General features: G+C 35.3%; 8 protein-coding genes and 2 long non-coding RNA genes across 26 annotated transcripts; 5 read left to right on the top strand and 5 right to left on the bottom strand.

Moving 5' to 3' along the window:
- The first annotated feature begins 14917 nt into the window (after positions 1 to 14917).
- Positions 14918 to 15922, top strand: LOC130717329 (calcium-dependent protein kinase 29-like). The gene is made up of 3 exons (XM_057567531.1): positions 14918 to 15327; positions 15461 to 15729; positions 15903 to 15922. The coding sequence occupies exons 1-3, from the start codon at positions 14918 to 14920 to the stop codon at positions 15920 to 15922; spliced, it is 699 nt and encodes a 232-aa protein (XP_057423514.1).
- A 173-nt stretch (positions 15923 to 16095) lies between these two features.
- On the top strand, positions 16096 to 19970 carry LOC130717484 (calcium-dependent protein kinase 29-like). The gene is made up of 8 exons (XM_057567720.1): positions 16096 to 17136; positions 18167 to 18310; positions 18416 to 18568; positions 18680 to 18795; positions 18909 to 19076; positions 19191 to 19318; positions 19477 to 19576; positions 19693 to 19970. Exons 1-8 carry the CDS (start codon positions 16416 to 16418, stop codon positions 19774 to 19776), a joined length of 1614 nt encoding a protein of 537 aa, XP_057423703.1. The 5' UTR covers positions 16096 to 16415; the 3' UTR covers positions 19777 to 19970.
- Positions 19277 to 22186, bottom strand: LOC130717485 (uncharacterized). Of its 4 annotated transcripts, XR_009012332.1 has the most exons (3): positions 21629 to 22186; positions 20832 to 20894; positions 20180 to 20535 (listed from the first exon to the last, which is right to left on the bottom strand). XR_009012332.1 is itself a non-coding variant. In XM_057567723.1 (2 exons), the coding sequence occupies exon 1, from the start codon at positions 22119 to 22121 to the stop codon at positions 21651 to 21653; it is 471 nt and encodes a 156-aa protein (XP_057423706.1). In that variant the 5' UTR covers positions 22122 to 22186; the 3' UTR covers positions 19277 to 19913; positions 21629 to 21650. The 4 variants fall into 4 exon arrangements, 3 of the variants coding, with proteins under 3 accessions (XP_057423706.1, XP_057423705.1, XP_057423704.1); XM_057567723.1 differs by lacking the exons at positions 20180 to 20535; positions 20832 to 20894 and adding an exon at positions 19277 to 19913; XM_057567722.1 differs by lacking the exon at positions 20832 to 20894 and having other exon boundaries at positions 20180 to 20554.
- A 3350-nt stretch (positions 22187 to 25536) lies between these two features.
- On the bottom strand, positions 25537 to 27274 carry LOC130721314 (uncharacterized). The gene is made up of 3 exons (XM_057572079.1): positions 27097 to 27274; positions 26640 to 26755; positions 25537 to 25871 (listed from the first exon to the last, which is right to left on the bottom strand). Exons 2-3 carry the CDS (start codon positions 26731 to 26733, stop codon positions 25732 to 25734), a joined length of 234 nt encoding a protein of 77 aa, XP_057428062.1. The 5' UTR covers positions 26734 to 26755; positions 27097 to 27274; the 3' UTR covers positions 25537 to 25731.
- A 4058-nt stretch (positions 27275 to 31332) lies between these two features.
- On the top strand, positions 31333 to 32509 carry LOC130720419 (uncharacterized protein At1g76070-like). The gene has a single exon (XM_057571062.1). The coding sequence runs from the start codon at positions 31474 to 31476 to the stop codon at positions 32224 to 32226; it is 753 nt and encodes a 250-aa protein (XP_057427045.1). The 5' UTR covers positions 31333 to 31473; the 3' UTR covers positions 32227 to 32509.
- A 4353-nt stretch (positions 32510 to 36862) lies between these two features.
- LOC130718849 (thioredoxin-like protein CDSP32, chloroplastic) lies at positions 36863 to 38063 on the bottom strand. Its single transcript, XM_057569475.1, has one exon. It carries the CDS (start codon positions 37959 to 37961, stop codon positions 37065 to 37067), a length of 897 nt encoding a protein of 298 aa, XP_057425458.1. The 5' UTR covers positions 37962 to 38063; the 3' UTR covers positions 36863 to 37064.
- A 3997-nt stretch (positions 38064 to 42060) lies between these two features.
- On the bottom strand, positions 42061 to 45905 carry LOC130718872 (uncharacterized). 6 transcript variants are annotated; one of them, XR_009012849.1, is made up of 8 exons: positions 45555 to 45905; positions 45220 to 45317; positions 45035 to 45128; positions 44130 to 44257; positions 43978 to 44043; positions 43590 to 43693; positions 42605 to 43129; positions 42061 to 42465 (listed from the first exon to the last, which is right to left on the bottom strand). It is a non-coding gene; the product is annotated as an uncharacterized LOC130718872 (long non-coding RNA). The 6 variants fall into 6 exon arrangements; XR_009012845.1 differs by having other exon boundaries at positions 42593 to 43129; positions 45267 to 45317; XR_009012846.1 differs by having other exon boundaries at positions 45267 to 45317; positions 45555 to 45904.
- Positions 45906 to 48572: 2667 nt separating this feature from the next.
- On the bottom strand, positions 48573 to 49603 carry LOC130718535 (glutathione S-transferase-like). The gene is made up of 2 exons (XM_057569135.1): positions 49222 to 49603; positions 48573 to 49132 (listed from the first exon to the last, which is right to left on the bottom strand). Exons 1-2 carry the CDS (start codon positions 49472 to 49474, stop codon positions 48669 to 48671), a joined length of 717 nt encoding a protein of 238 aa, XP_057425118.1. The 5' UTR covers positions 49475 to 49603; the 3' UTR covers positions 48573 to 48668.
- Positions 49604 to 52728: 3125 nt separating this feature from the next.
- On the top strand, positions 52729 to 57157 carry LOC130718168 (probable alpha-amylase 2). Of its 8 annotated transcripts, none has more exons than XM_057568673.1 (12): positions 52729 to 53011; positions 53173 to 53248; positions 53512 to 53543; positions 53877 to 54003; positions 54083 to 54309; positions 54439 to 54584; positions 54704 to 54816; positions 54968 to 55056; positions 55268 to 55390; positions 55818 to 55853; positions 56343 to 56441; positions 56556 to 57157. In XM_057568673.1, the coding sequence occupies exons 1-12, from the start codon at positions 52970 to 52972 to the stop codon at positions 56745 to 56747; spliced, it is 1302 nt and encodes a 433-aa protein (XP_057424656.1). In that variant the 5' UTR covers positions 52729 to 52969; the 3' UTR covers positions 56748 to 57157. The 8 variants fall into 8 exon arrangements, with proteins under 8 accessions (XP_057424656.1, XP_057424655.1, XP_057424661.1 ...); XM_057568672.1 differs by having other exon boundaries at positions 53170 to 53248; XM_057568678.1 differs by having other exon boundaries at positions 52730 to 53078.
- A 10829-nt stretch (positions 57158 to 67986) lies between these two features.
- Positions 67987 to 69613, top strand: LOC130721510 (uncharacterized). 2 transcript variants are annotated; one of them, XR_009013482.1, is made up of 2 exons: positions 67987 to 68574; positions 69278 to 69613. It is a non-coding gene; the product is annotated as an uncharacterized LOC130721510 (long non-coding RNA). The 2 variants fall into 2 exon arrangements; XR_009013483.1 differs by lacking the exon at positions 67987 to 68574 and adding an exon at positions 68581 to 69074.
- The last annotated feature ends 853 nt before the right edge of the window (positions 69614 to 70466 follow it).

Genomic DNA, 70466 nt, shown 5'->3' with positions numbered 1-70466 from the left:
CACAAACTTAGACTCAGAAATCACAAATTTGCTTTGAGATGTCCAAATCACCGAGACTAAGAGAGCAGTGTTTGAGTTCCACTGAATATGTGTTTGTTTGAACCACTCTTGTTTTTATGTTTTCATTTACAACTTGTAATCAATGCAATGTTCCGTGTTGTTCAATTAATGCGATTTGTTTCTCAGCTTTTAGTGATTGTTGTCATGCACTTTTGGTTTAAGTTTCTTGTTTCATATCACTGTCCCTATTTTCAATTTTTGTTATGCAAAGTGAACTAAGAACTTGTCACTTTTGATAGCGTTTTCATTAAAGAACCTTCAATCGACTTGTTTTCTAGTTTAAGAATTAGAAATACTAGTATAGTATCCGTTTGTCCGTGCGATGCACGGATAATTTATTACGAACTCAACTGTTAATTACAATTATTGGATATTTGATCTTTATGGAGTGATATAAGTGATATTTTATTATGACCTCAACTGTTATTATCTTATTTTAATTTTTAAATGTTTATATGTTATAGGATAAATTAGATGAGTTTCAAATGTTCACTGTGTTTGACACTCTCTCAATGTCTTATGTCATGCAAACCCCATCCCATAAGAGTTTTTTATACTGTAACTTTAATGTAATTAAAAGTTAAATATGTTCCCTGTCCCTCGAAAATTAGGGTGTTTTGTTTTCTATCAAAGTAGGTTATAAAGAAAGTACATCAATAATATGAGCTGAAGAACATATGAATTGGGTCGGGGGAGGTCCAGTGTTCGAATCCTGACGGGTGCAACCAAAAAAAATTTTCAATATCTGTATAAAATTCTTTATAGTATCATACAAAGCTTAACACTTATGGTTCGTATCACCCAGAGGGACTAGGGTTCACTCTCAGTGGTCACACTCTCAGGTCAAATTCACATCACTTGACATATATAGTTCAAACTACTATCATGTTTCTCCTTCATTAGACATGAATGGAAGATAATTATATTTGACTCATAACAAAGAAAAATTAACCAAGAGTCAATTGGGTGAATTAAAATTTGATTGAGAGAATGAAGATACAGTCATAATTAAAGATGACAGAAAGATTCTGGTCGTAATTTGAGATGACTGTGTGAACCAAAATAATGTGAATAAATAAGATTCTTGTAATTTGAAATGACTGTCCAAAAGTCACGCTCATAATTTAACACAATATATGTAATAAAACATAAAATTGAGACAAACATAGAGTAGATTTAAAATAGACTCCAACATAAAGGGCATGACAAACCCACATAAGCAAAAGGAAAATAAAATCTTGAATCTAGTAGCACTGACCATAGCCCAGATGTCCCAATAATTACTTAACATGACAACAATAGCACAACAAAATTCACACCTTACACAAAGTTGTGACAAAATCAGACCAGGTCCCAGTCATTCCAGTATAAATATACAAAGACTACCTATCTAACTAACACTCCTTATTTTCAGCCTTTTTGAAGTCCTTGAGCTGCTGATTGTTTCTGCACTGCTAATACGACCAATCGATGAGAAAACAGCGGAGCGTTCGTGTGGTTAAATATCATCTAGGGATGGAACATGTGGGCTCATTTCAGAAAGGTTGGCAGAACTTTCACAATTTAAATCAGACATCACCATCCTTGGATAAAATTAAGATGAAAAAAGAAGTAGGCACATTAGATAAAATTAACATATGAGAATTATACAATGTAGATATTGCAAACCTTCTATGGAGTCTGAACCTTGGCCTTGTTCTTAAATGCTCCAATGATGCTAAAATCATCACATATTTTTTTTGAAGTGGAAAGAATCATCAAATCGTACACCATGATCAGCTGTCTTCTCAGCCTTGAATAACAGCTCCCTACCAACTAAGTCCATAATCACAGGGGGGGTATTAAAAGGAGGACTTACCCTAAAACAACATGTAAGCACACAAAAACACAGTCACAATAGGTCTGCAGAGCAGTGTTGACATATGATAATTATAACATTTAATAAGACAAACAAACTAATTTTCGCTAACCTTTCCCTTGCAAGTCTTCTTCAGCAACTGTTGACAGTCAGAGTCAAAAAGCACAAATGTTGTGACACCATCAGCATCTCCTACCTCAAACTTAATCTTAAATCTGCATGTTGGTTCTGAATGAAATGGAAAGAATTTTAATAGAGTGAAATAGTATATATATATATATATATATATATATATATATATATATATATATCTCATTCAATTGCATAATAAGCTAGACTTTAGATAGAGGGGATTTTAACAAATGGCTAACTTGTTTACTTACCGATGAGTGACTTCCATGACATAGACTAAGCAACCACCACAGAAATACAATCCATCTTCTGCAGCTACAGCCTTATGACAACGACATGTTGTATACCACCACTTCTCACCCTCAAGCAGCCCAACAATTTTCGCAATCACTATGAAGACTCCTTCCTGAAATTTTTTCTAGAAAAAACAATAACATCAGGACTATTCTATCAGATAATAATAGTTGAGGAAAGTAAAGAAAAATCTAAGAGAGGAAAATAAGTCACGACATATCTCAGCAGTAGAATGAAGCTGATCAAGTGTTTTCCTAGGGAACATAGTGTCCCCAATAAGTCTCAACATTCATGTCATCTTGTGTCAAGTGGTTCTGTCAAACCATAAAAACATAAAAGAGCAAGGGGAAGTGTCCCCAGCTTACAGAGTGTGCCCAATTTCTTCTTAAAGAATCTAAATCCTTGAAAATAAAAAATATGAATTGGGCTCACTCACATGATCCCAAAGGTAAGCTTCAAAATTGAAGAGAAAAAAAGATCAACTTAGCAAATAGATAGGTAGACACATACACGGAAAAATTGAGATACACTATGAATGAGCACAAGAAATGGGTTGAAAAACATTTGAGACAGAGGATCAGAATCTATAAATACTTGATCAGGTACATCAATTAAACAATCTTGAAAATCACTAATTCGACAGTAGCAAGGATTAGACATCAACTGCTAAAACCCTATGAATAGCTTTGAAAAAGAACCGTACTTCCTCACCAAACACTGATGTTTGAAAATCAATCACGTCTACAATAGTATGGAAATGAAGAAAAAAATGCATAAAGGAGAAAGACACAAGCAACCCGAGGCAAGATCATAAGGAAAATCCAGGATTTGGGAGAAAAGTTGGTAAAAAAAGGGCTGAAATTGATAAAAGGTAGTAGGTTGCGTGATATCTTACCACAAAATCGGCTGATACGGCGGCCCAACACAGGATTCGTGGAAAGAAACAGTACCAACACCTCCCATCAAACTCTAAGGAAAACTACACACATACAAGTACCATCAATAGCATGAGTGGAGTAATTGAAGATCAGAGCAATGGTCATTATGCAAATCATAGTTTTTACCAATTTTAAAGTCTTGATGAAAGTAAATAGGAGAAGCCATCACATCCTAAAATGAAATTTGTCAGCCTGTTCAATGTTAAAACAAAAAATTACTACTGTCTTGAGTTCAAAAGGAGAAAAAAAGAAGAAAAAGGAGAAAACTTGAGTTAACAAACAACACATAAGGGCATGTCTTGGGGTTCTGGTAGGAAAAACAGATGAAAAAAACATTGTCAAACCTTGCAAATGCATCGCTGAGGCAGTGAGGCATATCAACATACTTGCCCTCAAGAGGAAGCAAAACCCACAACAGCCAAGGACCTCCAAAAGGTCTGTCACCTGAACATTTGTATAAGATAAGAATGATCAACAATTGAAGCTAGTTCAGTATTACTATATTTAAACTCAATGAATTGATTAATATGCAAATTTCAAAACATTCTTGAACCAAAGTAGCAATGGGAGAACCCAAAAACAAACCTTGTTGATGAATGTCTTTTAGCTATAGTAATTCAAGAATAAGAAGTAGTAGATAGCTAATTGTGTTTAGTCTATTGATGTTTTCTAAACACCAATTTGAACTAACAATCTTAACTACAAAGACTCGCTGATGAAATTTTATAAGGCAAACACAAAGGCACAGTTTTGAAAATTCAACTAAAATACCACTACGCTTAGCAGCAACCAACCATACTGCCTCCAGTGATTCGAAAACTAATAAAGACCAGTTGCTAAATGTCAAAACAATCAGTTTGTGCAAGAGGATTCATACTGTGTTGGTTTTCATTATGGTAATGTTAAATGCTTTCATTTTCAAATCTCCTTAAAAATGTCTACACCACAATGTGACTCAAAGCTTTTTGAAACACATTTCTAGCAAGATAAATAAGAGAATGAAAAAATGATAAATGAAAAGCATTAAAAAGAAACCAATCTATACCAACTAAACTTGAATTAATCAATTGAAGTAAAAACAAATTCTAAACCATAATGTAGATGTGAAATTAATGTCCAAAATACATAGATAAACCAGGTATTGTAGTAATTCATATGCATATGGTTAAACTTCTCATTAAGTATATTTCTTTATCATATAACCCATGAATAGGTTCGTGGAACTTTGATGGCATAGATATTATAATCAATTAATCATATTAGATTATTTTTACAAAGGGTGGACTTTATCCTCTAAAAGTTTCTACTTCAATATGATTCAATTAAAATTTGGTCACCGAGCAGCAACAACTAATATATCACAAATAAGATAAAACAATTCCTTTAAAACTTACATTAACTCAAATCCACTGAACAATTGAAAGCAACAAAAAAAATTCACTTGGATAGGTTATACTTACTACAGCTTCTGAGATTCCCATGGGCTATTGTTATGTTAAGGTTGAATTGCAACATCATCAACTTGCTGTCGTTGAGTTCATTTGTGCACAAAAAAGCCTGATCAAAATAAAACCACCAGCCATCTCAGAGTTTGGAATGAGGATTGTGTGAACTGTGGTGCAGCAAGGGTTGTGTGAATGGTGTTGGAGTGAGGGTTGTGTCAACATTTATAGGCAAATAGATCTGATAAAAATTTCAAAGGAGAAGAGGTTGTGTAAAGCATTCCACCTAGATCTAAAAACCTACTCTCAACTTCAATCAGAATAGAAATGACAGATGCGAACAAAATTGATGAACCCAACCTAACAATAGGTAATGGTTGCAAAGCAAGTACCGAATCCCCCAATCTAATAAAAAAAATCAGATAAACAATTCAAATAAAGGACGAAATTAGGAAGAAACGTATGAGATGTGCTAAGCTACCGTGGGTTGAGATCAATGGAGAACTGTTACCCACGTAATGGTTGACGGGATAGCCAGCGCCTGAGAAGCCATGGGAAGAAGCAGAAGAACGTGGAAAGTACATCTTCGCAACAAAGTGACGTCGATCACAGCTAGAACGGGGGAAATATGTGACGTTGCTACAGTTGCAGAAGAGAGAAATCAGGGGAAAAAGGACGAGATTTGAAGATGAAGGGAGGTGGAGTGGAAGAGAAGTCGAGGTCGTGCTTCCCCATGGAATCCGGAGAGGAGGGGAGGCGGCACTGCAACCTCACGTGGGTGATGAGAGAGAAACAGGTAGGGTTTCTCTGATTTGAGATTTTTTTAATCAACGGATCGGATTAAAAGATGACATCCCAAGTGAAGATCTGAACTACAATGAGAAATGGCGTCGTATTTGAACTGGCAAGAGGAAGAAAAAAAATCAGCAAGACAGGACACGCATCGCTTCGCCATTGGTGGTTTTATATCTACAATAGTGGAAGAATAAGAAGTAGTAGATTTGTTTACAAAAAATCTCCGTAAACACCTGCACATGTATAAACATATACACCCTCCGGTCACATATATAAGCAAAAAACACTTTTTAGGTTCATTCATTTAATGAATGTATCTAGTAAAACAACTAGATACATTCATTAAATGAATGAACCTAAAAAGTGTTTTTTGCTTATATATGTTGTAACACCCCATTTTCTGTTATTAGGTTATTTATTATTTTATTTTAATTAGTATTATGGTATATGGTAATTAAGTGATTTTATTAGATAATTAAGTGATTATGTGATATAGATATATAAGGTTTTAGGGTTTAGTGTGAGTAATTGAGAGTGGGGCCCATTGTATGGCTATTTAAGGGTTAGGAGTGAAATAGAAAGAAAGAAAAGAAAAAAAAATAAGGATTAGAAGAGAAGCAGAACAAGAAACACGTGAAAGCAGAGAAGGAGATGAGAAAAGAGGAGAAAACTTAGAACTGATCTACAAGAGGTAAGGGTTTGAATTCATGTTTTATGGATTGGTATGATAGTGGATAATGATAGAAAGCATGATTTAGGAACCCTAGGTTGCAAAAATTCCCAAATTGAAATAGTTAGGGTTTGGCTTTTAGATGATTTTGGGGGTAGATGATAGGCTTGCATGATGCGCAGAAATTTACGTTCTCTTGTACCCTTTTTCATGCTATGTTAATGGCCGAATTTGAAGAAGTAGTCTTCATAAAAGTTGTAGGTTTTTCTGTTACGAAAATTTTGCCACTGGTTTCACGTCATTCCGACGTCTGTAGCTCGAGTTATGTGTATTTTAGTGAGTATAGGTTAAGCTGTCCAGTTTCTTACGAACTACGGTTAGTGTACGATTTTTCCTGATTTTTGTACTTCGAATTGTGACTTGAAAATTTATATAGGTTTACAAAACGTGTATACGGAACTATGATAAAAATATTAGATTTTTCTGAGTATATTTGATAATTTACATCTGTTTAATAGTTCATTAGATGTGTGGTGCGCGCACATGGCGAGTTGCGCAGGAAGATGTCGCAAGATGTCGCGGCATGGCGAGTTGCGTAGGGAGATGTCGTGAGATGTCGCGACATGGCGAGTTATTCAGCGACATGGCGAGTTGCGTAGGGAGATGTCGTGAGATGTCGCGACATGGCGAGTTGTGCAATGAGATGTCGCGAGATGGCGAGCATGAGCATGTCGCGAGTTTTTGGGAAAATTTAGAGAGAAATCCAGTCTTTAGGAAATAGTTGTAGAACCTGTTATATATGAATGATATTTAATTTAGATCTATTTTTAATAATCATTATATGATGTTGTTTCTGAATTGATGTTATGTTTGAGATGCTAAGTTGTTGTGATTGCAAGTTGTATAATTGATAACATGTAATATGTGTTTTGTGCAACTGGTGATGAATATGCTAAAATAATTAGGACTTGGAGATGGTCTGAATATGCATATGTTAGTTGAGTTTTGCACAATACACTGCATAGTTGTCAAGAGGCAATGTTTGCTAGTTCTCGTGGAGGCTAGTGACTTGTCCCAAAACTGGAGTGGTTTTGAAGCCTAGAGCGAGGGCTTTATTGGTGGTTATCTGTCTGGAGTGGACGCGGTGATACCGCTAAGGATAACAACTTTGGTACCAAAGGCATTTGCACGGGTCTCACTTGAGTCATATGTGTTATGGTGATATTTTTGGAGAGATTTGATGTGGTGGTAATTAGAGACTATTATATATGTTCTAATTGAGCTATAATTTATGGAGTATTTGCCATAACTGTGAATTTGATTAATTATGTTAAAATTACATAATTTATTATTTGTTAGTGAATGTGAGTAATTTATGTGGAGCATAGATAAGCTTTTACATTATTTATTATTATGCTTATCCATATGATATGAGTTCTCACCCTTCTGTTGGAATGATGTTCTATGCGACATCGCTCAGGTACCGAAGATAGTGGAGCTTCTCGCGAGGGTTAGTTGGAGGAGCTAGTCTTTCATTTACGGTTTAGTTAGTGGAGTCATGCTCTGTTATGTAACACCGGGAAACGTTTAGTTTTGTACCTTGATGTTAAGAGTTACCTATGAACTCTCTTTATGTTAAATTTTGGAGTTGAAATAAATCCGCTGTGCTATGCATATGATGTTGCGACATTAAAGTTGGAAAATTTATATATTTATTATGAGCATGACAGGTGTTTTGATTTATGTTTCTGGAGAATAAGTGTGACACCCTCTGTGTTATGCATTTTACTCTGATTTATGATATATTATTATGCGGGGTTTAGAGGGTGTTACATTAGTGGTATCAGAGCATGATTGGTCAGTAGTCTAGGGTTATTAGCATGTCTAATTCTTTTTGTATTCGATATGTGTTTATGACACAATTGATACTGTTTTGGAATTCCTATCCCGAGTTGTTCGTTTAAGGCAATTTTCGAGGGCGAGAATTCTTAAGTGGGGGAGAGTTGTAACACCCCATTTTCTGTTATTAGGTTATTTATTATTTTATTTTAATTAGTATTATGGTATATGGTAATTAAGTGATTTTATTAGATAATTAAGTGATTATGTGATATAGATATATAAGGTTTTAGGGTTTAGTGTGAGTAATTGAGAGTGGGGCCCATTGTATGGCTATTTAAGGGTTAGGAGTGAAATAGAAAGAAAGAAAAGAAAAAAAAATAAGGATTAGAAGAGAAGCAGAACAAGAAACACGTGAAAGCAGAGAAGGAGAGGAGAAAAGAGGAGAAAACTTAGAACTGATCTACAAGAGGTAAGGGTTTGAATTCATGTTTTATGGATTGGTATGATAGTGGATAATGATAGAAAGCATGATTTAGGAACCCTAGGTTGCAAAAATTCCCAAATTGAAATAGTTAGGGTTTGGCTTTTAGATGATTATGGGGGTAGATGATAGGCTTGCATGATGCGCAGAAATTTACGTTCTCTTGTACCCTTTTTCGTGCTATGTTAATGGCCGAATTTGAAGAAGTAGTCTTCATAAAAGTTGTAGGTTTTTCTGTTACGAAAAGTTTGCCACTGGTTTCACGTCATTCCGACGTCTGTAGCTCGAGTTATGTGTATTTTAGTGAGTATAGGTTAAGCTGTCCAGTTTCTTACGAACTACGGTTAGTGTACGATTTTTCCTGATTTTTGTACTTCGAATTGTGACTTGAAAATTTATAGAGGTTTACAAAACCTGTATACGGAACTATGATAAAAATATTAGATTTTTCTGAGTATATTTGATAATTTACATCTGTTTAATAGTTCATTAGATGTGTGGTGCGCGCACATGGCGAGTTGCGCAGGAAGATGTCGCGGCATGGCGAGTTGCGTAGGGAGATGTCGTGAGATGTCGCGACATGGCGATTTATTCAGCGACATGGCGAGTTGCGTAGGGAGATGTCGTGAGATGTCGCGACATGGCGAGTTGTGCAGTGAGATGTCGCGAGATGGCGAGCATGAGCATGTCGCGAGGTTTTGGGAAAATTTAGAGAGAAATCCAGTCTTTAGGAAATAGTTGTAGAACCTGTTATATATGAATGATATTTAATTTACATCTATTTTTAATAATCATTATATAATGTTGTTTCTGAATTGATGTTATGTTTGAGATGCTAAGTTGTTGTGATTGCAAGTTGTATAATTGATAACATGTAATATGTGTTTTGTGCAACTGGTGATGAATATGCTAAAATAATTAGGACTTGGAGATGGTCTGAATATGCATATGTTAGTTGAGTTTTGCACAATACACTGCATAGTTGTCAAGAGGCAATGTTTGCTAGTTCTCGTGGAGGCTAGTGACTTGTCCCAAAACTGGAGTGGTTTTGAAGCCTAGAGCGAGGGCTTTATTGGTGGTTATCTGTCTGGAGTGGACGCGGTGATACCGCTAAGGATAACAACTTTGGTACCAAAGGCATTTGCACGGGTCTCACTTGAGTCATATGTGTTATGGTGATATTTTTGGAGAGATTTGATGTGGTGGTAATTAGAGACTATTATATATGTTCTAATTGAGCTATAATTTATGGAGTATTTGCCATAACTGTGAACTTGATTAATTATGTTAAAATTACATAATTTATTATTTGTTAGTGAATGTGAGTAATTTATGTGGAGCATAGATAAGCTTTTACATTATTTATTATTATGCTTATCCATATGATATGAGTTCTCACCCTTCTGTTGGAATGATGTTCTATGCGACATCGCTCAGGTACCGAAGATAGTGGAGCTTCTCGCGAGGGTTAGTTGGAGGAGCTAGTCTTTCATTTACGGTTTAGTTAGTGGAGTCATGCTCTGTTATGTAACACCGGGAAACGTTTAGTTTTGTACCTTGATGTTAAGAGTTACCTATGAACTCTCTTTATGTTAAATTTTGGAGTTGAAATAAATCCGATGTGCTATGCATATGATGTTGCGACATTAAAGTTGGAAAATTTATATATTTATTATGAGCATGACAGGTGTTTTGATTTATGTTTCTGGAGAATAAGTGTGACACCCTCTGTGTTATGCATTTTACTCTGATTTATGATATATTATTATGCGGGGTTTAGAGGGTGTTACATTAGTGGTATCAGAGCATGATTGGTCAGTAGTCTAGGGTTATTAGCATGTCTAATTCTTTTTGTATTCGATATGTGTTTATGACACAATCGATACTGTTTTGGAATTCCTATCCCGAGTTGTTCGTTTAAGGCAATTTTCGAGGGCGAGAATTCTTAAGTGGGGGAGAGTTGTAACACCCCATTTTCTGTTATTAGGTTATTTATTATTTTATTTTAATTAGTATTATGGTATATGGTAATTAAGTGATTTTATTAGATAATTAAGTGATTATGTGATATAGATATATAAGGTTTTAGGGTTTAGTGTGAGTAATTGAGAGTGGGGCCCATTGTATGGCTATTTAAGGGTTAGGAGTGAAATAGAAAGAAAGAAAAGAAAAAAAAATAAGGATTAGAAGAGAAGCAGAACAAGAAACACGTGAAAGCAGAGAAGGAGAGGAGAAAAGAGGAGAAAACTTAGAACTGATCTACAAGAGGTAAGGGTTTGAATTCATGTTTTATGGATTGGTATGATAGTGGATAATGATAGAAAGCATGATTTAGGAACCCTAGGTTGCAAAAATTCCCAAATTGAAATAGTTAGGGTTTGGCTTTTAGATGATTTTGGGGGTAGATGATAGGCTTGCATGATGCGCAGAAATTTACGTTCTCTTGTACCCTTTTTCGTGCTATGTTAATGGCCGAATTTGAAGAAGTAGTCTTCATAAAAGTTGTAGGTTTTTCTGTTACGAAAATTTTGCCACTGGTTTCACGTCATTCCGACGTCTGTAGCTCGAGTTATGTGTATTTTAGTGAGTATAGGTTAAGCTGTCCAGTTTCTTACGAACTACGGTTAGTGTACGATTTTTCCTGATTTTTGTACTTCGAATTGTGACTTGAAAATTTATAGAGGTTTACAAAACGTGTATACGGAACTATGATAAAAATATTAGATTTTTCTGAGTATATTTGATAATTTACATCTGTTTAATAGTTCATTAGATGTGTGGTGCGCGCACATGGCGAGTTGCGCAGGAAGATGTCGCGGCATGGCGAGTTGCGTAGGCAGATGTCGTGAGATGTCGCGACATGGCGAGTTATTCAGCGACATGGCGAGTTGCGTAGGGAGATGTCGTGAGATGTCGCGACATGGCGAGTTGTGCAGTGAGATGTCGCGAGATGGCGAGCATGAGCATGTCGCGAGTTTTTGGGAAAATTTAGAGAGAAATCCAGTCTTTAGGAAATAGTTGTAGAACCTGTTATATATGAATGATATTTAATTTACATCTATTTTTAATAATCATTATATAATGTTGTTTCTGAATTGATGTTATGTTTGAGATGCTAAGTTGTTGTGATTGCAAGTTGTATAATTGATAACATGTAATATGTGTTTTGTGCAACTGGTGATGAATATGCTAAAATAATTAGGACTTGGAGATGGTCTGAATATGCATATGTTAGTTGAGTTTTGCACAATACACTGCATAGTTGTCAAGAGGCAATGTTTGCTAGTTCTCGTGGAGGCTAGTGACTTGTCCCAAAACTGGAGTGGTTTTGAAGCCTAGAGCGAGGGCTTTATTGGTGGTTATCTGTCTGGAGTGGACGCGGTGATACCGCTAAGGATAACAACTTTGGTACCAAAGGCATTTGCACGGGTCTCACTTGAGTCATATGTGTTATGGTAATATTTTTGGAGAGATTTGATGTGGTGGTAATTAGAGACTATTATATATGTTCTAATTGAGCTATAATTTATGGAGTATTTGCCATAACTGTGAACTTGATTAATTATGTTAAAATTACATAATTTATTATTTGTTAGTGAATGTGAGTAATTTATGTGGAGCATAGATAAGCTTTTACATTATTTATTATTATGCTTATCCATATGATATGAGTTCTCACCCTTCTGTTGGAATGATGTTCTATGCGACATCGCTCAGGTACCGAAGATAGTGGAGCTTCTCGCGAGGGTTAGTTGGAGGAGCTAGTCTTTCATTTACGGTTTAGTTAGTGGAGTCATGCTCTATTATGTAACACCGGGAAACGTTTAGTTTTGTACCTTGATGTTAAGAGTTACCTATGAACTCTCTTTATGTTAAATTTTGGAGTTGAAATAAATCCGTTGTGCTATGCATATGATGTTGCGACATTAAAGTTGGAAAATTTATATATTTATTATGAGCATGACAGGTGTTTTGATTTATGTTTCTGGAGAATAAGTGTGACACCCTCTGTGTTATGCATTTTACTCTGATTTATGATATATTATTATGCGGGGTTTAGAGGGTGTTACATATGTGACCGGAGGGTGTACAATATATTTGGAGAGAGAATTAAATTGAGTTGCTCATATCATAAATATAATTTCATACATCTCATGAATGATAAATCATATGATCATCATCATCATAGTATTATATTCGTCCAATAACAATATTATTATGATATCATAAATGAATTATATTTATATGTGTTTTATAAAGCATTTGGTGTTGGACGTCGTAATTCAAATACTACAATTGAATCATAATGTGTGGCGTGGTGATTAACTCAACTCTCATCTAATTTTACACCATAAAGTCTGAGATTCAATCATCATCAATAAGAATGAAAAACATTTTCTGTCCAGCCATTTTCTAATACAAGCACTCGCAGCGCATAACAATCATTAATTGTGTTAAATTACTTTGAGTAAATCAACAAAGCAATCACTGATTGAAATAACTTACTTTACACTTCAAAGTGATTGAATCAGCCATACCAATCTAAACCCACTTTTAGCGGATGTAGAACAAAGACAAGCAGATAACAATTCCTGTTCTCTAATGATTCTTGAAACATTAGCGGAAGTGCTGTTTCTTATGGCATATTCCTGTCCAGCCGCAAAATTTTCTTTCATTGACTTTTGACTATCAACTATCTTTCGACGCATATATATGCTTAAACTCTTCCCTCTATAGGCCAAAACATGATTCAGTTGTAATGGATATATATATATATATATATATATATATATATTATACAAAAGCAATATTAGCCCATATTAACTTAAAATATATATATTCAGTCATTAGGAAACTGCCTCCTGCTTTTATTAGCTAGATTCACAAAGTAATTCAGTTCAAATAAACTAAAAGACTCGCAAAGTATTTATATTCTCAGTATTTCCCACCAGTACTTGAATTAGAATACATCAGCAATTGTAGGCAGATGTTTTTTGTGTTCTTGCAAGCTGCAACGATGGATCGATGGATACATGCATATAACTCGTTTATTTTATTCTCGAGCTGCACAATAATTTCTTTAAAACCAACCGAATATCACGTGTATAATTTCCAGATACATGTTACCCTTTGTTGCTGCTAGTGGTAGTGGATTAATCCTATTCGCCAAATTAAGTGCCAGTTCCACTTGCCACTCATCACTGGTTTAAGGCCAATTTGATGGATCAAATTGTTGCTGGCTACTACTAGGAGATCGAGCTTACTGTGTCTGTGTGCAAGAATTAATAGAAACTGTGGGTAAAGTAATTTGTCTAGTGTGACTTGACTATTCGCCATAATAACTCAAATAGAAATTAGAAACTACTGTATACAAGATTTCTTTTTTTTTTTTTTTGGTCAACTGTATACAAGATTTCAAACATACAACACAAAAGATTTAGTCATGTTCACTATTAAAGAGTGGGCTTTCTTTTTTTTTTGAAACTTAAAGAGTGGGCTTTCTTTTACAAAAGAAATTATGGTGAGGGAATGGTCCTCTAGTTCAAGACAGAAAAAAATGTTAGACTCAAAAGAGCATTTATAGAAGATTTATATTTACGTCACCCAATAAGACTAGTTTTAACCCAACAAAACTAGAAGTTTAAACCTGCGACCTATCAGATAGAAATCTTGTCATGCTCCTATTATGTAAGACCCTGAATTAAATGAATAGTTTTATTTATTTCAATTTCTGTAATTTAGCGTTATACACTGTTTTACTACATTAATTGTCTTAGATTATTACTATTTATAAAGTGATTTATATTTTAGGAAAAAAAAGCAAAGGAAGTAATAATAATAATAGAACTCGTGCTTCATTTCAATATATATTTCATTACTTATAAAAAAAAAATAAAAGGTTAATAGAAACTCCTTCTTTTACACTGTCCTAAAGCTGAAATTCTCACATAGATAATAAATCACTAATCTATTCTCCCAGAACAACACTAACATTAATTCCTTTCTTCGACATGGAACACTGCTTCAGCAAATCCGACGCCCACGACAACAGAGTACACCGTGCTATGAATTTTTTTTTTTAAAAAAAAAAAAAACACCGTGCTATGAACATGATGCGAATCGTCCATGACATTCCAAACTTTGGTACTCGTGCTAATGCCAAGGAACGAGTAGTCGAATCGGTTCTCTTCCGCAACATAAAGGTGCACATCTTACAAAGCGTGCAAACTACTAATCCAAATGAAGAAGAAAAGCACCAAACAATCAATTGGAAATACTAATCAAATCAATCCTATTAAAACACACAATGTATATATGATATATATAGGGTCTTCCAAATGTTTGAAGGCAGAGCATATAGAGAAAAATTCAGTTTGGTAGCTGAAAATTAAACCAAATCAAACAATGGGATTGGGGTTGTTCAAGGCGTTATTTTGCTGTAGCACGTCTCAAGAAATTGAAATTGTGTCCTCAGATTCGTCTCCTCCTCGGAAACAATCTAGGAAAACCCAACAACAAATGCCAAGTCCATCATCTCCTTCTCGTCCCAGATATGTGTCCCAACCTTCACAAGTTGGACCAATTCTAGGGAAACCGTTCGTTGTGATAACTCAGTTGTATGAAATGAAGAAAGAACTTGGGAGAGGTCAATCTGGTGTCACATATCTATGTGTCGATAAGACCACGAGGAAAGAGTATGCATGCAAGTCCATTGCGAGGGCAAAACTTCTGAGCCAGCAAGAGATTGAGGATGTTAGAAGAGAGGTCATGATTCTTCAGCACCTTTCAGGGCAACCAAACATAGTGGAATTCAGGCATGGACACTAGGAACTAAGTACTAACAAAATAGGGCGTTCGCCACCGCGCTTAATAAAATAGTATTCAAATGTTGTATTAAATGTTTGATTACTTATTCAAATTTTCTGGTTCCGTCTCTTAATGATGCAGGGGAGCTTATGAGGACAGGCAGAACGTGCACCTTGTGATGGAGTTGTGCAGCGGGGGTGAACTGTTTGATCGGATCATTGAGAAAGGGAACTACTCGGAGCGTGAAGCAGCAACAGTGATGAGGCAGATAGTGAATGTGGTTCACATATGCAATTTCATGGGTGTGATGCATAGAGACCTGAAGCCAGAGAATTTCTTGTTGGCCACCAAGGACGAGAATGCTGCAGTCAAAGCTACTGATTTTGGACTATCTCTTTTCATTGAAGAAGGTCATTACTACTTAATTTCTTCTTGCTTCCTATTTTTTTTGCTACATCTTCTTGCTTCCTATATCTCTTCCCTTTCCTTCTATTTTATTTCCTCCCCTGAAATTCATTATTTACTTGCATATGCACTGTTATCATCTCTTTTCCATTCTATAACTGCTTTTATCATGAATTAGATTACCAGAAGTCATATTAATACCTTAACATATAAATTATAAATTAAAGCGCGACTCTCTTAAAACAATTACACATATTAAGAAAACATGTATCTCTCATTCTCATATTATAAGGTGGGACAATTACGCATATTAAGTTATTGCTATTCTACAGAATTATGTTGGACAAAGGGAGTAATAAGAATTGGTTTTTAAAAATATTACGATTTTTCATATTTCCTCCTCCAAATATAATAATAACGAGAATCCTTCCTTGCACTAGAAGCACGAAACCTATTTCTCACTGTCTAGCAAAGCGTACTGATGCAAAAAGGGTGGAATTGTGCTTTTTTGCCGTGTGAGGACCATCCAACCCAAAAGAAACGCAAAGCATAAATTAAATTGAAAATGCATACATAATAATAATAGAACCTCCTTCTTTTACACTCTCCTAAAGCTGAATTCTCATATAGATAATAAAATCATCAATCTATTCTCTTCAGAACAACACTAACATTAATTCCTTTCTTCGATATGGGACACTGCTTCAGCAAATCCCACGACCACGACAACAGAGTACCTATCTCCTATGAATATGATTCCCCACCACCTCACCACCACCACCAACTGCCACAAAGAACCCAACAACAACAACCTCGACCTCAACCTCAACCTCAACCTCGTTACCGTGCTACAAACTCAGACCCAACTTCATCATTTGCTTCATCATCATTATCATCTAGTGAAAAACCAATACTAGACAAACCATACATTGACGTGAACTCTCTCTACACTTTTGGCAAGGAACTTGGAAGGGGACAATTTGGTGTCACTTATCTCTGCGTCGAGAAATCCACTGGACGCAAATTTGCTTGTAAATCCATTCCCAAGCGAAAGCTAACTAGAAAGAAGGAGATTCAGGATGTTAAGAGGGAAATCATGATCCTGCAGCATCTAACAGGACAACCCAACATCGTTGAGTTCAAGGGTGCTTATGAGGACCGGCAGAGCGTGCATTTGGTGATGGAGTTGTGTTATGGTGGTGAGCTTTTTGATAGGATCACCGCAAAGGGTAGTTACTCTGAGCGTGAAGCTGCTTCCACATTCAGGCAAATTGTGAATGTGGTTCATGCTTGTCATTTTATGGGGGTGATGCATAGGGACCTCAAGCCAGAGAATTTCTTGATGGTTAGTAAGGATGATAAGGCACCTTTGAAAGCCACCGATTTTGGATTGTCCGTCTTCATTGAAGAAGGTTAGAGTTATATTCACAACATGATTAAAGCTTAGATTTAAATTCAATTGCTTCTCTTTTTTCATTTTTAGTAGTAAAATGATTCTAAACATTGCTTCAGTTGGTAGATTCCAACTTGAGGGAAAGAAAATTGAGCTAAGAGGCTTCAGCATGGGATAACTTAATTAGCTAGCCAAAATACTATTGAGTTAAATTAGTTAGTTATTAAAGCTGAGTTTATTGAAGAATACATCTATGTTTTGATACTTGTTGACCATCGAATAAGTGGATGTTAGCACTCAATTTGTGATAAAAAGTGGGTTAAATTAGCTAGCCAAAATACTTAAGTTAAATTAGTTAGTTATTAAAGCTGAGTTTGATGAAGACTAAATTTATGTTTTGATACTTGTTGGCACTCATATAAATGAATGTTAGCACTCACTTTGAGATAAGAAGTGACCGAAACTCATTGTATGAATATGGATGAAATTTCTTTCACATTACACTTAACTGGTATTCAAACATATAGGAGTCCTACATTGTGGATCACATTATGACCAAGTCAATTATTATTATTATGGAAACATGGAGTCAAGCAAGTAAACGATCTCTTATGTGATAATGACAAGTCAACCGAGTCTTCCATTATAAAAAGAGCAACAGAAAAAAGCAGGGACATGAAGTCAATTAAGTGACTTCTGGTATTTGAAACCTACAATTTAGTGGACCACCATAATAAGTAATAACAGAAACCAAACACTTACATAAATCCATTGATCAAAATTTCCTCTCCTATTGCATAAAATAGGTAATCTCCCTGATTAAGCAAAAAATGACCTGAAATTTATATCAATAATGCAATGCTGACAGTGACAGTCACTATAATATAGAATCGAGACCAACAAAATATCTCATCAATTCATGCATGGGTACCTGATATTTAAGGTTGATAGAGGATACAAACATATTTTGTTTGTCTGTGATTGTGTGTTTGTGTCTCTATTCATATTTTATAGTATTACGGTGAATAATGATCAAATAACAAATACAGGTAAAGTGTATAGAGAAATTGTGGGAAGTCCATACTATGTGGCTCCAGAGGTGTTAAAACGGAACTATGGAAAGGAGATAGATGTGTGGAGCGCAGGAATCATTTTATACATCCTCCTCAGTGGGGTGCCTCCATTTTGGGCTGGTAAGTAGAATATCTTAGAACGTATCACTCTGTTTCATAGTAGATACATGATGTTAAGTTTGAATTTTTATTGGTTTATTGACATTATTTATCGAACCATTTTAGAAACCGAAAAAGGCATATTTGAAGCTATTTTGGAAGCTAAGCTTGATCTGGAGAGCGCACCATGGCCTTCTATTTCAGCTGTTGCAAAAGATTTGATCAGAAAAATGTTGACTTATGACCCTAAGAAACGCATTTCAGCTTCTGAAGCCCTTGGTATGTATGTCATTGCGTTTTCAAGATTCCATGCTTAGCATGAAGCTGTGCCGTATACAGAACAAGTTTAGTTATGAATGTCATTTACTTCACCTTGTTCATTTGAACCAGAACATCCATGGATGAAGGAAGGTGGTGAAGCATCTGACAAGCCTCTAGACAATGCTGTTTTAATTAGGATGAAACAGTTCAGAGCAATGAACAAGATGAAGAAACTTGCCTTAAAGGTACCTCAAGACTTTCAAGTTTCAATGATGAAGAGAGCACGTTTAGAAAATAAAATATACTTCTACTGTCTATCTTTTCTAGTGATCAAGTTTTTTTATCTTTGATATGGAAGGTAATAGCAGAAAACCTGTCAGAGGAGGAAATCAAGGGGTTGAAACAAATGTTCAACAACATGGACACTGATCGCAGTGGCACAATCACATATGAAGAACTAAAATCTGGATTGTCCAAACTGGGATCCAAGCTTAGTGAATCTGAAATAAAACAGCTAATGGACGCTGTAAGCTCAGTTTCATAAAGATTTAGATGATAAATGTTTCTACCCTTGCTCTTCATCAAGCAAGAATAAATGAAATGTAACCTAATGCTTTTGATTACTCATATGTTTGGTTAGGCTGATGTTGACAAGAGTGGAACTATTGACTATCACGAATTTATTACTGCCACTATAAATCGGCATAAACTTGAAAAGGAAGAGAATTTGTTCAAGGCTTTTCAATACTTTGACAAGGATAACAGCGGGTAAGTAAAAACTGTTCAATAGCATTAATCAGAATCACTTATTGACAAGTTATTCAGATGTTGACTGCATAATCAACATCAGGTTTTCATCTCTTTTAATTGTGAGTTTTCTTGTGTTCTTGCTTACCTGAAGTTCTGTTTGGCCTACATTTCTTCAGTTATATAACAAGAGATGAACTTAGACATGCTTTGACTGAATATCACCTGGGAGATGAAGCGGCTATAGATGAAGTCATCGATGATGTGGACACTGACAATGTATGTTGAATAGTTTACGATGTATTGGCTTCTTATCAATATGTATTCCTGTTATAATTTCATAGTTCTTCCATCCATGTGAATTCTGACTTTGGTTTGGCGCTTTCAATCTGCAGGATGGAAGGATTAATTACCAGGAGTTTGTAGCTATGATGAGAAAGGGGACACTTGATCATGATGAGAAAGAGAAACCACGATAATGGTGATGTATTGAAAAGGAAAACAGAGCCGTTTCTGGATTTTTCTTGCTGTTTTATTCTCTCTTGAGTTGGCAAGCGTGTGTACTTGAGTACTTCTGTAAAATTTCAGGGCACTGGAAATGCAAAACTTTGTATACCTGTTGTGATAAATTAAAAAGATATACCGATGCATAAATAAAGTTAAAATTCCAAGATATACTTCAGCTACTATTGAACTGTGGTAGAGAGAAAAGTTCAGTGTGAGCTGAATTCTCATTGATGAAGGGAAATGAAAATGAAAATTACAATTGAAGCTACCTTTTTACAGAGTTAAATAACTAGCTATCAACACTAGCTAACTAAATCTCAACCAACAAAGAGCTTAACATGAAATTGAAATAACAGAAATTAACAAAATCATCAATTAGTCTAAGAGCTACAAACTTAGTGCCCGTTTGTCTTTAAACAGATAACGTTATTTAATTTTCTATTAAATGAGACGTTCTTGAAGTTCCTTCACGGAATTACATTGAAGTGATGGAACTTTTTATTGACTTTTACAACTATTGCTGTTGAAGTATGTGAAACTTCCCAGCTGTTATTTCAGATACATTAACATGAATGGTTTACGGTACTAGACAACCTATTTTACATATAACAAAATTTTGGGATACACAGCAAATTAGTTATCATAACTTGCGAAGAAATTCTCTACTAGGCAAGTGCGACAGCTGCTGCTTACTTGATCAGATATTCCACTATAAATTTTTGCCTCTGTGCCTGAAAAACAGGTCATTCCCTAAGTTTGCCAATAAGAGTATACAAGTAAATAAGCTTGATCAACTAAGATGTAAAAACTACTTCAGTCATCTTTTACTGTGATTAATTAGTCAATCTGCTTGTCCATCTTCCCAAGATATATTTACAGCATATTAGGTGACAGCATATCAAAGTACATATTATCATGAGGAGTAATAATTTTAATAGATGGTTATGACTACATTTAAATTAAACACACAACTATTAATTTTAAGACTTCAGAAAATAAAATATAGTTTTTTTAACAACCCTATTACCAGCTTTGAAACTTTACTGAAAATCGGCAATCCATTTTCTGAACTCTGAAGTCCCACAGTTAACTGCAAGGGATCAAAACTAGTTGTCAATAATGCCTAGAATCACCAAGAGAGAAATAAATGTCCTAGAGAAACTTGATTGCATCAAGATGGACAAAAGTGTAAAGCACATTCATCTCTTGGAAGAGGGGAGTGTAATTTAAGCTTCTCTTAGTGGATGGGATTGTAATCAGTTTTTCTCCAACTGCTTGTTTTCCCATCACCGTCATAGACTCATAGCTCAAGTTGCTGGTTTATTGATCAATTAAAGTTACTTCCTTTCTCATTCAGGCTAGTTTTGTTAGTAGAAGCTCATCACTGTTCCGGTGCTTATCCGTGGTTGAGTGTGCAGTACTATGGTTGATTGGTTGCTTGTTCTATGTGAAAATGAGGTTTGTTGCTGTATTTTGCTTGATTATCCAGTCTTCTCTGAATGATTCTAGCTTGCACTATCATATTTTGTTGTCATGGTTTGTTCTATTATGGTATTAGTTGCACTATCATAGTTTGCTTAGATTTTCTGAATGTCTCTTCTACCACATATGAAGCATAAGGTCAAGGTTACATTACTCATGATCTTCAACATGAGACTGATGCAGACCATAATTGCTAGTTGATATCTAAGAATTATAATCTTGTGATATAAACTAAATCCAAAACCTAAGCAAATAAAACCACATTGCTCATTGTTATATCCTCACCCAATCTGAGGCAATACAATACACCCACCATAATTGAAGGATAACCAACAGCATTACCTCAAACGGAAGATTAGTAAAATCAGCGTTGATGAGGATCTGCACCGCCACGATCCTTCAGAGTCTGTTGTTTCTGCTTCTCGACGAGCTTATCGACAGCGGATTGCACCGCCTCGTTGCCTCCGATTAGCAAACGGGTCACCACTTCCGGGTCGGTCTCGAAGCGGGCCGATTCGAACTCTTTCCGCGCGCTCTCACGGAGGACGTCGCGCCAGAGGACGCCGTTGGAATCGGGCCACGTGAAGAAGCGAGATGCCCGGAGAACGTCACGATAGAGACTCAGCGCTTCCCGGCGAGTGCTGGTGAGCCGCCGTTGATTCAGCAACTCGTCGTCGTCAGAGTCATCCTTCTGCTGCTTCTTCTTGACGAGATGCCTATCTAGAAGCTCTTCCATGGTGTCTGGACCCTCATGTAACAATCGGCAACCCTGTTGTCTTGCTTTTCCATCAATCTGACTCCAAATGCTTCGCCATTTTTCTACCTTCCCCCTCATTCCTCTTTCTTCTCTCAGGCTCGCTCACGAGTCACGACAACTCTTTATTCCATGTTTGAAAAACAAAACGAAAAAGACTGGGCCTATCATGTATGGGCTTACCTGGGAATGATACTAGCCTCTTTTTTAATCATCACAAACCTCATGAGTCAAAAGACGTGAGACTAATTTCTCGAGACTCAGAGATCACGCCATGAATCAAGTTATGCTTAAAAAGTTCGACGGTCTACCAATTGCATTACAACTTGTTGGTTAGGTGTTATATGATTATTGTTCTATAAAAGCAAAGTCCAATATAAGAATTGTTTAAGGAAACAGCTTCATGAAAAACGAAACGAAACCGGCTCAAGAGTCATTATATCATATTGTAACAAAGGTAAAACACCCGGAGGGCTTCATGCACCCGAAGGGGAGAGAGTAAGATTTAAGAATGTCGAACAAACAAAAACTCAAAAGAATAAACATTGAACCACTTGAAGGCACGTATGAAAAAACAAACATTTACGTTAATAAACCGCAAAAGCGAGTTAAACCACAAAAGCTAACTCAAAAGTTGAAGGTTATTTTACCCTTTATGAAAACTATATATATCAACAACACGTGAATAAATAAATACTCATATTATTAGTAAGCTCAAATGAACACTTGGAAACAAAGTTAAACTTAAAAGTAAAAGTTTCATTTAGGTCTTGGTAAGCTAAAACACGATCCAAAAAATTTATCAATCCAGTTTTTAATAACATTGACAACATGTTGATCAATAAATTCCAAAAATCCTCCTTTAGGGTCTTCATCTTCTTCCTCAGGAGGTATTGGTTGCCAATAAACTCTCTTTCCATCTTCATTGAAAGTGGGTGTCTTAACCTTCACGTATTGCTGGCTTCGCAGTTTACTAAGCGGTGGAGTAGGTGCATTCCTTGGAAGCATCGGCATCAAATCCTTCAATTGAATCAATTTTGGTTGCTCCTGAGCCATATAGAAAATAGAAAAGTTTGTAAAATATTAAAATTGGATTGTGAAATTGAAGAGACCGTTTATGTTTTTTATAAGCACTGAGATTCTTGATAATTAGAGTTTATCAACAAAGTTAAATTGCAAATTAAGTGTGCTAGTATGACTGGGTTTCCTTCTTTAATTTTTCCCTAATGCTATCTAAAACATTTTATGTTTCAAACTGTGATAGAATTAAAAGAGCCCCGAGTTTTAAACACAGGATAAGAAATATTCAAGGCTGACAAATTGGTTAAAAAGATTTAGATAAAGTTTGACTTGTTGATATTTATTTTTCAAAATAGTTGTGTAAATAAAAGAAATTAATAATTTAACGTACAATAATAAATTGATAAAGAAAATATAAATCAATAATTTAAATTCAATTCGGTAGATAGATAGATATCAGAGGATAATTAGTTATATTAATATCATGTGATGATTCGTTTGAACTTAAATATTATACGTGGATAATAAGGGATACCTAGAAAAAGGAAACTTAGAAATACACTTATCTGAATTTGAATTCTGAAAGTTAGAAGATAAGAAAAAAAGGAGAGGACATATGAAAGTAGTTTTTTTTTTTTTAAAAATAGACATATGAAAGTAGTTGTTTGTGAGTAAAAGTTCAGTTTTCACGTTAATTCTTCATGTTCCCAATCCATTCAAAAGTTCCATTGCACCTTGTTTTCTTTAATAAATATTTTTTCTTATCTAATTGTTTTAGTATGTTTATATTAGGCTTAATAGCACTTTTGGTCCCTCACGTTTGTCATATGTGTGAAAATCGTCCCCTAAGTATGAAAATAGCAAAAATAATCCCCCACTTTGTCAAACGACAGCACTTTCGGCCCCTCATCATTTTTCCGTTTACTTTCATCTAAATTTTAACAGTTCTTAAAAACAATATAAATATAAATACAGAAAAGTATGATTATTCATCTTCTTCAAGCATAGCCTTCATCATTTTCATCATCTTCATCTAAAAAACAAGAAAAAACTCTATGCTTCTTTCCTCACCATCTCATAACACTAAAAAAAACCCATAAAAGCTCTCTGCATCTTTCCTCACACCAACACTTCCAACCTTCTTCTTCCACACCCACCTTCCCAGAAGATAACCAAAGCTCTGCCTCATCTCCCCCCATCGTCACCAACACACACTCCATCACCTCTGACCACCACGAGAGAGAGTGAAAGGGTTTCAGTCCGTTGGTGAAAGAGGGTGGATGAGATCGAGAACAGGGAGGATGAGGGAGAATCAGCCCTTTTCATCTGGACCTGACAAAGGGCTCGATTTGAAGCTGGGAGAAAAAGAAATCGAGAATAGAGAGGATGAGATCGAGAAGGGTGGCAGATCTGAATCTTCAATGATTCAGGCATTGGAAAATTAGGGATTTTGTTTGTCGTGTGGGTGAGAGTCAGATCTGAAATTTCTGCAGCTTCATTCAAAAATCAACTCGGTTTTCATCTACACTTCAGTTCCCTCTATGTCGTGCAATTAACTCAGTTTGCATCAAATCTGAAACCAACCTCTTCATCGCGCCTTTGTCGTCAACGAACTCGCCGCTCAGATGTATAGGGTTTGCCATTTTTCGTTATGAGATGGGAGGTGGAGCCGAAGCTGGTGGTGATGTCGTAACTGTTAGTGTCGTTGTTCATACTATTCATCTTGATCTTGTGAGTGGTTGATTTGAAGCACCTCCTAAATCTTTCCTGTTCTCAGTCCTTAATTGAGCAACAACATGATTTTTTTCTTATGATGGAGGGGAAAGGCTGAGGGAGAATGTTTTGGTGGCTTGTTGTTGATGGGTTTATTCTTATTTTTCTGGAAAATAACTGAAGAAGATGAAGAACATGTTGACTATGATGAAGAACATCATTAATTTTATGGGTTTTAATCTTTTATTAATTTTTTCCGAGAAAACCGTTAAATATTTGACAGAAAACGTTAGTTTTTTGATGGAATAGTGATGAGGGACCAAAAGTGCTGCCGTTTGACAAAGTGAGGGACGTTTTTTGCTATTTTCTTACTTAGGGGACGATTATCGCACATATGGCAAATGTGAGGGACCAAAAGTGCTATTAAGCCTTTATATTATTACATGCAAGTTTTCCGATGGAACCAAAAAAATATTATTACATGCTAAGTTGAAAGAACAACCAATCAGGTGAACCTAACTTCTCCTTCCTGATAAGATCCTAAACTAGACGAGGTTTCAAGTTTGAAACTGGAGAATAAAATAAATGCTGAGACAGGTTGGTTTATCATGAGTCTTAGACAAAAGTAAATTTCTTATTTATTTTTAAAAACATTTTATGATTCTCTTAATTAAGAAATGAGAACTTACATCTACTTCCAGTTTCTCTTCATACCTCTAGACGTTCTAACTTCTAAGCATTGAAAGATGAGACATATTTGGAATTGTAGGTAAAATATTGCTGAGACTACATTATTTTTTTGCTTTTGCTACTGAGACATGTGAGGAACAACATCTCATAGAACAGGAATGGAACTCAGAATTCAAGTACACACGTCAAAAACAATGCTTTAAAGAACAAATAGAATGAAAATGAGTATACATTCAAAGTCATCGTCCCATGATACATATTAACTCTCTCAATGACCTTGCATATCAAGCATTTCATCCAATCGTTTCAATCTTTCCAATCCATCACTAATCAAGTAACGAATCCTTTGCTTGTCATTGCAGTTTCGATTATTTTCCATCTCCTGTCTAACTGTCTGTCTCAATTCAGCTGTACAATGCATTACATCTCAAGCAACGTCATAAACGTTATATACATGTATTAATGAACTGGAAAAGTTTCAAAATACTCTTAACACCATCATGTTAATTTTCAGTGAGATAAACAGAGCAGGGACAAACAATCACAATTCACAAGAGCTATCTTGTTCCCCTTCACCTTTTTACGATCTACAACTCATTTTTACTCGCTATTCCTCTCTATCGCATCACTCATCTTATCTTATCTCATATATCTCCCTCCTCTTCGGTCTCCTAATTGTACAGAAGGTTTTAGAAATATATTGTAGGATTGTAGTTAATCTTCCTTACAAACCATCTTAAACTATGATAACAGTACAAATTCATACAAATGATCCAAATCAATAATTCTATTAGTGTCTATATGTAGATGTATCACGTTCATGAAAAGGTTTCTTCAGGATTCTAATAATAATGCATTCGCAAATACTTTTTTTGATTTTTCATTTAAATATGAGAAATTTGAACTAATTCTTCATTGATTTCTTGATGTACCCAAAAATGGAGTGCCGCGGGGCTCATAGCATGAATTCCTGACCAGTTACCCTAAATCACAGGGCACTGCCTCTAAACCACAGGATGAAACAGCACAAGCATCATTATCCTTATTAGTGTTTCAGTTCAATTATCAGTTTGAAAACATATCCTTATGAACTTTGACTAAAAATGTATACATATTATACTTAACAGGACAAGAATGATGATTTGGAAATTGGAATAAACAGTAGAGAAAATTGACCTCTAGCAGAAGAAGGGGCTCGACCAGCAATTCTCAATGCCTGTCGGAATAGCTTCAAGACTCGAGCCCGGATAAGGAAGTCCTGAAGATCCATGGAGAGATGAGCCAACCTCTTCCTAAACATATAATGGGGACTCAATTAGCCTAGGCAATCATAGATGTAGTAGGATATGAATAAATCTTAATAACCTAATGTGATTTTCAAGTATGAATAACGAATTGAAGTAGAAGACTTGCAATAACAAAAACTAACTATGAATGAGTTGAGTTCACCCAACTGTTTATTCCAATTAATTCTAAAAATCCTATTCTTCTGATACAACCCAAGCAAATAAAATCACGGACCAGCCATTCTTCATTTCACTAAATCTAATCTGAGCCTGCCTATACACGACCCGTTCCAACTATAGAGCAAAGACGATAAAATAATTAAAAAAATAAATAAAAGCAGCATTACCTTAAACGGAAGATCTTATCTACAGCGGATTAGCAAACTCTCTCTGTTGGTGAAGAAGCAAGAGGCCCCAAGAATGTCCCGGTACAGACTCAGCGCTTCCCGCCGAGTCGCCGCCGATTCACCAACTTTTTTGTTTTGTTGTCAAAGGGTCACTCCACTCTTTTCTTTTGGTCAATAATCACTCCACTCTTTATTCCATTTTTGGGTGAATTATTCATGTTAAAAAAACAAACAGAAAATTTATTGGGCCTATTATGTATGGGCTTAACAGGGGATCAAACTAGCCCAATTTCCATTTGTAATACTAATTCTGTACCAAGATCTTAGATCTTTCAACAGAGTTAGATTGAGAACTACCAAGATTGTTTGTCTAGGAGTTAAATACCAGAAATTAGCTAGTTTCGTACTGGAAGAATAATTTAAATGTTGTGTGGAGTGATAAAGATTACTCAAGGTGTCAAGCTTAATTATTCAATTACTATTCACTACCTAGTCCTATGTTCATACACATATGGATTATGCATAAGTTAATTCCGTTTACCCGAGGTTTCAGGCTTAATTATTCACTTACTAGTCTCTTAGCTATGTCAAACTACCAATTGAAAGTAAATTGTTGAGTCAACTCCTTATAACCTTAAATACTCAATCAATGCTTTAGTAGCGCAACGTTCAAGATAATCACAACTAGGTATTGTTTTTATCCCTAAGATAGCCAAAATCAAAATCAACCTATTTCCAAAACTCTAATCCATTTAAACATGGACTAGATAGATAAACCCACGTTAATTTGAGTGCAAGCAAGCATGGGAAATGGATTCATGGAGAGGAAAAGCCAAACATAAACTTAATCATAATCACAACATAATCATAGAATCAACCATATCACCCCTAAGCATATGATGTTTAGTTACACATAAATACAATGGAGGGAGAAGGAGAAGAAACAAAAGATGTCTTAGAAAAGCTACTAAAGCCTTAGCAATAGGTTTAGTTACACATAAATTATGGCTATGATGGGGAAGATTCCTCAAGCCGTAGAAAAGCTCCTTGCAAAGGAAGTAAAAAAGAACAAATGAATAATGCAAAATATTCCCTGAAAAAATGAGTTTGATGTTTAAAATGTGGCTACTATAGTGCCCTACTTCTGACACGGTTGTGCTGAAACTCTCGTTGAGTTTGCCTCATACATTTTTTCATTGATCCAATCAGTCAGAATGAAGTTCCGTGAGCTATGAACATCATATTAAAATTTCAGTTCGTTCAATAGTTAACGAATGTAGTGTGGCAATTCTACGGTGACATCTTTGAAGCGCTTTAGCGTTGCAAGAAAAACAAATAAAGTGAAACAAAGAGATTTATAGGGTGAAGGGTCAGGGTTCAAATCCTGGCGAATGAACTAATTTACTAACAATTAACAATTAACATTTGCTAATTAAAAAATAGGTAAAAATCCCTCTTTAACAATATAAACATACATAAATTACAAAAATAACTAAAATGAAGGAAAACTAAATGAAACTTATTATTAAAGCCAAAACACTAAGAGGAATCACCCTAAAATTACTCGAAAACCACTATATAAACCCAGTTCAGCACTGAGGCACTACTTAAAATAGTTGCTAGGGAAGTCCAATTCTATTGCTCTTGTCAGGGAGTGATGAATTTGGAGAGCTAGGAACGCATTTTGTATGGAGAATGTGCTTCCGAGGAACAACCATCTGCATGATCGATGTATTAGTGACCTCCTTCTCAAATATTCAACGAGCATTCCCAAACAATTGAGTCTTGGGGTGGGAGGCCTCTGTGTTGGATTAAGTGGTGCTTTCCTTCTTGATCGTGTGTTACGCTCAACATGGACAGCAATGTCTTGGCCACATATCGACAAGTGGAAGCTATGTTGGCTAGTGAATGTCACGTCGGCCATTAACTGATGCTAAGTATCATCTCATCAACGCAAGTGAATTAGTGTCGGATTGTCCGACTCAAAGTTTACATGATTTTTTTGAAAAGCTCATTTTGAGTCAGCATTATGTCGGTTAAACTGGCTCTAAATTAACGCTGATGTTGTAGCTGACGCTAAATTTGAACACTAATAACATTCTTTCTTCTTTCTTGTAGTGAGTATACGAAAAATGTCTAATGCTCCACTTGGCTTTTATTGATTTTGAATTTTCATTCATGGCTTATGGATATAATGCATTTTACAATGGGTGAAAGCTGAATAGAGCACGTTCTAAATATATACATGTTCTAAATACAACATATTAATTTTTGAGTAAATTTAGTTTCTTATTTTTTTTTTAGAAAATGAAATATGATATAATATATATATATATATATATATTTGAACTCGATATAATATATATTAAAAGTTGAGAAACAAACTCTCTCAACAACATGGGTACAGTAACCTAGCCAGCAACTGCAACATAAACCTCGCAAAAGCCTCGAAAAAACCACACAGATGTGCTTTTAAGGTGTTTACCCACAAGTTTCCCATTAAAGTCGAAAATCAGTAATAGGATCAACCGACAAGAGATCTATTAAGCTGCTCGACACCTGCAGAATGGAAACCAGCTGAGCAAAACTAAAACCCTATCAAAGCCATAGAGCTAGGAACAACCTAAGGAAAACAACATCATGCAAGAGACAAAAAACTTTCACGTTCTTTTTATTATTACTATTAAGTCTTTTTATACTATTTAAAACTTTCACGTTCTTGTTTTCTAAAAAATGTACATGTAATTCAATTAGCTCATTTTAAATGTTCTTCCACTTAAATATTCTTTAAAATATATAATGTCATGCTTTTTTCTGTTTTTCATGTGTAAATACTAAATATTCACGTTTATGCAGCAATTGCAAAGCTTGTCTTATATTCCACGAACCTTTTGTCCGTCTTCATCTTAATTTCACTGGAACCCACGTGATACGTTTAATTATCATATCGAAACTTTTTTTACAGCATTGTTAGATTAAAACACAATTCAGAAGGTGACGAAGTATGATATGGGCAGAAACGGCATGAACAAATTTTTTTTTTCTTTCCGCTGTTTTTTTTTATGTTTCTATCAATTAATTAAAACTAGTTTAATATTGTTTGGAATATTGCTCACACTGCTCATGGTAGGTTTAATTTGTTTTTAGTTTTTCTTTGTAGTTCCACTTTTTATTCTTAATCCCTTTGTATTGATCTAAACTCATTTATCTTCGATCTGATCAGGAAATTGAGAGAATCGCAAGGAGTAATAGATAAGTTCAAGTATAAGGATAAGGGAATGAGCAGCCACTTTAATTACTTGTTCAACAACAAGAGCAAGAGCATAACCTTCCTCCCCATTCGGAAGAGATGGCTGCAGAAGAAGCACGAAGGCATGAGGAAGAAGATGCACAACTTATTAGAGTTACAAGAACCAAAATTATACATGTTAGTTTTAGGCAGCTTAATATATTTAATATATTTAAGATAAGTCATAAACTATGAAATTTTCAACTGTCTTGTTTTAAATATTATTAATCCACATAAAACTAATATGTCTCCAAATAAAAATTCAAACTTTATCTATAGACAAAATTTAATCCAAATTAGAAGTCTAAAACAACAATTAAGTCTTTAAAATATAATCGGATACTTTCTAACATGAAAATATTCACGTTTATGGAGTGATTAATTGCAAAGCTTGTCTTATTTAGCTACCACCTTGTGTTCGTCGTTATTATCTTAACTTCACTGTAACCCACGTGGTATTTTTAATTATTAGATCTAAACTTTTATTTTACAGCATTATTAGATGAAAACACAAGTCAGAAGGTGACGAAATATTATATGGGCAGGAACGGCCCCATAACGTAAATAAATCCAACATTCAAAGAAAAACGAAAAAAATCTTTACATTCAAAGAATTGTTAATTAGCTTGCTTACGTGCTCAGCATCCAAAGATTCAAAGAAGAAATAGTAGAATACTATAGCTTGCATCGACTGCAACCTCTGATTTTTATTTTGCCACCAAACAAATTAAACACGCAAGCTGTTTCTAACTTCCAATTAATTGTATATGCCTAATTGTAGTTTATGTGGTAGCACTTGGCTGAGGAAAGTGCATTTGTCTCTGTCTGGTCACAGCGATTATATTTGACCAAACCTCTGAATCTGATCCCTTTCTTCCCCACCTTTCTTGAACACACACATGCTATAACGTCACTAACATTAACATAAAAGTTAAATGCTATGGTCTTTCCTTTTAACTTCTCTTCATTAACATCAACAAAAGCAATTATATATGTACTAACATGGAGTATAAATAAACACACTTCTACCTACCAATACCAACCTAATTGCAATTGCAAAATACTCATCTCTCTTTATTGTTGCAATCATGGAGAAAGAGAAACAGTCGTCTAAGCTGAAGAACAAGTTCTCGAAGATCACAGCTGCAATCAGTGTGACATTTCAAAACCCTCCTTTCAGCCCAAGCAGGGTAGTTAATAAATCTCATCATGGCAGCAGCAGGGGATTCTCTAGCAGCCCTCTGGTGCCAAAGGTAGGGGGAAACGAAACTCAACAAGAGCCCACATCGCCGACAATATCATGTATGGGACAGATCAAGCACAAGAAGATGCAGATGAAGAAATCTAGAAGCTTATCGGTGGCGCTGTCTTCACACATGAGATCAGACGATGACGCTGGATCTTCATCAGGTCCGAGATTAGTTAAGAATAGTAAGCAGAGTGCTTCTTCCAGGTTTCAGAGGATGTTGATGTTTAAGCCGCCAAAACCTGAGAAATCTGGTTCTGTCGGCGGCGGCGGTTCATCTGCTGCGGTTGGTGATGAAGGATCGGGGAAAATCATAGGGCCGCCGTTGGGTGAGATGAGACGATTCGCGAGTGGGCGTGATAGTTTTGCGAGCTTCGATTGGAAGGCACAGGTGGCGCCTGATGAGATTGAGCAGCAGAGAGATTGCTACACGGATGAAAAGAGAAGAGATACAGTTAATAATACTTTTTCTGGACCTATTTTGGGAGGTTTTCAAGCAAACCTGCAGCAGCGGAAGGAGATTAATCTGTGGAAGAGGAGAACCACGGCACAACCGAGGCCACTTCAATTGAAACCAGTGCTTACAGCCAGATGATTCTTCTTTTTCTTCTTCACTTCTCGATCGCTTAAATTAATCTGTAGATTTGTTCTATTGTTTCTTATCTTCTTTTATTTCTCTTTTATAATATCATATCGTGGATAATTTTGATGCGCACAAGATAGATTTATACAAACAAATGTCGTTCTTGCAATCTTGCCGAACCTGGCTCCATGGGTATACATCATATGTATGGATTGGGTTTATTTTGTCCCCGATGTACATAAGAGATAGTTGTAATCATCATGGTATGCAATTAGTTACCTTTGATTTATTCAAATCAGTCCAATTTCATATCAATAATCAATAAGCAAGAGTAATTGAGTTTCTCAAAACAATAGTAATTGTTTGCTAGTAATTGACCCAATTTTTCTTGTTCAAATTACGATCGCTATAGAGTTGAGATTCTTGAGGAATGCTATGGTTGCAAAGAATTAAGGAACTGCTTGATTAGTCAACGGATGGAGATGCAATGGATAGTGATAAAATCGGTCAAATTCGTGAACACAATTGAAGGAAACAAGGAAGTGGTTGGAGGGCTGCTTTTCTATTACTAGCATTTGTGTAAGTTACTCATGAATGTTATTTAACACTCACTAGATAGAACAATGATATCTTTTTTATGAACCATCCGCTATTCGATTTATGATGTAGACTATTTTAATTTTGATATCTAGTCAAAAAGTTAAAACTTTTCATCATTTCTTTGAGTGATTTCTTTGAGTGTATTGTGCAAACATCAATATCAATATATAGAAAAGAAGAACTTCTATCATGTTGATTTAGTGATGTGTCATTTTCACGTTAATTCTTAGTGACGTGTCATTCTCATAAAAAAAATTTCACGTGTCATTCTCAGGTTAATTCTCATAAAAAAATACATTTTTAAATTTCAGATTTGATTAGGATTTAGGTTGTTTAAAGACAGGGACTAATTTGAGGATTAAGCCTTAAATCTTAGTTCATATCAAAGTATTTAAATAGGTAGATAAATTTTTTAAATAAGTTATAATATTTTTAAATAGAACTTTTTTTTTTTTTGCTAGATTTTGATAGTTTTTACTTTTAAATTATCTATCTTTAATTAGCACCTTTTTAAATTTTAAATTTGATTAGGATTTGAGTTTTTTATTTCTTGATTTTATCACCTAAGAGAAGTGTGTTTACTTAAATTTTCAAACTCATGTAGGACGAGATGAGTTATAAATAGAGGGAAATCAAATTAGAGGAACGCATTATGTAGCATTATATATGTCTCATTAAGTATGTCCTTTAGTATTTGAAAAATTTGCTAAAGTATGGTATTGAACATGTCTTAAGCACAAGAGAAAGTTCTTCGTGCAACGCACGGATAAAAATTGATTGTTTGAACTCATAGGTCGAAATCTAATTCCTATGAGTTGTAAATAAAAAATCAATATAATGTCTGTTTTCATAACTTTTTGAAAGTTTTAAAAGGAAATAAATATAAAGGCATTATAATTTGATGATTAAAATGTATCTTGCGGAGATTATAAAACATTAATATATATAGTGTATTTTTGTTTAAGTTAAACTATATGGTTAAGAGTTCCCACGGGGAGAAACATTTTACATGAAAATTAACAGAAAAATAAATTTTAATAAGATGTCATTATTTTACAATGTAACTTCATATTAAACATGTTTTACATAATAATATAGTCTATTTTTATTTTATTTTGTTCAATTTACAGGAGAAAAAGCTCCTACGGGAAAGAACATTTTAGCATGAAAATGCTTTAATGTCAAACATAATAAGAAAATAACATTTCATATATGATTAAAGTAAATTGTTCATAGTTTTTCTAATGATTTTAGAAGTAAATATACATAAAAATTATGTGAGATTTCACGAGGTCTGTGGTATTTTGTTTGTGTTGTGGAGTTGTTTTATTAAATGATTATCTTTGTTAGTTTTTTTAATTTCATCAGGTAAGAATCTCAACAAATAGTTTTTTTAGCATGTCAAATTGTAAAATTATGACCTAAATTTTTTAGTGCTAACAAATTAGAGTTACGAGATCTCACGGGGAGGAACATTTTACATGAAAAATGAAAATTTGTACGAGTTAAAAAAAATCATTTTTCTATAACTTAAGTGTATTTTTAATAATTTAAACAATAATTATATATTTATGTATTGTTACATATCTAAAACACAAAGGCATTACCCTTTATGCAACACGAGTATACATCTTCACAAACAAAATTCAGTTATACCTCACATACGCAAAACTTAAAGCTTTTGGCTTATTAACTTCTGTGTTTTTCAAAATCTTTATATTAGTTAATTCAGTGTATGCTTACAAAACACTAAAATTGAGTGTCTGAATTTGTATTCTTTAAATATCTAAATCTTTATTATGATTGTAATTACATTCTTAGCATCTTAAATATTTTATAATTTAAAATATTAATCAATGTATCAATACAACAGACAAATTCCTTGTACAACGCGCGGGTAAAAAACACTAGTTAAACTTGAGAGTTGTTGAGATATATTGCGTTATTAGATTTACTATTAGAATATTTGTTTTTTTATTAGAAGATTATTTTTCATTATTAGGAGATTTGCGTACATATTTAGTATTCTTCTATATAATGTAATTAGCAAGTGCATTCTATTCAATATGTAATATTATAATTTCTCGTACCTTGAAGTTGGTATCAGAGCTCCCGATTTTGGGGCCATGCTTCTGCGTTGAAAAAAACTTGGCTATCTTGTTACAACCTTTTTCTCTTTTGGTGACTTTTCTTTGCTTAGACCGTTGTTCTTTTATGACTTTCCTTGACCATTTTGTTTCATGTTGTTGCCGTCTTATGTGCCTCTCATGTATGGTATCATCTTCATCACCATCCACCGTTCAACCACCAAGGACCATCCATGAGGATCTCACAGTCCAAATCGATCGATCTCCGAAGCCTCGCCACCAGATTAAGGATGTTTCACTGTTGTTGCCTGTCCCTCTATTTTTTTCCTTTCACTTGTTTCTCGATTGCAGATCCTTTTCATCCTCACTATGTCAGGAGAAGATGAGATACCCATTTCTCACAATTGTCAGATTGTGATCCATCCTGAACAAGGTGCACTCATATTTGCTATTTATTAACTTAATCTGTTCCAGGGGTCGATTAGTACCCCCCCCCCCAACAGCTACCTCCATAGGGACGACTAACCTTCCCCTAAATCATTACCTCGTCCTGACCTCATACGCTGACTAGGTCGGAAGGACGAGTGTCTGACCCATAAGGACGAGAAAGTAGTCCAAAGACTTGGAGGAACTAACGAGAACCTAAATCAAACGTTGACCTAATTTACTCCTTGATTCCTGTTAAACTCATGAGTCCCCGTCACATGAAGGTCAAATAAGCAAGTCATACCAGCCGCCGCCACAAGCTCGATAAAGGTCTGCCACACGCTAAGGTCAACAGAGGCGTCATATAAAGCTAGAGTCAAACCAATGCTACCATAATTTTAAAACTTGACTCGGACCGACCAGTTAGATTGGGACTCGGTCACCTGACCGGTCCGAGCCTCATATTGGATCAATTATGCATGCAGCTCGCTGCGAATCGGTTTGACTCGACCGGTTCATTGGTTGACTCAGTGACTCGGTCGGTTTTTAGATAGTTCGGCGAGTCACCGGTTTTTTTTTTCATTGATAATGGACCATAAATGTCGGCCCAATTTTATTTTTATTTTTTCAAAAGGACCCCAATTTGATTATAGTAGAGTTTTCAAGCAGCAATATAATGTATTGGGTTGGGCCTAGTGCACTGTAACAACAGGTTTGGTAACAATTCTACCAAAATCACGAAATTATTTATAAAAAATGTTACGAAAAGGCCTTGAATGCTTGACTTTGAGGTTGAAGAGCTAAACCTTTACCACTACACCATAAGGTTAGTAGTGGTCAATTAGGTACTTCTTTTATTATTTATATGTTAACTTCATATTGCATTGGGTTTTGTTAGAATTTTTTAATATACACCGAGTCAAGCATTCGAACTAGTGATTCATTGGTCCGACTAATGACTCATTAACTCAGTAACCTTGCCGAGTCACCACCGATACGAGTTTTAAAACATTGAATGCTACTGCACCAAAGGACCAACCAACCCTCCACCCACTGGACAAAAGGGTGCATCGCAAAACCTCATACCCGATTGTCTTAATCCCGTACCAGGAAGGTGAGATCAACCACTATATAAAGTGGTCCATTTCCCCTATAAGGTAACAAATCTCTCTTATTCACTCTTTACAGCTCACTCCCACTGATTTATCCTTTGGAGTGCTAATGTGCATGCCAATCATCGGAGGAGTCACAACCAACCATCACCAGAACGCTCTGCACTTCACCAACATTCTGTCGCTCCCTATCCACGAACTCCATCACCAAGATATTTAATTGGATTCGTCTCATAATATCGATTTTGGGTTTAAAATAAAAAAGAAAAATCTAATGGAATGGGTGAAATGATCTCCATTATATAACTTATCCCTAATATATATATAATTACCTCATCTAGGTAGATCAACAATATGTAAGCTAAATAAATTAAGAGTTTTTTTCACTACTTTTATAAGTAATTCTATTAATTAATCTTGATCTTATTTAACCATATACATTTCCATTATAATCATTTTTAAGCAATACATCATTCATTCACATCATTCAAATAGGTCTCCGTGAAGAGGGACCTATCTCAAATGTTTATCTGAACTCATCTAACTTAAGATGGGTGAACATAGAAATTGATGTAATAATCACTTATAATTAAGCCAATATTACATGTGAGCACAAGAACAATATCTAATAAGTGACACGCACCCCTTGGTACCTGAGAATTTCCCCAATGAGCTCTCCTTTCCCAGAACCCACATACCTCCCTCGAATCTGACCATCTCTGATGAACAAAAACGTTGGCACCTGCACCACCTCCATGTCCCTCAAGAATTGCATACAGCTGTCGTTCTCATCCCCGTTCATCCGCGCAAACACCACCGTGTCCGCCATCGACCTCGACAGCTTAATCACCGTAGGGTAAACCTTAACGCAGGGGCCACAGTGCTTTAGTCCCACATCGAGCACCACGAGCTTGCTGTCAACCTTATGGTCCTCAATCAGCTTCTCCACATCCTCCCTGCTGTGCAGCTGCACCACCGCAGAGTGGCTGTCACCGTAGTACAGAACATCTCCGACGAGCATGTCAGGGCCGATCGCATCCTCTTCATGAATCTTCTCCCTGCTCTTGTAGAAGGTGAAGTGGGGAACCTTGTCCACTTTCTCTCTTTTACAGAGCTCTTTTGTCTTGTCTGACTCGTCGCCCATTACGAGAAGGAACTCGACGTCGTTGCAGGTGCGGCTGAGCTCCACCAAGAAAGGGTAGATTTCGCTGCTCTCGGAACTGTCGCTGAGGGCGTACTCCACCACTACGAGCTTGTCTTTGGCGGATAGGAGCGCAGAGTCGAACTCTTCAATGCTGTGGACTCGCTGGACTCTTTCATCTCTTTCTGCTTTCTTGGTGCCGGAAGAAGCTGCTGTGGCTTTTGTGATGTGAGAGTGAGATGCTCTGAGTTGAATTGGGGTTTTATTTTTGGTGAGAGTAGAAGTGATAGATAAGGAACTGGAGCGAAGAAGGAGTTTGCGGTGAGTGGAAGGAGAGAGAGGGGGTTTGCATATGAAATTGCTGGTGGTGATTGTGGCCATGGCGGGGTTGAAGGAACAAAGAAAGAAGGAACAGAGTCAGAGTCTCAGAGATAGAGAGAACCTCGCCAGTCGCCACGGATAACGCTAATTATTAGGAGGAATAATAATATCGCCAAAATCATATCCCCTGCTTAGGCTTAGGCATGTGGTACATATTGTTCACACGTGTCTTCTATTTATCTTCCCTGCCAATTCATTTTTGTCCAGTTCTACAAAGTACAAACTGTAACAGGAACAGTCTTTTTTGCAAAAATGCAGTTTCTATCCAATTAAACTTTGTATCTTAAACAGCACTATTTGACCAAAAAAAAAAACAGCACTAATATTTATTACAAAATAAAACGGATACCACTAATATATGCACAAAAAATCTGAACAATAGAAAAAAAACTCTTGTCAACCTTTCACTCTATTTACCCGACTCACAAGTAATTAGGGATGACAATGGGTAGGGTACTATAGTACCCATTTCCATACTCACGTTTTAAAAAATTATCCGTACCCGTCCTTATACCCGCGTGGGTAGCAACTTGAATACCCGTCCTCGTACCCTCTGGGTACATATATGCCCGTACCCGTGCCCATTACCTGCAATTTAGCTAACCAAAAAATATTTTTCACTATTTTTGTTAATAGAAAAAAAATACAACTAACTTTTTAAATAAAAAACACTAATATAAATACAAAAGATTATCTAGTAACAAATAAATTCATTCAACTAAGAATATATTTTTTTAGAACGAATAAGTAAGAAAGATATAACTTAATTTTTAATTTGGGATTTATAATATAGTTCTAAAGTTGTAAGTTATTAACTTACTAATTTTAAAAATAAGTGGGAGTAAATTAGCAATGATTATGAATACTTTAAAGAGTCACATATTTTTTAAAATAAGTAATTTTGAAAGCTATACTTAAGTTAATTTGTTCATATAATACTAAATAATAATAATAATAATAATAATAATAATAATAATAATAATATGTGTGTGCGGGTATGGGGCGGGTTGGGTACTATAGTATCCATACCCACACCCATACCCAATACTTTTTGCGGGTAATTACCCATACCCAACCCCATACCCATCTAGCGGGTTTTTACCCTACCCATAGTGGGTATTTTTTGCGGGTACCCTATGGGTCTGAGACCCATTGCCATCCCTCCAAGTAATACATGTTTGATATTTTTTAAGTAAAGTTTCCAGTTAAAATCTTATAGATAAAAAACTATGCCAAAAGAATTAGTTCCATCAACATATAGCTAGATGTTCACAGTTCAAATAAGATTATTGGTAAAGAGAAACTTTACCAAGTAAAACCTAAGAGAAAAATAAAATAATTAAGAAGAGAAAGATAAAATGAGACATTTCCCAATTTACTTGTTAATTATCTCATTAATCTCTAAGCAATAGTACAATTTATAGCTTCTTATAGACTATCGTTCAAAAGAAAAGCTTCTTATAGACTATGTACAATGGTTTTATTTTTCAACACCTTTTTTTTTTTCACTTTTTACACTCCACATCATCTTTTCTCTCTTTCATCTAATAATTTAACACACATTCAACTTTTACGCACTACAATGGTTTTATTTAATAAAATTCAACACCCTACCCCACCACTTTTATTTCATATTCTTATTTTCTTTTATGTTTTTTTTAAACTTGTTTTTGTTTTTGTGATTATATATTAATAATAATTATCGATTGAAATTAAATTAACATAATTAAGAGTTAATTTTTTTTCTTTCTAGTTTGATAATTTATTTGAAATTTATTTTCTTAGTTTTATATTCTTAACTAGTACTTTTTACCCGTGCGATGCATAGGGATATTCATTTTTAGTTTTTGTGTATTTTTATTTTGTTAAATCAATCTTTTTTAAAGATATATTTTGTTGATTAAAAGATATAAATTTATTTTAGACTACAAATTCTTAAATTTTCATGTTTTTTTTTACTAAATGTTTGTTTTTGTTTTTTTGAGTTGTTACTTTGTTTTTATATTTTGTACTTGTTGTTATAAATGCTGGATTAATTTTATTTTTATATCTATTGAATAGTTTATTACAGGGAGTTGAAGTAACATGTATGTGCTAAGAATGGACGTAAAATTGCATTTTTTTTTGTAAAAATATCTCCTTCATATGACATTGTGAAATACTTCTTTGTAAACTACATTTGAAGTACTATGAGAACTGATGCATATAACTGGCAAATATAACCCCACCTTTGTTAAAAATTGTCCTTGACTTTTATTTATTGTAATGACAAAAGAGAGTGTTATAGGAAATTGTTTCCTTTGAAATTTGAAAGGAATTCTCCTATCTGATGAGGTTAATGTTAATTTTGTATGATGCCCTTTTTTCCGGCATTTGTTCCAGATATAACATTTGCTTCCAAAGCATATGTCCTCATCTAAGTAAAAGGCAATCGTGTACCATTCAACAATCCAGCTGATTGGTCGATGTTTCTTAAAATCATCACTGGAACACCAAATTTTAGCTTTAATTGATGATTAGGAAAACTTGAATAGTTTATTGTGTTTAAAAACTCTAGTGTGTGGATATCATCCGGGCTATCATAATTGTTGTTTATCGCGTGAAATTTTTAAAAATTCGTTATTTTTGTTATATTTATTAAATTTAAGGATAATTTATGAATTAAAATAATAAAATTTATTTTAGATACAATTATATTTTTGCAACTGAAATAATTACATTGAGAATAAAACGGAGAATAATGATTGTTTTGATGAAAAACAATAGTTGGTTTAATGGGGTTTAATATTTTTTATTTAAATTATTATTTCAAGTGAATTTTTTTTATATATAATAATTACATAGACGACGAAACCCAACTTTAATTTTAAATATTAATTAATATATACTATAAATCTAAACTAATTAGTCATGTCCTATAGACTATAGTATTCTATAGTTGTGGTATTGACTTAATATTTACTAATATACATATTAAAGAGAAAAATACAATAAAATTGCTATGAAATTGACGGTTGTGATTGAATCTGGAAGAATAATTTGTATTTCCACCAAAATAACCATAGTCAAATTTTAAATGCAATGTATTATTGAATTACTATATTTTGCAAAAATTTCTCCTTTTTGAATTCTATGCCTTTTATTTTTAAAATATGAAGTACCAATTTTATTTTGTATCTTCTATATTATAGTAACCAAATGTGATTAGGTACTTTTTTTTTTTTGGTCCTTTGGCCAACAGTCTCCACGGGGAAATGGGCCCCACGTGACTAATATGGTTCAGGATACGGTAGTGATGTCCCTGACCACAAAGGTATTATTTTTTACCTCAGTGGGGATTGAAGCCGGGCTAGAAGCCTAGGCGAAATCCCTTAAGGAAATGCACATTCACCACTTGTGCCACCCCTTGTGGGCGATCATTAGGTACTTTAAGGTGAAGTTTGAATTAGTTAATCTGTGGTTTTAAATTTTCTTACTTCTATATAGCTCCTATAGTCCTATTCATAATATATAACTAATATTTTTATGCTTATATTTTTTCAAATATGTTTAACTCAAATATATGTTCTAACTTTTAAGTAAATAATTACTTTGATAAAATATATTTTCTAACCAAGTTTTCTAACGTAGTAGTTCGGCATTTTGTCATTTAAGCAAGTGGTTAGGGGTTTGAAACCCAACTCTTGTGAATAGAAAAAACTCTTGCGCCGACTATGGAACGAAAGATTACTCTCATGGCTGTCATATGTGGTGATATATTGGCCAAGACCAAAGAGAAATTACATAATTTTTTTAAATCAATGATTCCCATGTAGTGGAAATGATTTCTATGCCATTGAATTAAGTGGTTCATTATTAAGGAAGAGTTGAAGATTGCTATCATAACCATGACTATGTGTCGATGTGTCCTATTATTTTCTCATGATGAATAAACTAATTAATTGCAACTATTACAACTATCATCAAGGGCAAGATCAACACTCTCTTCTACAAACCTGCCACTTAAGAACCCACTATGGAATATGCTGCATCAAGGAATGACACTGACTATGATAACAACCTTGCCACCCACTTTGAAAATGAGACAGTGCAATGCCAATTTGAAAACACCCCTTATTTTCATACTTCCATAAATATTAAATATGTGATTTACAAATTCTTCACTCACATAATAACTAAAACAGGAAATTTCTACAACTGACTTAAAACTCACCCTAAAAACATTAAGGCAAAGAAAACACACTTTAAAAAAATCCCTTCATTACAACTCAAAAGTTGAAAAGATATACATAGCATTAAGAAGGATCTTATCAAAGTTTCTAATAGTAGGAAGGAAATGAAGAAGGATCTTCTCAATGCACTATGCATGAAGAAGGATCTTCTCTTCATCTTTGGTTCTCTCTGATTTCATTTTTCTCGCCATCTAGGACAGTGTTTTCCCATAAAGTTGTGTGTAAATTGGAGGAGAGTGAAATAAGCACCTCCACCTACATCTCTGCGCTGCCTGTAGAATAAGTAAAAAGAACCAAAGGTGGTGAATGGATCAAATGGTGAATGCAAAATATAAATCAAAGCGAAAGAGAACAACTAATGCCAGGGTATGCAAGATGCAAGAAAGTCGCGAACAAAACCTGTGTACGCACCAGTGATCTGGGCATCACATGACCAATACCCTGCCACCATCAAACCATTTCTCTGGTCTCTGAAAGGGGTTAATTTTTGACCCTGCAAGCCCTGGTTTCAGAGAATGCAGAAGGGAGTCTCATCAATAAATACCAAAATAATCATTATGGTGGTGAAACACAAAATGAAACCAAAGAAGGAAAGGAAGTGAACAACAACAGAGTTACTCATCTGATCCAGGCCATGAAGGTGGCAGGTCAAAGTGACAGAAGCATGGAGGGGATCCTAAACCTTAGCGATCGAAAACCATCTGGGTAAAAGGGGAGGTGAACCTGGCTTGGAAGACAGGTTAAACTTGAGAAACCGTTCGGATGGTAGAGGAGAAGAAATTGAACCATTTGGATGTCTAAAACAGAAGCACAGGGAAGCTGGCTTGGAGGACAGGTTCAACTTGAGGAACCGATCAAAGTGTTATGTGTTTGTAACAACAACTTGATGGACTATGGAGCGATTGGTGTTTGTATTGCTATGGTGAAGAATGAGAGCTGCAAAAGTGACAGACCAATTTGCATAAACAAAGGTGAAAAAGGCAAGAAAAGAGAGGTTGTTTTCAACATAAGGATAGGGTGTGAGGATCAAGAATAATTGGTCAATATAAAAACCAACTCACGGCCATGATTGATTCTCTACAATAAATGACATAATTATAGAAATAACCATACAAAAAATTTCAACTGTAAGTAATGATTTATGGAAGCAGTTTCTTGTGAGCAAAAAAGAAGAAGAAAACAGGAGTTCTAAGTGTTTTAGACCTCACGCACAAAAGGAACTCATAGATAGCAGTGCAATAAATAGTGAAAAGGAAACACTTGGTACAATCAATAAAGAATAAATCCTTTCAAAAATAAAATAAAATAAAGAATAACTGATATCTTTATTCTGCATAACACAAATGCATATTGAAAGTAGTGAAAAAATGAAAAGATAAAGGAATTAGAGAATTACCCATGCGGTGCTCTAATTTTCTGATAGCTCCTCTGATGGAGCAGGGATTGTTCTTTCACCTCATAAGTTGGTTGGATAAGGAAGCTCCCTTGATATTTAGTTCACTGTTAGAAATTTTACTAAAATGTTCAGTCAATTCATTCAACTTATAGTCAGAATTAAATGGAACAATTTATAATAAAAGTGTCAGAAAATGACAAATTTGACTAATATTAAACATATTGGATAGTATTAGATGACATATAGACATGCAAGCACATCTTAAAAAAAGGTGCTTGAGAAAGCTAAAAACAAATCTTAACAATTTTTCAGTTAATAAGGTAGCAGGCTTGCAGCAATAGGAAATATTAATCTTCAGTTACTTTAAAGAGGTCGAGGTTAGAATTACCTCAATGGAAGTTCTCACATAATCTAGAATAGATGGAATATTTGCTTCTCCAGAATCAGTATATATCTGGAGTTAAATGAATCATGATTCAGAGTTTAATAACATAACAAAGTTATAAGAATTCAAATAGCAAGCATAATCGGTCAAATTACTTAGCAAATAGATAACCACAGACTTCCATAGAGCTAGAGAAGTAGAGACTTTTTGCATGATTCAGATTGAGCTTCAAAGAACCAATAGAAAAGGGCCCTCCCACGGTCTTCATTAACAGTGATATAACCTGAAAAGAGTGAGAATGATTCTTTAATGAAGGAATTAGTTAAAAGACATAGGGACTGAACAGACAGAATAACATTCATATTAGAAACTTAAATCGACATCTTTGGCCAAAACATTGCCTTTACTATTCTTATAGTACTTCTAAATAGTGCTTTGATTGCACTTAAACCAAATGACAGTTTTGGCCACTTCTTTTAACCAAGGACCTGGACCTAAAGTAGTAGTCACCTATCTTCATTAAAAATGAACTGATGACACAACATGCTACAAAACTAAAACTCTTAGCAAGATCACATAAAAGATAGTCTAAAGTGTGAAGACAGCATAGGACATACAATATTGTCAACTCTAAGCACACACCCTAAACTCTTGTACCTAGCTAAAAATACAAACTCATTAAGCAGACACTCTTCTTCACTATTTTAATATTCTACAAACCATATCAAATTTAGTAATACAAAAATATAGAGATGAAGCTATCCTTGAATAGAACTGCAGATAGACTGCACAGACTAAGCTATCCTAAGCAAAACATCATGTTGATAGACTACATCATGAACAACAAACAATAACTAACACAACCAAACACAGCTACAATATAACCACAACGATATATATTGTTTTCACTACTATTGACTTTCCATGTGCCAAATGGCCTATGGTGCCTCAAAAGGTTACCATAATCAGGAATCAAGATTAACAGCCATCAATGCAAAAGGTTATTGTTGCTGCAACAAATTGGAAACAAATGTACCACAAATGTGGGAGAATGTATTACTGATATTAATAGTAGCTTGCTAAGATGTGACTTCAGGAGATGGCGGATGCCATTTTATCACATCTCACTTACTTAGGTCTTGTTCCATCAAACCCTTAAAACCAAAGAAAGAATAGGCAACAAAGAGTTAAAAACTTGCAGCACCCAAAATGGAATAGAAGAGTATAAACAGTAAGTACTAACACCTAATTATAATGCATTCCATGAATTTAAGAACGGGGGAAATTATTACCCCTAAATCTCAGCATTGCAACCTGCGAAGGTGAAATTGCAGCACCCAAAACTACAATTCGAGTTAAAATTGATGAGGTTAATTCATAACAAATTTTATGAAATTATCAGCCAACAATGGAAAAAAGAGTATAAACTACAATCGAAATGATTGATTGTAACTATGGAGAAGGAGTGAAATGCATATGCTAGTTTATATGATAATGGCTTAACACCGCATATGAAAGCGAAGAAAAAGAAGCTAATATGGAGGAAGAATGAATCCCAGATGCGAGAAAGAGAAACAAACCTGAAAAATTGCAGAAAGCCTCTCTCCCAAATCTGTCAATTTCGGAACCCTAGAGAGAAAATGAAGAAAAGAAGAACGTGAAGCAATTTAAAGCCTCTATTTCTTCATGCGAATCCTGACTTCCAAGCGGACATGGAGATTGCGGAAGCCCTGAATTCCCATGTCAATCCTGATTGCAGCGGATCCTTGACTGAAGCAGAGATGGTCAGATACATGAAATCCTCTGAGGAAGAATGCGAATCCTTGGCTGATTTTATATATTCGAAACCCTAGAGAAACTGCTCAGAGAAGGAGAAGGGCAGATATAAAGTGAAAAGCGTTTTAGTAGAGAAACAACTCAGAGAAGGAGAAAGGTTTCAGATGAAATAGAATGAAAGAGTGAAACTGATACAATGAATCAACGGCTGAGATCCAATCTGAGTGAAATAAAATGCTTTTTTACAAAAATATCCATGCCCAGCTTTCATAGTTTTGTAATAAATTGTTAAACGACTTTTTTGCCCAAAAGGCTGCAGAAACTTTACTTTTATATATATTATATTATATTATATATATTATAGATAGATTATAGATTATAGATAGATAGATAGATAGATAGATTAATTTACAAACAAGAGTTTATTGGAGACTAAATAGAAAAACTAGAGGAAAAAATGTTGGTTTTTTTTTTTCCTGTGTCCAAATCAAATGAACAAGTCTCTATTTATAGACAAAAAAAATATGAATATTGGTGAAAAAAAAATAAAAAAAAAATTAATTTACTACGAAATAATTGACCACAAATAATAATTAGGATATATAAAATTTTGCCTGTATTAAATGGCCCCCACTCCCTATTCATTCAACCAGCTGAAAAATTCAACTAGCTACTGAATGTTCAACAGGGGATTCAACGCCCCATTGTAAGGCTCCAACGCACCATTATAACCGGTCTTAGGATAAAGAGAGCCTACATGTGATATCATCTCACTTCTAAGAATGTTCTAGAATATTAAAAGATAACTGAAGACAGAAATAAAGTGACTAGCACTAATTATCCATATTTTCAGGCTTACTTGATTCAGTTGAAGAGAGTCCAACAATTTTTTGTGGCTATTGAATAGATAATGAACCAATAATAAAAGCTCGTTAGAGATGACTCTTCTATCAATTACCTCCAAGGATATTTGTCTTAAAAAAAACTATTGTTCATAAAAATCAATGGCTTCATTTTCATCTTAGTTTCAGAATGAAAATCTATGGACTAGTGAGAGCCCATGGTTAAAAGGTGTAAAAAATAATAAGTTGTCTGCAATCCTTCTTTTGGTCTTACTCGGCCAAATACTTTATCCTGTAATTCTTAAATTTTTTAAAACAGTATTCCATACCTTACAATTGGACTTCAAATTATATTACATCTTAATCTTGGAATAACTAGATTCTCTTTATGGTCCACCTAATATGCACCACTTTTTAGTGGTGTAACTTTGCACCACTATGTTAATTGTCCATTTTACCCCTGTTCAAAAAATTAATCCCATCAAAATTCATCCGGTAATACCAATATTTTTTTCTTTTTATAAAATAATTTTTTTAACAGGGGTAAAATGGACAATTGGTATAGTGGTGCAAAGTTGCACCACTAAAAAGTGGTGCATATTAGGTGGCACCTTCTCTTTAAGGCAGAGCAATAACTATCCTCTTTACATTTGTCTTCTTATTTTTTGGGTGGTTCAAAACTATCCATTCCTTTTTTTAAAATATGTGATGCGTATCTACGATGAAAGACTAATTAAAGAAAGGCCCATCAAATAATAGGGCTCGACCCATCAAACTAATCCCACGACACTCCCCTTTCCTCAGGTTCTACTCTTAGACAGTATTTTTATTTGACCAAAAACAGCTTGTACTTGGGCCTGAGGCCTTTTTCCATGAATGAAAGTTGAACTGTTGACCAAAAACAAAAAGGTTCTCTTTTCCTTTCAGATTTGTTTTGGCTAGTGTTAAGTTAACCAAAGTAAAAAGTTATGCAGATGCAGAAGGTTGACATGGAAAGAGGTTAACATTGGTGAACTCACCAACCACAATGCTAGAGACTAAAGATTTTCGGAGCATCTTGATCTATTTTCAGTGTTTTTGCCTGTTGATGGTGATGAGATGAATTTCTCTTATTTCAACTTTTTCTTTTTGAACTAAAGATTCAGAGCATCTTGATCTTTTGTTTTTGCCTGTTTATAATTTTTGTTATTAAAAACTTAAAATGATTTAGAGCAAGCAAGCTTGAATTAGTTTTTTTTTTTGTACATAATCTAATATACAGATACTAAAGTGTAGATGACAGATTTATATACTAAATTAATAATCTTGGGTCTAGAGTATAGAGGGGCAAATGAGGTTTAACTAGCGTAATGGGGACAAAAGGGAAATTCCTAGATCGACAAAGGGAACTTGATCAATGAGATAAGGAATTTGATTTTCCCACAATGATTGCAGCTCATAACTCTAAGCCAATCGACATGAAAGAAAAAAAAAGTAGAAGAACAAAGAATGAAACTAGAGAAGTTTCTCATTATATAGATCTGAACAGAGATGACATGATGAGCTCAACAAGCTTACATACATAAAAGAAAAAGAAATGGTTTCACAAACTTCTACCCTACATGTAGCATAAAATACTTTCCCTTAAAACTCAACAGAAATAACCGCCTTACAATTCACAAATTAGTCCCCCTTGACTACTTTATTTTCTTCCTTTCTACTCTCAGCAAGAAAAGAATAGATGGGAAGATCCATAAATTCTTATTTACTGCAATTCTCTCCCTAGCATACAAATGATGATTTCTAAGCTAAAGCACTAGTTTAACAATTTCAACCAAAATTCCAAAAATTAGATTTTGTTTATCCAAATAAATTACTAGCATATGTTTATATCAGTTTCTATTTTCTCAAAATCAATTCTAAACACTCAGAAACTGCTTAGAAACATCTTCTCATGGTATAGAAGGGATTTCCAAATAGGCACTTGTCGAAACACAAATAAACTTGACAAGCAAAAGCATTTATTTAAGATTTGGAAGAAACTAAAGAAACAGATAAGATGTTACAAGAGTAGTGAAATCCGAACACATGTGAAACTCAACGAGCTCGTTGCAGATCAACGGTTTTGATCCAGGAGTCACGGGAGGAGATGTCAGACCACCACCTGGAGACGTTGTTCCTAGAGGAAGAAGTGAAGAGGGAAGCGGTGTCGGCATCCGCAGAGACCAGATAGTGAATATTCGGAAGATGAGAAAGATCAGCCAGAGAGAACTCATCCCCTGCCAAGAAACGTGTCTCTCCGAGCCTCTTATCGTAGACATCAAGCACTTTCGCAAGCTTCTCCTGGTTCTGCTTGATCGCTCCTTCATCCTGCGGAATCTTCATCCGCGGAGCAAATGCGAGCTGAAATACCAGAGTTGAAGAAGGTGGGTTGAAGCTCTGGCCTTCTGCCTCCAACCACTGATCTATGGAGGCCTTTGCCAACGGGTTCGTTCCGTACAGTTCCTTGTTCCCTTTCTCCTTGTGTTTCTCACAAATGTACCTGCATATCGCTCTCGATTCTGCAGGTTTTTCATATACATGTTGCTTCCTTTTAGTTTCTGTTGGAAAATTAGAAAAGAAATGAATGTTGGAAGTTGAGTGAGCTTACCGAAGAGGGAAATGTCCTCATCCTCAAATGCTGGTACTTGGCCAAAGGGATGAATCTTGAGGAAATCAGGGTTTTTGTGTTCCCTTTTGGACATGTTGATTGGGATGAGTTGGAATTGGGTGTCTTTCTCGTGGAGACATGCCAACACCCTCGACACGGCGGTGGATAAGGCTGGTCCGTACACTTTCACTGGCGTCGCCATTTCTAAACACTGCTCTACTCTTGTTCTTGTGGTGCATGCTTGGGTGCCCATAAATTCAAGTGAATGTAGGCTACATGAGTGAGATGTACCAGTAAAATAAGCATCTAAAATGACATGGATAAGTGAGTGATGACTGGACAATATTTTCTATTATACACCCATTCATTCAATATTTACTTAATGATCCCACATTTAATTAGTTAATTTAGTATTGACCCCACTATGTTATTCGTCTTCATACGTTTCTTCGTGTCCTTCATTTTTTTCCAACACTCATTATCAGAAATCAATGCATTCCATTTCCACTTTCAGACCCAGAAATCCTTGAAAAATCATTAAATCCCTTACTAAAAAGTAAAAACCATTGAAAATTCCCAAAGAATCTTAAGCTGTTGTAGAATTCCCAACCCACCGCCTGTGGGAACGAGAAGCAATTTGAAACAGATTAGATTAACAACAACAGATAAAAGGTTTCAACCGAATAATAGAGATCGAAAATAATTTACAATAGGATTGGGCGCAATTGAAAATAATTTCTCCTAATTCCATAAAAAAAATTCTCCTAATCGCACAGCTGCGCGCAACTCATGCTCCAACAATGGGCGGAGTCGAGAAGCCTCACCGCTATCGCCCTGGATCAGCCGCTCTACGATACTTCGGTCCCGTTTTCTCTGTGTTCACCTTCGAAGATCGTTGGATTCCCTGTTGATATAAGATTTCAGTGAGATCCGAAAATTCCAGAAGAGTACAGCTTGAGACTGCGAAATGTGAGGCAAAGTAGGATTGTCGAGGCAGAAATTAGTGTTGATTTGCACAGAAGGTGAGGCGAATTGATCACAATTGGAAAACCAGAGGCGAAGGGAACCTAGAACGTGATGCCAATTCGAACCCAGAAGGTGTGGCGGCCAAATCAGAAGAACAGATAGAACCCTAAAACCAGTGACAAAATGAAAAGAAGGTGAAAAAATCATCTCATTCAACATCCACATTTTTCACCTAACATAAGGGCTGAATTTGAAAAATAGAAGGTTCTGGGTTTAGTTTATAGCTACAATAAACCTAAAATGGTTGATTCAGAGTTTTAAGAAATTCAATATATAATTAATAAATAATCCAAGTGTAAATTTCCTACTGGTACACGTCACTCCTGTATTTGACCCAAGATTTTTTTGCTTGTACCAGAGGAAATGCCCGTTCTTGTCTTGTTGACGATTATTAGATTTGACACCTCACTCATTAGAAATACCACCCCACTTACGGAAACTTAGTTTCCGAAGTTTTTTTCACTCAAAAGTGGGGTGTTACATGTATTTTGCACTACAAATCACAAATTAATTTCGGAATATAAGATTCCGAAGTAATTCGGAACTTGAAAATCCAAAAATTGAGGGTGTAAAATCTAATAGTTGGGGTGGCAAATCCAGCTCTCCCTGTTTGTTGACTGTTGTTTTCTTTCTAATGTTATCCACCTCAAGAATGCAATGCGCCTTCGTTTTGCTGCTTTATCTCTATTATTACTAACTACCCTCATTAAAGGAAAAGACATCATGGTTTTTTCTTTCTTTTTTTGTGGGTCGATTGGACTTCATGGGTTGATTGGCCCACTATAATACTTTTTGTTATAATGTTAATGTGTGTTTCTTTTCATATTTATAATGATGCAAACGGATTTTGACATAATTCCAATGCTATGTTATCAAAGAAATGTTATCAAAGAAAGTAAGGGATTACCTTCAAAAAAAAAGAGTAAGAGATTCAATTTCAGTAATAAAATTTCTTACACAATTCATAATTAGTGTTTTGAAATTAATCTTGAGGTGATATGCTTAACATTATCTAGGGGTGCACATGAGTCGGGTCAACCAAATTGAAAGGCAACATATGATGTAATTGCATGACGTGTTGGAGACTTGGGAGTACTTGTTTTTCAATATTCCAAATTTATTTTTATTTTAATATAGTGTTTCAATCAATTCGTCCAAACCAACCCGAAGATTGTCGGATTGGGTTGGTTCGGGTTTGTAGTTGAAAATTCACGAAATCCAACCCAAATCAACCGAAACAGTTTTGATCGATTTGGATCCCGATTAGCCTAAAAATTTACCCAACTCAACCCATATGCTGTCCTACTTTCTACATAAGATTTGGTCCCTTAACCTTATAACACACATTACATTCTTTTTTCCTCAACTCATTTAGTTTTCTGAAGGCTCATTATGTTAATCTATCACAAAATCATAGTGTCTATTATCCACCACATCCATAGATTTATCTGTCAAAGAACCAATATTCCAAAAACAAAAACTAATCAAGCAATTATGGGCTTGCTTCTGTACTTACATTCGTCCATGAAAATGTGAGAATTCTTACTCATTTAACATTGCATTCAACCGTAAAAAAACATTGCATTCAAGCGTCAATGCAACAACTTTATCTCTGCTAACATTGTACTCGAGGCATAGAAAATTAGAAATGTTGCTTCCTAGCATGTATATAATTTTTAAATATTATCATAAAAAAACTTTATGTAATATTTATGAATTTTTACATCATCATTTGCAAACTTTGTGTGGCTTTGAATATTGATGGAGTCAAAGCGTGACAAGCCTGCAGAAAATAGACATGAGAGATTTGATTGAAATCAGTACAGAGCTTGGGATGTGGGTTCTATGCCGAAATTCAATTTGTGCGGAAATTGGTGCCCTAAGGCTTCATCTCGACATATTATAGGATGAGTTTAATTTTGATGCACCGACGGTGTAAAGTTTTTTTACACCGTCAACGAATCAGATTTTAAGGATGTGACATGTCAATTAATGAAATTAAATGAAAAGAGAGATTTTCTCACATCCTTAAAATCTGATTGGTTGACGGTGTAAAAAAACTTTACACCGTCGATGCATCAAACTTTTTCTCTAGTTTTCTCTTATAGGATATAAACGTTAGAAAAGGTGCGTGAAATAAACTACCTGAAGATTGTTAATTCTTTCACAAATCACAATTGGAAAGTTTGCCTTCATCATGTTTCAAGAGAAACTAATACTACCCCTACCATTTAACTTGCTAGAATTGGTTCGACTTTATGGTTTACATCACACTCTTGGATATATCTCTAGAGAGGGTTTATGAGTTTATTCCTTCTTAGCCATGTTCTTGTTTTGTTGTTTTTAACTTTCCATTTAAAAAAAAAATTATAAACACGGCCCGTACGCGTGGAGAATTGGTGCAGCGAAAAATTGTCGTATTAGCGGCAGAGATAAGGGAACAAAAACAAAAGAGAAGTTGTTATCAGGAATCTGAACCGCGGTGAATCAAAGTAAACGGTATTGATTGGTAGCTTACTCTTCAAGCTTCTTTGTATTGTAGGAGAGAATAGAAGAAGGAACTAGAAGTTGAAATGCAGTAGCAACGTCTGGAATTCCCACTCCACTCTCTATCACTCCGAATTTTGTGTCCCTCTCGACTCAAAAGCTGATTCCAATTCTCTATTACCTTGTTGATTCCAAATCCGCAGATATTTGTGTTTTCTGCCTATTATTAATACTAATGCCTCACGCTCTTCCCTTCCCAACTCAATCTGCACTTCAGGTGCCTTTTCTCTCTAAATCACTATTCCTAATCTTTGACTTCACATAACATGGGCAACACCGCCAGCGTATGCATCCAACAAATGCTCTTCATTCTTTCTGTTTTTATTTTAAATTTAGATTTATGTTCTTATTTGTTGGTTGTTATTGATTGATTAGCAGGAAGAGCAACGCCAAACTGATCAAAAAACTCAAAGAACCCCCCCAAGTGATCAAACAACTCAAACAAATGATCTCGGTATATATGCTTTTCACTCCTAACCAATTGAGAATTTTATGCTTCAATCACATCACTTTCCTCTGCTCACTGCTTACACTGAAAATGGACTTCGGTTACTAGTTTCATATTTTCACTCCTTACCTTATTCTAATCAAGGGCTTTGTAAAACCATGAAAACTTGCCCGGCCGGTTACTCTATAAAACATATTTAGTAAGGTGGGCTAGCCTAGAATTAAGCTTAACTTGAGATCATTGATGAATGCTTCTTCACGCAGGTACAGTCTTACGAGATGGAAAAGAAATACTTTTTCAGGTAAACTTTAGAGATTCTGGGCTTTGTTGCTTACTTATAATACAACAACTTTCAAGGCAAGCTTGTGCTATACTGATATTATCATTGTTGTGGTTATTATTATCATGTAGTACTAATTATAGAAAACCCAAATTATCCTTAATTTCACTTCTGTTTTGGCATTTTTGGCTTTATTTGTTCAAGTATTTGCTGTTTATTAATTGCAAAGATGTGAGTGCTGTGATGATCTTGTAAGACATATTTGATTATCATACTCATTTTCTTAGTATATAAGGCTGCTATGAACTTTACATAGAATAGAATTAAAATTTTTTAAAAGAAAAACCTTTGCAGGCATTCAACTGGGAGTCTCACAAGTACAATTGGTGGGCGAATTTAGAAAGCAAAATTCCTGACATAGCTAGAGCTGGATTTACTTCAGCATGGTTGCCGCCACCAACTCATTCCTTCTCACCTGAAGGTTAACACTTAACAGCTTTAGAGGGATTAGGCATAATAGTAAATATGATGATTTTTCTTGTCTTTCCCCTCTTTTTCAGGTTACACTCCACAGAACCTTTCCTCTCTTAATAGTAAATATGGTTCTGAGTATCAGTTAAAAGCTTTACTTCAAAAGATGAAGAACTGCAAAGTCAGAGCAATGGCTGACATTGTTATCAATCATCGTGTTGGTACCACCCAAGGTCGTGGAGGGATGTATAATCGCTTTGATGGAATTCCATTAGCGTGGGATGAACATGCTGTGACATCATCTACTGGTGGACTGGTAGCATATTCGTTACTCCGTCCATTTCTTTTTAACTGTCCAAAAAGAGAAAAAAAACACACATATTATGAATTCCAATCTCAATCTTACATTCATGATCCTGTTGCATCTATGCATTGTTTATTTCAGGGTAAGCCAGACACGGGGGCCATTTTCCAAGGGTTTCCCAATATTGACCATACTCAAGATTTTGTGAGAAAGGACATCATAGGATGGCTCCGATGGCTACGTTATAACATAGGCTTTCAGGATTTTCGTTTTGATTTTGCAAAAGGGTAACACATGTTATGCCTTTTGAGTTTAATATATAAGGTTTTCCCTTGGTTTTTTTTCATTATGTACTCATGATTTGTTGATTTATAGTTTTATGCCTTTCAATTCTGTCCTGTTATAGGTTTTCACCAAAATATGTGAAAGAATACATCGAAGAAGCAAAGCCATTGTTCTCTGTTGGGGAGTACTGGGATTCTTGCAACTACAAGGGTTCTGCTTTGGACTATAACCAAGGTTCAGTGCTTAAATATATTTTTTCATTCCTCAAATCAAATATAATATATAGTTAAAATCTGTAGCTTTTATAAACTGTTAGTAATTTGGATAAAGGAATTTACAAATTACAACTAAACTAGCCTTTGGCTTACTTATTCACACTCTGCAGATAGCCATAGGCAGCGAATAATCAATTGGATTGATGGCACTGGACAGCTTTCAACTGCATTCGACTTCACAACAAAGGGAATTCTTCAGGTACCCAACATTCTGTGCCTAGTATGTTAAATGAACGTTTGAAAAAATGTACATGGAAGTTATTTTCTTCCCCTCTCTCTACCATTCAAAGAGTTAGCACTATCTGTAAAGTCGTCAAAATCTGATAACCTCAAGTGTATTGGCTATTGGATTCATTTAAAATCACATTTCTCACCACAGATCCCTTTTCTCCCATTGCACTTCTTTGTAGGAAGCTGTCAAGGGACAGTTTTGGCGTCTGCGTGATCCTCAAGGGAAGCCACCTGGTGTGGTCGGGTGGTGGCCTTCAAGATCAGTCACATTTATAGATAATCATGACACCGGCTCAACTCAGGTACTACATTTACTATATGATAAAATGATACATGGGAATGAGATGCTTCTTGGACAATATTGGTAATAAGATCAGTTACTATTCTTATTTCTAGAGCACGAAATGCATCCTGGGGAAAGGGTGTATAATCAGCCCAAATCTATGTGTGCATATCTAATTTCTCTTTCTGGCAACCTGAAAAGAGAGGCTCATTTTTGGAGCAATGAATTTATGAAAACTAAGTATGCTTTTGAAACATACAATTTGCAATGTAAATGGAAATATTCGAGAATAGAGGAGAGACTTAAAGATTATTGGTTAATCAGTCTTTTAATAATTAAGTTCTATTGCTTTTGTAATTCTGCTGAGAATTCTTGCACCAATATGCAAATATGCCATTTTAACTATTAAATCTTGAGTTTACGCTCTTGTTTCACTCTCTGTGCAGGCTCATTGGCCCTTCCCCAAAGACCATATTATGGAGGTACTTCTTTTTCTGGCTATAATAATGTTCTCAAAATAATTCTTTCCAGTCAAATTTTCAAACTGGTTGATAGAAAATGTTTGAGCTGATAAATAATCATGTAGCAACAAGAAAGAAAGGCTGTTCTTTTAACTTATATGAATGGAAAAGTATAGTCATGCATTATTTTGAAGAAGGTTTCCTGTGGTCTTTATTGTTACTTCCACTGTTGTTGTACTGCCATGAGACTAAAAGAAATGATCATCTTTTGTAATTTTGAGAGTTTCTGGAATCCAAGAGGACGTGGGAAGGTCCTTGTGCTCTCTTCTCTCCCTAGCTGTTCTGGTCTAAGTTGTCGTGACTTGCGAGTTAGATACTTTCAGGAAATTCAAAAGTTGTTGAACTTTAGTTCCTAACCCCCAAAAATATTTACACATGCATTTTTAGTTAAATGGAGTTTGTTAATGTTTATACAATGTTTTGTCTACTACTAACTTTTGAATATTGCAGGGTTATGCATACATATTGACTCATCCTGGGACACCAACGGTTTTCTATGACCACTTTTATGACTGGGGCAACTCATTTCGTAATGAGATTGTCAAGTTGGTTAGTAATAGAACTAGTACCATATACTGCATATTTGTATTTGCTTCTATTTTTTCAGAATTAGTTATGAAATCTAGTAGCACGGACACTTAGATAATTTGAATTCCACTGCAGATTGACATTCGCAAGCGTCAAGGTATTCATAGTCGATCACCTATCAGGATTCTGGAGGCCAATGATAACCTATACTCTGCAATAATCGGGGAGAAAGTGTGTATGAAGATTGGAGATGGTTCATGGTGTCCATCTGGGAGGGAGTGGACACTATCAACCTGTGGCTACAATTATGCTGTGTGGCAAAAGTAGTTGCTCTTATAACTTGATTCTTCCTCTACTTGTGGACATGGAAATGAAGAGGAATCTTGTGCTTATGCGCTTAATACACGGTAAAACCTGATGTTCTGACTTCTGTCATGCAACCACTAGTAGGCTTTCAAAGTTGCTGTGTTAGTAACTTATGTGCTGCTCCTTAAAATTAAAAAGACGCTTTATGTATCTGTATTATGTACTATTAAATATTAATAGCTACTTTGTTTCTGTAATAGATATATTAATAAAAACTGCTCTCTGCTAATGTAACTATATGTCTAGCCCTAAGTTATCCGTAATCCGGACTAGTATCCTCTCATATGAAATTTCTCTCATGTTCCTTCATGTTGAAATTGTGTGTATCACACTCTTCATATGTATAAAATTCAAAATAAAACTTGTCTGCACCGGATTCTCTGTGTGAAACCCTGAGGTAGAGCATGCTTAGTAGAGGGGTTTGATTAATCCATGTAGAAGGGTGAAAGGTGGGATTGAAGAAGGTGCTAGTGTTTGAGAAGATAGTGATCTGATCTGAAGAAGTACTTGTCAAGAATAAAATTGGTAAAGGCATGATGTAGTCCTCATATACCCTTTGCCTACCCAATTTCTGTAATTTCATTTTGCTTTTCCTTTTCTAACTGTCATTAGCCTGAGAAGTTACTTGCCAAACTTTCTATTTTGTACCACCCCTTGTGCTACATTTGAATACAAATCTTTGCTTATAAAAAAAAATATAGATTGAATGGCCATTTTGTCACAGTTCATCTAACCCAAACAAAAAGGCTACCCAAATCATAACAAAAATATATTAACCCAAAAAGTCAAGAAGACTTTTAGAAAAAACGAAGGCATAAAGAAAACACAAGGCTTTGTGATTAATAAGGTGATTTATTTAATTAATATATCCGTATATCCATCATTATTAGTTACTGTAAGTTTACCTCGACGGACAATCAAATCTTAGATTACGATATGCTATCAATATTCACCACCTGCACCAGCTAGCATGTTCCTTTTGTATGGAGTAAATTAAAGGCTAAAGCAGAAAACAACGCAAGACATTGGCAGTGGTAGTGGCATATTATTTGGAGCATTAATACCAATACGTGAGAGGAGAGATGCTCCACTTGGACTCCAATTGATCGTAATCATGATGATGATGAATTTCTCTGCATCGAGTTCTGCAAATATGGAGAAAGGTTTACAGCTAGTCTTAATTACCAAGTCCCAATTGCCACATGAAACCTTATGATGTCCCCACCCATATATCAATCAAGTGGTAGAGATACAAGGACAAAAGTTTCATGTGAAGGGTAATGTTGCTCCACTAGCCCACTTAGAAGTAGTAATTAAATCTCTGCATATTTAATAGCCTAATAATTTTGACGGGTACATGGAAAACACATATATTGAAAAGATATTCAAACAAAGCATAGGGCAAAAAAATTATAGCTCATAGTGGAAAAGGAACAAAATTAAAATTAGGAGGAGCATCATAGAAAGTAAAAAGCATTGATAAATCTAAACTATTCTTAGCTAGATCATGAGAGCAAAATTCATCCCTCTAAAAATATGGTTCTAAGTAACTTCAGCGAAACTATCTAAAACAGATCGGATATAACCCACCAACAGCACACACGAATGAGAAGTTTCACAACGAAAGCAAAAATGATTAACACTGCATGAAAAATATGATTCAATGATAGCGTTTTGGATTAATCTCTTTGACGGAGCAACCTCATATCCAACAAGATGTCCCACAACTTCGCATGTTATGTTGAACAAGAACCCAACTTCTTCAAACAATCAAGGACAAAAGCATCAAAGTGATCTCTTACAAATCCCCCACAAGTTACCACATTCCTAGACGAAGAGAATGCCCCATCAAAGTTCAACATCACCCACTCCATATCTCGCATGCACTAACGAATAGGAGTAGTGGCACACGACCATTGGAATAAATAACACCTTAACTGTGTTACTAAAATATACATCATCATCCGGTCAAATATATAAGAAAAAATATATATTTAAGAATTTACTACATTGTTCTTATTAACTACCTTTTTGCACATATGAACACTTTTGGTAAATAGTGATGTACTAGAATTTAGAGCACGTTTAGAGTATCTCCAATGCTAGTTTTTTAGTTCTTAACACTATTTATGTGGTCCCGAACTGTCACATGTGCTTAAGCAACTCTTTCAGATTTTGCTCCAACCATGAGTTTTTAGTTCTTCCAACTATTCATCTAGTTCTACAATACCATTATACTAGAAATTAAACCCGTGCGTTGCACGGGTTTTTTTTAAATAGTAATTTTTAATTGTGATATTTAAATTTAAATAGAGGTAAAAAAAAATGTAAATGGAAGAAACTTTGAAATATCAAAATACATATTAATTATAATTATATTGAAGAAGTTCATTAAAACTTTATTGTGCACTACATTTTTAGTATATTGTGCATATTTTTCATCTTTCTCAACAATAAGTATATTCAATTTGGTGGTGTTACTCTAGAAAACACAAGGTGATAACTTTACATAGTTAGTTATCACTGATATTATTTAGTTTTTCTTAATTATATTTATAATTACTATATTTATCAAATATTAAAATTTAAAATGCTTAGCTATTGATTTTTTAACAAATCATTAAGTAAATGAAGCATTAGAAAAATACATAATAGAATTAGAAAACAACAGAAGCCCTAATCAAATAAAAAAGCGGAAAAATCCTCAATCCAGTGGTGGTAAGGCAGCCATGTGAGGCATCCTGTAAAGCACGCAACTATTTGGAAGAAAGGTGTTACATGGAAGGAGAACTGAATTGCACAAGCACAATCAACTGGAATCAAGGTGCACATCATTTGCATCGAAGGATCCGTCTCCCACGATACCACCCACGTCGTTATCGCTCTGCTCCTCTTCATCGAATCCAAAAACCCTTCCAAACCCATCAGCATGTACCTCAAATACCTTGGTGGCACCATCATTGCCGGTTCCCTCTGCATCCATGTTAAGTTTCTCTATTCCTATTTTCCCTCAGTCTCATTTCTTACAACCCATTTTGCTAAATCCCAGATAAGCCTTCATTTTCAATGTTCTGATGTGTAAATGCCACGGTTTTGTACCCCTTATATATATAGTTAGTTTCTTACTTATTGAGAACATAGTTGAAAAAGGTGCTTTAATAACTTCCCTTGTCAAAATGTGCCATTATTGTAACAATTTCTTTCACTCCATTGTCTTAAAAAAATAAACTCAACTAAAGTTTCTAGCTACGTTATCATTTTCTACTCTTAATTTTAGCAGGTGTAATCAGTGTAAGGATGCTACCTCTTTTCTTATTTTTTCCAGTTCCCATATTTTGGAAAGTTAAGAAAAACAACTCATATTTTAGGTGGTTGAAGAGGCATATTAAAAAGAAAAAGTAACTTGTTAGTTTCTGTTTTTCTAGTTTGCTAGGTGTGCTTGATGCCACCATCTGATGTACTGGATCTTCCTTTAATTTCTTTTATACAATTTGAATTTTAAAAAAAAAAGTAACTACTTTTGGGTTTGGGGCGTTGAGACTGGTTTTCTAATTTTATGCCAGTGGCAATCCAAGCAAGTATCTTCAGTACTTATGTAATTGGAGCCAATTTGAAGTCATATTTTTCAATTGATTGAAATCTTTAAAATTTGTTTCCTATTCTCTATTATAATTGTTCTTTCATTGTATGGTCATTGTAGTTATTTATAGATCCAGATTTGGTGCTAGGGAACATTTTGAGTGGTACGTACTTCCAAATTTGGCCAATGATGTGTTGGTGGTGTAAGATCAAGTTTTGATCTAGTAGTACAACTCTATGTTTTGATGATTACAAGTTAACCTTTTGATATGAACAATTGTGGTACTCTAACGTGTTTTTCTGAGTGTGCTATTTACAGGCTCTGACCCTGACTCAATTTCACACAAATCAGAAGCACTGTGTATAAAGGGTAACCCAAGCAACGCTTTCGCATTCACCATGTTCAGTATGAACAGTGGAAAAGCTTCAGAAGATCTGAAGCTATACAAACTCTGATGAGGACTCAGTCGCTAGAAGCTCTGATGATCCAGAAGTTCTGACAACCAAGAAACACTGAAGGTTCAGATGTTCCGATGGTGTAGAAGACTCTGAAGATCCAGAAGCTGAATAGTGGAAACTCTGAAGTCCAGAAGCAAGAAACTCTGAAGGCCATGTTCTTCCCTCTGAGTTCAGAATCAGAAGATACAATGGTCAGAGGATCTGTGCTTTCCCTCTGACTCTGATCAACCTGCTTCACAAGTTCCAATACGAAGCATTCCTCTGATCAGAAGTCTCCTAGGTTAAAAGGTCAAGTCGCTATCCAAGTACAAAAGCAAGTGTACCTTCCTGACGACCTACCTAACGTTCTCAGCCACAGCAGAAGCTGGATTTTCCAGAACTGCCCTCCAACGGTAGCATTTTCCATGCAACGCTCAACCCTAATCCTTGGAGTATATATAGAGGCTGAAGATTGAAAGAAGCGGCTAGAATAGAAGAAGAAAAATATACAAGAAGCAACACACGCGCAAGATATTCAAAATATTCTAAGCTTTCTTTCATCTTGTAATTTATTTAGTTTACACTCAGCTTATTCAGAAGCAAACCCTTGTAAACACCAACCTCAAACAGTTGTTTGATTTTTCCTTTAGGAGATCAAGGTTGATCGGATCCTAGAGAAGACTAAGAGAGTGAATCTTAGTGTGAGCTAAGTCAGTGTAATTGTTAGTCACTTGTAGGTTTCAAGTGCAGTTGTAACTCTTACCTGATTAGTGGATTGCCTTCATTCTAAGAAGGAAGAAATCACCTTAACGGGTGGACTGGAGTAGCTTGAGTGATTTATCAAGTGAACCAGGATAAAATCCTTGTGTGCTTTTCTATCTTTATCTTTTGCACTTAGTTCTCGAAAAGATTTGTTAAAATCTTTAAGGTGGTAGTTTTGTACTGAAAACGTTATTCAAACCCCCCCTTTCTACCGTTTTTCATACCTTCAGGTGGCATGAAGATCGAAGTTCTTTTAAAGTCACTTGCACCAACGTCTAAAGTATATTTCTATGTTGTTGGACATTTGTTCTCTTTGATGGATTGAATTGGGTTGCTATTTTTTTGTCCATTTTTTTTTTGAAAGGAAAAATTCATATATAATAGCACAAGGGGTGCTATACCCAAGTACCAATAGGTTAAACAATAAAGAGTAACCAAGCCACTTAGCCATAATGACAAATATGTAGGACAATATTGAGGAGTGGAAGATTACTATTCTTATGAAATCCTAAGTGAAGAGTACAGTGATGTATTATATTTTACACTTACAAATTCAGTGATCATAGAAATTTCAGTGGTTCACATTTTGTTGTTGGCTGGAAAGGTAACTTGGCAAAAGTTTCCTTTCTGTTAGGTGTTGTGTATTAGTTTTTTTTATGTTAATGAGTTGTGTCACATAGATACACAAATGATGATGTATTTGAATGATTCAATTGGATGAACAAAATAGTATAGAAAAGCATAAGAGAGACTATAAAGTAGTTAACTACCTGATGAAGCAGCAAACGCAAATTTTTTTTCCAGCCCTTAGTCTTGCAATGATTGTCCTGTAGAGAAAGTTTTTTCTAGTACCTCCATGTCGTAAACAAAGTAGAGCCCTCCAATATTGGTGGTTACCACGTGTATAACATGATTGTATATTTCTCTTTGCTGCTCATTTAGTAATGAGTGACATATTTCGTGCTTCTCTTCTCTAATAAGTGTGTTGTCCAATGTTTCTATTGCTGAGTTCTGGCAATGGAATTCCATCAAAATCAATGAGATATTACTTACGATTCTTGATCAAAATCTTCTCAATTTCAATCAACTAATGTTATAAGAAATGACATACTTGTTGAAATAGCTAGTGACTGTTTCCATTTTTTTCTCACTTTGATGGAGTCGATATGTATGACTTAAGTGTGTGAGTGATTTGTTTATATAGAGATACACAATAGATGCATAGTTTAATTTAATCCATTGTATTTTTTTTAATGTAGGTAGCTGAAAAGTCTTTAATTTTTTTTATCAGTTTGGAAGTTGCAGTACTGCCATATAATTGTATAATGTAGGTTACGAAATCTGAGTGATTTCCTCAAGGAGGTAACTGTTAATATATGAATAGCCCGTCTCAGTTACAAAAATTGTTAAGAAATGGTTCACATCCTGTGTTCTAGAAATGTCCATCTTTTAATTAATAAGTTGAATAGCTTAGTTACTGAAGTTGTTACGAAATGGTTCACCGTTCAAATCATGTGTTCTAGAAATGCATCCTTTTAATAGCATTTTATTACATAATGAAGGTTACGGCCTTTTAATAGTTTTTTTTCATAATGCAAGTTATGGAAGCTGTTATGAAATACTAAGATGAATAGCCTTTTGTTCAACTTCATTTCTTAATGTAGCTTAAAAACACTTTATTGCTTAATCTATTTAATTCTAAGCTACTAAGCTCAAGTGAGCTTTACATATATATATAGATTAGTAATATTTTTTATTTTCATTTAATTTTGATTTAAATTTAAATGCTAATTCAATACTTAAATTAAATTAGTTGATGAATGAGAGAGAAAAAAATCAATTTTCTATGCTAAGAACTTAAAAAGTAGAACTCCTTATATAAGAACTAGTTCTTAGTTTTAAGAACTAAGAACTCCGCGTCAGCCCCTCCAATGGTTATGAACTCAGTTCTTAGTTCTTAGCTCAGAAATAAGAACTAAGAACCTTGCATTGGAGATGACTCTTACAACTTGAGAATTAATTTGTAATTTGCTAAGACTAAGTTTTTTTTTTTCAAATGAAACAAAATATCATTAATAAAAACACAACCAATACATCATTATTTACCAAAGCCTAAGGGGGAGTCTCTCAATTCAAATAAACTAAAATAAGAACATAGGATGAACGCTTACAACTTAAGAATTAGTAATTTGTTCAGACTGAGTTTTTTTTTGAAATGAAACAAAATATCATTAATAAAAAACAACCAGCATAGTGACTAACAAAGCCCTGTTTGGAAGAGTTTATTTGAGTTTATCTGATAGCATAAGCGTTTATGTCAGTGTTTGAGAGAGTTTATGCAAACAACTTATGACCTATCATAACCTATTTTGAGCTTATTTTCATAAGCTACTTAGGATAACTTATGAAAAAGAGTTTTTGCTTATATATAGCTTATGTTCAGTTTTTTTCAATAAATTTTTTAAAATAACATATAAATAAACGCTTATGTTATAATCACCTATGACCATAAGCGCTTAATTAAACAGTTTTCCCAAACATAACCTAAGTAAAAGACATTCTAACTAGAGTCTGCGACACAATTGCCACCTCTACAAACAAAATAATCAGCCAAACGTATTTTTTTTATCAGCCATATATGATGAATTAAATCCCACAATTTATGATCTGTTTGCAACATATATGCTCATCAAAATCCGTTTCTATATCTTTATACCACATGTAATCCAAATCGTGATGCAAGTGTTGTAAAAACTCAGTGAGGTTTTTTTTTAAAAAATTATATTGAAATAAAGTATAAAGGGTACTTTAATCAAACTCAATGAGGTTGTACCTTGAATGAACAAACTTCAAGATATGAGTGCAAACCCCCATTTTGAGTGACCGTCCTAAAATCAGTAAAAAAAATTCAAAGAAAGGGTTGGGTCGTGGCCCGTGAGAGTCATGAAGCGCTCAGGGTCGTAGATAGCATAAGGCCATTAAGGCCCATGCTTAAGGCCCCCACAAAAAATAAAATTTTACTACCTATCTATAGGCCCCAAGTGGTTGTAGTATGTCCACCTGCATGTCCAGCTCCAAGTCGAAACATCAAAACAAAAGAAAAGAGTGAAAAAATTATAATGTATAGATTTCGCCATTTAATGTATGAGATTTCGACCAAAATAAAAAACAAAGTAAAAAGATTTACATGATCAACTATTATTAAAACAAATTAAACAACAAATTATTTTGTTTCAGCTATAGCTTAAAAAAAATTAGAATCCTCTCTCACCCCTAAAAATTAGCCAACCAAAAAAGGAAGTTACAACAATATCTTTTTTTTTTGATCCATCGGAAGATTAACAAAAACAAAACAAACACTAAACAATTAAAAACGAGTCCCTCAGCAAAAGATGTTCCATCTCCGCATTAGGTCTCTGAAAACTGGGTCGCCGGAAGATTCTGATTGATCCCTCTCTTGGCCAGGTGAACCGCCACCATGTTACATTCTCTGGGAACCCAATTAATCTCTACTTTCCAGTCCTTGCGGCACCAGTATTTATCCTTTGGAGCTCCGGACAAAAACGACAAATTTCATGGTCACGCAAACCTTGAACAAGCTCCTTACAATCCACCTCACACCTCACCTCCCTGTAGCCCGTATTCCAAGCCAATTCGAGACCAGTTCTCAAAGCTATTGCCTCCTCCATAAGGGGATTACCTCATGCCATCTTGAGAAAATAACCATGTTGCCAATGACCCCGACTGTCTCTAATCACCCCGCCACCTCCCATAGTATTATTCTCGCGCCAGTATCTATCATCGGAATTGAGCTTCATGATCCCCAACGGAGGTGGGAGCCAACGAGCACTTCGCTGGCCAGCACCCTCCTCCCACAGAGTTGGTCGAAGAAGACGGATAATCTCATCATACTCATGGTTAATCCTTCGACAAGCCTCCTCAATAGTCCAGTTTTGGTCTTCAAACACCATGTTATTCCTCAGTTTCCATATGCCCTAGAGACAAGCTATAAACAGGGTTCCCATGAGTTTTCTAGCTTGGATCAAAACCCACTCCCCGAAGTTAGCCTGCACGAAGCCTCCCCAAGACAGAGCTCCAAACCGCAACCACACCTCCCTAGAGTGGGGACAGTCTCTAAGGCAATGGAGCTGGTCTTCCTCAGGAGCAGAACATCTAGAGCACGCAGGTGACCCTGACAAATTGCACTTGAACCTATAAGCATTTACCTGTAGTGAGTTATGCAGTGCCACCCATAAGAACACCCTGACTTTCTCAGAACCCGCATCTTCCAGAGCCACTTCCAGCCTCCATCTCCCTCGTTTCCTCGCCTTTGATCCTGTAACCAAGTGTATGCATCCTTGACTAAGAAGCACCCGGTATTGCTATGGCCCCAAATCCAACGATCCTCTTGCCCCTGACCCAACCCAGGGGTAATCTTTGCAAGACGCGAGCTATATCAAAGTCGCAGAAGGTAAAAAGATTGTTCAAACACCAACGATCATCGTGGATATCATCATTAATATAATTTAATATATTTTCATTTATCATAAAATAAAATAAATTTCTTTTAAATCATATTTAAGGTAAAAAAAATGTTACAAGATAGATTGAATTGAATGAGTTAGTAATTTTATCTATTGAAAGCAAAATGTTAGAATTGCTTGATTATAAAACTCTGATAATTAATTTTGCTGCTCAAAAAAACTAAAAGATTAATATAAAAAATAAAAATTTATACGATATATTAAATATATTTAAGCCCCCAAATGATTTTCGTCTTAGGCTTCCAAAAGTCTGTACACGACCTGGAAACGCCAGGGCATTTTCAAATTAGGCTAAGGAAGCTGATAATAAAATAGGTTGGACACTATAGTTTACCCAAAGTTTTAAGGTATACCTCTCACTTAACAATTATTTAATATTTTTTTTTAATGTGGGACATACTCATCATCGATGTCTCTCAAGTGAAAACTTAGATACTTCAAATGATAAAACTTGTTTAATAATTTTTTTAAGGCTTAATTCCACTTTGGGCCCCTAATGTTTTATAAATGTGCGATCTGCACCCCCCGTGTATAAAACGTGCGGTCAAGGTCCCTGACGTTTTTAAAACGTGCGATTAACGCCCTTCCGTTAGGTTCCGTCTGTTGACCAAACGGAATGCTGACGTGACACTTATTTAATTTCATAAAAAAATCATTTTTCTAATAAAAAATAATAAAATATTAAAACTTAATAATAATAAAAAATAAAAAATGATTCTCACTCACTCAGTTCTCTCTCTCACACTCGACCCTCTCTCTCTCCCTCTTTCACGCTTCTTCTTCTTTCTTCTTCTTTCATCTTCCTCCTTCCTCCTTCCATGGCTTCCTCAACCACACCTCAACAAAACTCGCTATTCTTCTTGAACTCTTTGAGCCTCGTCTTCACAGAACTCCCTGTAGTTCAACCTCTTCCAGTCGTTGTTCCCTTTCTTGGCCGCATCAAACCCTAAGAATCCACCTCCGACTCTAAGCGTACTTGAAAATAGAAGGGGCGGCGGGCGCCACGTCGGGGTCTCCGACCGTTTCGGCGGAGATTCTTGACGAAATCGACCTTGGCCAGCATCGACGGAGGGCTCGAGGAGAAGGGCGTGGCGAGGGCGAGGTTGGTGAAGGAGTTTCCGCGCATGAGGCGGAGATCCTTCCCATTTTCATGTTTAGTTTCTTCTTCTTCTTCTTCTCTTTTTTTCCTGGTTTTCTTGACAGATCTGTGGGTTTGGATTTTGGTTTCTGGGTGGTCGGGGTTGTTCGATGGGGGTGAGGGTGGTGGAAGTAAGGGTGGTCGGTTTCTGCTCTGGTGGTGGTGGGTATGGGTTTCTGGGTTGGTAAGGTTGGGGGTGGTGGGTTTGTGCTGCGGTGGTGGGTGGGTGTGGTGGTGTGTGGTGGTGGGTGAGGTTGGGGGCGGTGGCTGAGGTTAAAGGATGTGGGGCTGGGCTTGATGAAGGGGTAGGAGTGGTGGTGGGGGAAGAAGATAACTATGGAAAATTATTATATTTGCAAGTGTATAAAAAATTTCATTCTTCTTAGTATTTGAGTGAATTCATCATCTGTAGACTGTAGTTGTTGAGATCTGAAGTAGGAGGCTGGCAACATGGAGCGATTATGAAGTATAGCCCTGAAGGTAAACTCTTGCAAATATTGGAGGATAGTGAAGGAAAAGTTGTGAGAGCTGTTAGTGAAGTGGAGGAGAAGGATGGAAAACTTTGGATGGGAAGTGTTCTCATGCGTTTTATTGCTGTTTATAACTTGGCATGAAGTAAATTAGATTCTCCCCCCCCGACCAAGCTCTTTCTTTCCGTCTTGTAATCACAGTTAGAGAAGTTGGTTTTTGCTTCAGCATTGAGAATGATGGTCATGGACCTTCAATTCCCAGTTGAGTTTTGCTTTCAATAAAAATAAATTTATTTTTATGTCTTGAAATAATGTTGAAATAATTTTATTTGAAAAATGAATTTTTAATTAATTAAATAATGCCACGTCAGCATTTTCCGTTTGGTCAACTGAGGAACCAAACGGATTTGGATGGAAGGGTTTGGACGGAAGGGCGTTAATCGCACGTTTTAGAAACGTTAGAGACCTTGACCGCACGTTTTATACACGGGGGGTGCATATCGCACATTTATAAAACATCAGGGGCCCAAAGTGGAATTAAACCTTTTTTTTTTAAAATAAAATTTATTTATCATTATTTAAATGGAAAACTTGACAAAATGAAGTAAGATTTTTCTCCTAGTAGATTAGGAAAAAGTGTATGAAAGAACTAAGAAGGATAACCTAGCAATAGCACAACATGAGCAGAGCCAGAGAGATCGACAAGTGCGTTTTGCGGGCATCAGAATCGAGGGTGTACCAAAGGTAGAAGATAGAGCAGGGAGAGGGTTAATTATTTTCATCAAGAACGAGGGAAGGGGGAAGAATAGCTATCATGATCTCTTTTGATCCTTCTAAATATGCCCTTTCAGCCTCAGGTCTAATCTCGATATTTTTGCCCTTTTGATCCCTCTTTTGTTTTAACCCTTTCACTTGACCAATAAATAGCACAAGTTAAATTAAACAATACTACTAGTATTAGTTACTTAATCAATATTTGGTGTTTCTCTCTCTTATTTACTGTCAAGTCAATTAAGCTCCATCACTCACTCACTCACTCACTCACTCAGTCACATCTTAAATATGGCACCTTACCTGCCACTTCCAACCCACCTTTGTTCCTGAACACTCTCTTATTCTTATTTACCCTCATGCGGCATTTGCAGCAATCTCAACAGATCAAAGAAGACAAGACTCTTCAAATCCAAAGGGTTTAACAAAGGGTTGCTTACAGAGTTATTTTGGCATTCTGTCCACCTCCAATCCTATTCCTCTCTCTTTGGGCGGAGGTGGCCATACTGCCAACACAGCTCTGTTGGCTTCTCTTTGTAAAGCCTTCGTGATCAAATAACTCCTACTTCTTCGCGCACAAGGACCAGTTAGCTACCACTAACTCCCCCTAACTTTAACTTTCCTCTATGATCGATGCATGCCCTCCATTTTTTACTTGTTTCTACTCTTTGTATACTGTACCAAGTTGTTTAATTTGCACTCTTATGAATTTATATATGCTTATGGCACAGTTTATGTTTTTGTCTAACTCATCAACACCGTCATCACCTTATATTTGTGTTTCTGCAGGATCAATCCTTAAGGAGGACAAACACGCCTTAGTTCTCTTTTGTTTAGATTGGGGGTTTGTTTCTATGTTTGGTGGTCGCTGGTGTTAGAAGATGGAAACCCTACTTGCCTTTAATTTCTGTGATTTTTCTTTCCCTTCTTTCTTGTTATATTCCTCTCCGGTTTTTTGATAGTTGTCAATGGTAAAAGTTTTCATTTACCCTCTTGAATATTAATTAATTGTAAAGGCTTGTAGTATATCTGATTGAGTTCTATGTTTTCATGAGAGGTTTGTCTCTTTTTCAACGCTCCTTTCTGGGGTTTAGGAAATAAATAATTTTCCACTTGTTTTCCAAACTAAGTAAAGTTATTGGGAGAAGTTTTGTCAAGGTTGCAGAAGAAAGATTTTCAACTTTTGATAAGGTGATCTCCCATCTGCCATGGTTGTCTTTATCTTCTTCATCATTTGGTTACAACTTACAAGGCTTATACACCTTAAAAAAAGATGACAAACTGGGAAAGGAGATACATGCATGATTGTCACCGTTCACCTTGCTACCTTTTTGGTTGAAAAAAACAAGTTGCTTTGGGTTATTCGTATTGTTTATTTGCTTATAAGATATGGTAGGAAGCAACATCATGGTCAGGTAGATGGGTCTAAGCATTAAATTAAATTTGATGGCCAAACACTTCCCTACGCTTACTGTGTCAAATACGTCTCTTTCTTAATTTCTAGGCTCCACGAGCTGTCTCGAACGTTAAGGTATATAGGCTCATGATTGCATATTGAAATTAGCTAGCTTCTCACTCTTATTCAATACAAAGAAAACCTAGCTGGCTAGCTAGCTAGTGATGTGAGAGGTTGTAATGCAACACCAGGTCCATTCCAACTCAGTAACCCCTTACCTGCTACACATGGAGAGTACTCTTCGTCCGTTTTGGATATATTCTCAAGGGTTTTCAGGAGACTCATTATTCTTTTTCACAAAATTCATATTCATAATAACTTTTACTTCCATTTTTTTCTTATGTCTGTTTTCTTTTTCTATATGATCATATTGTAGTACTATTACTTTGAGTATGTTGGATATATGGAACTGTGAATGTATGAATTTTCAGGCTTTAAGCACTTAAATAAAATGGGGAAATGAGAGATGAATGGTGCTGCATTAATTAATTATATGTTTGGATATACGATGAAAGTGAATTC

The sequence above is a fragment of the Lotus japonicus genome, chromosome 5, assembly GCF_012489685.1.
Source record: "Lotus japonicus ecotype B-129 chromosome 5, LjGifu_v1.2".
NCBI classification, from domain to species: Eukaryota; Viridiplantae; Streptophyta; class Magnoliopsida; order Fabales; family Fabaceae; genus Lotus; species Lotus japonicus.
This window is presented reverse-complemented; position numbering and strand designations above follow the sequence as displayed.

Bases quoted from the DNA above. Each gene is read 5' to 3' on its own strand.
- LOC130718849 (XM_057569475.1), bottom strand. From the start codon at position 37,961: ATGGCCACAATCACCACCAGCAATTTCATATGCAAACCCCCTCTCTCT.
- LOC130718535 (XM_057569135.1), bottom strand. From the start codon at position 49,474: ATGGGCACCCAAGCATGCACCACAAGAACAAGAGTAGAGCAGTGTTTA. The intron at 49,133-49,221 runs GTAAGCTCACTC...AAAAACCTGCAG, and splicing joins TGAGGACATTTCCCTCTTCG to AATCGAGAGCGATATGCAGG.
- LOC130717485 (XM_057567723.1), bottom strand. From the start codon at position 22,121: ATGAGGGGGAAGGTAGAAAAATGGCGAAGCATTTGGAGTCAGATTGAT.
- LOC130717484 (XM_057567720.1), top strand. From the start codon at position 16,416: ATGGGACACTGCTTCAGCAAATCCCACGACCACGACAACAGAGTACCT. The intron at 18,569-18,679 runs GTATGTATGTCA...CATTTGAACCAG, and splicing joins TTCAGCTTCTGAAGCCCTTG to AACATCCATGGATGAAGGAA. The intron at 19,319-19,476 runs GTAAGTAAAAAC...ACATTTCTTCAG, and splicing joins TTTGACAAGGATAACAGCGG to TTATATAACAAGAGATGAAC.
- LOC130721314 (XM_057572079.1), bottom strand. From the start codon at position 26,733: ATGGATCTTCAGGACTTCCTTATCCGGGCTCGAGTCTTGAAGCTATTC. The intron at 25,872-26,639 runs GTCAATTTTCTC...TGCATTGTACAG, and splicing joins AGCCCCTTCTTCTGCTAGAG to CTGAATTGAGACAGACAGTT.
- LOC130718168 (XM_057568670.1), top strand. From the start codon at position 52,970: ATGCCTCACGCTCTTCCCTTCCCAACTCAATCTGCACTTCAG. The intron at 53,544-53,876 runs GTAAACTTTAGA...AAACCTTTGCAG, and splicing joins GAAAAGAAATACTTTTTCAG to GCATTCAACTGGGAGTCTCA. The intron at 54,817-54,967 runs GTTCAGTGCTTA...CACACTCTGCAG, and splicing joins TGCTTTGGACTATAACCAAG to ATAGCCATAGGCAGCGAATA.
- LOC130717329 (XM_057567531.1), top strand. From the start codon at position 14,918: ATGGGATTGGGGTTGTTCAAGGCGTTATTTTGCTGTAGCACGTCTCAA. The intron at 15,328-15,460 runs GCATGGACACTA...TTAATGATGCAG, and splicing joins CCAAACATAGTGGAATTCAG to GGGAGCTTATGAGGACAGGC. The intron at 15,730-15,902 runs GTCATTACTACT...ATCATGAATTAG, and splicing joins ATCTCTTTTCATTGAAGAAG to ATTACCAGAAGTCATATTAA.
- LOC130720419 (XM_057571062.1), top strand. From the start codon at position 31,474: ATGGAGAAAGAGAAACAGTCGTCTAAGCTGAAGAACAAGTTCTCGAAG.